General features: G+C 32.6%; 1 protein-coding gene across 2 annotated transcripts; it reads right to left on the bottom strand.

Moving 5' to 3' along the window:
• Positions 1 to 4831: 4831 nt before the first annotated feature.
• LOC143063065 (epidermal growth factor-like protein 7) lies at positions 4832 to 29645 on the bottom strand. Of its 2 annotated transcripts, XM_076234991.1 has the most exons (8): positions 29381 to 29645; positions 26217 to 26327; positions 14563 to 14684; positions 12502 to 12597; positions 11554 to 11673; positions 8719 to 8807; positions 8191 to 8422; positions 4832 to 5182 (listed from the first exon to the last, which is right to left on the bottom strand). In XM_076234991.1, the coding sequence occupies exons 1-8, from the start codon at positions 29458 to 29460 to the stop codon at positions 5145 to 5147; spliced, it is 888 nt and encodes a 295-aa protein (XP_076091106.1). In that variant the 5' UTR covers positions 29461 to 29645; the 3' UTR covers positions 4832 to 5144. The 2 variants fall into 2 exon arrangements, with proteins under 2 accessions (XP_076091106.1, XP_076091107.1); XM_076234992.1 differs by lacking the exons at positions 26217 to 26327; positions 29381 to 29645 and adding an exon at positions 26009 to 26051.
• Positions 29646 to 54712: the final 25067 nt, after the last annotated feature.

A 54712-nucleotide genomic window follows, 5' to 3' on the forward strand; every position in this document is an offset into this window, starting at 1 on the left:
CATATATATTTCTTTGACGGTATTTCCTATATTCAACAAAGTTTTTTATTTCTATTTTATCCATTTATATTTTTTTCACCACAGAGAAGCTCACCCTCATGGAGAATATATGTTTAATTGTCTCTTCAGTAGGGTTTGTATTGCTCAATTTCTCTGTATTGTTCAGTGGTCTAAAATAAGGTCTTTCCATCTTTCCCTGATTATTATTTTTTTTTCTTCCGCCTATTTTTTCTTCTTGCGTAGTATTGTTGTTTCATAAGATGTCGCTTAGATATTTGGAATTTCATATCGTATAGTTTATACGCTTTAAAAATTGACAACCGCTAAACCGTACACTTTACGTTGTAAGAGTTATCTCCCCAAACACTGTTAATCTTGTGACCACTACTCCTTCGCAACCGTAAAATATTACGACACATTTATTTTACCAAGTTGCTCGTTACATCTTCAGGATTAGGATATTTATTTGGACCGAAGCTTTCTGGAGACTCCATGTGAGAGTTATTTCCCCTTATGCATTTGATATAAGTAATATCCATTTCTAACTGGTAAACCATAAGTAATAGAGACTTAGGGTCTTTTGATTTAAGGTCCTTGGTAAAAAAAAATTAATTAGATCAAGGTCAAAGGTCGTGGTCATATAATAAATTTTTATTTTGGCTTATTTTCAAAAACCTTATAATATATCGACAAATTATTTTTACTAAATTGCGAGTTGCGACATGTCGTAACTTATAAATTTTGGTTGAATAGGTGCGTAGACAATACATGGGAGTTTTTCGCCCATCATATAATTAGAATTATGAGTAAAGTGATATAACTCATTAGCCATACATATTAAAGACCTGTGGTCTTTTGATTTGAGGTCTTTGGTTTGTGACCTTGAAATTGAGGTCAAGGTCATAGTTTAATTAGACGTTGTAGATTTTGACCTTTGCTTTAAATTCATATTTATACATCATAAAGCCATAGGAACTGACATTTTAGACTGATTTTTAATGTTTTAAAATCAAAATATATCTTTACTGCGCGAAAGACCTTCAATTGTTCTCTGGACAATTGGTTTTTAATTATTGTTTGTAGTTGTATCGTGTGATTGTTTCACACATGTAATCTGTTCTTCTATCGACTCGTGTATAAAATGCGGATCCAGGATTTTGGAAAGGAGGACAATGCCCATCTGCTAGACAACTTTCGGAGTAGGACATATATTAAGGCTCTGCATTAACTGTATAAAACATTCGTTATTTAGACCGAATAAGACTATTTACCGGATTTGTTATCACATAAGCAACACGACTCATGCCACATGTGGAGCAGGATCTGCTAACCCTTCTGGAGCACCTGAGATCACCCCTAGTTTTTGGTGGGGTTTGTGTTGTTTATTCTTTAGTTTTCTATGTTGTGTCATGTGTACTATTGTTTGTATGCTTGTCTTTTTTCATTTTTAGCCATGGCGTTGTCAGTTTATTTTAGATTTATGAGTTTGATTGTCCCTTTGGTATCTTTCGTCCCTCTTTTATAGTATTGAGGCTCATATAAGAAACTATTTCATAGAAATTTTTCCCGACAAGAATAATATAAATGCCGAAAATAATCATGCTGTGGCGTCTAGTTTTATCGGCCTCCTCAGTTGTTATTGATAATTGCATAGCAAAATATCACTCAATTTTACACTTTTCTATAATATTGAAAACGACAAAGTTCTGTTAAGGTTTTGTCGCTGTTAACTAGACACCAACGATATCAACACCGTTGTTTTTGTTAAGACAGCATCGTTAGCAGTGTGCACAAGTAACTGTGCGTTTCGAATTCCAGCTTGGATAATCTAACGTTTTTGGTATTTACTGCGTCTCCGCCGAGCATGTAGCATCTGCATTAAGAATAGAGACTAGTATGCTAGTCATCTGAATTTTTTGTCCATGGGTGAATAGTTTACTTTTGAGTAATTAGTATTTAGTAGATTAAGATAAAATTATCAGAAGGGCACAGCTTGATGCAACCACGGAGGTCGAACTCTGCACAGTTCGGGCAAGTATGGACACAACACTCAAGCTTGATTCAGCTCTGAATTTTGATTGTCATTAACTTAAAAATGTGACACAGCATAGGTTTCCAACACAGAGTGAATATGGTATAAGAACTTATAATTTGAAATTGGATATTTTCCTATTATAAAATTTTGGTCTTTTATACAAATTTTGAATACATGGCTGAATTCATTGTATTAAAGAACCCAATTTATCCATTTATTGTTGTGATCAAACACAGATTAATTTTGTACGCCGATTTGACCAATTCGAAAATGAAGTCAAAAATCGAATTACATGTTTAGATTCGGCATATCAACGAACCCAAGAATTCATTTTTCCTAAACGGTACAGGCCATAACCCCGAAATCAATCCGAAATCAATCCAAAACCAACCTTTATCGGTATGAAACCTTGTGGTACAATTTTAAAGGAGTACATACATTTATTCACAAGTTACAATTATTGTCCTGAAACAAAAGAATGTTGTTTTTTTTACCACTAATACCTAAACAGTTACACAAAAAAAAATCAATCACAACCTTCGTCTTGGGATAATGAGTCTTGTGATATAATTTTATCCGTGACTGGATAATCATAGGTCTTTTGAATTTCAACCAAAGATGAAGAACGGGATCATCCATCATGATACCAAAATCCACATAAGTGTCCTTACAACGGTATATTGCTGGATCTTCCAAGTGTTCCACGAAACCTCTTTCTAAATCATTGACCTCAATTTTATCAGCAATCAAAGCCTGGCTTCAAAGTCATAGTAAAAACTCCTATTTTGAAAAAATCACTCTGATTCAAACAAAAAATTCTCTGAAACTTACATGATCAAGATGCTTGATGTCTTGATTGACAACATATTCGTTACGTTTTGATTGCATTTTTTTTCAACAAACTATTGACATTCCTTTGCAAACCAACTGTGCCCCTCTTCTAGTTGACTTGTTCCTTTATTGATATGAGTCTGACATCATACATGAACTTCTTTTAAAAGAAAAAAGAAAAGAAGTTAGCAGCATCCCGGCCCTAAACTTTATTTTCCGCTATACAGATGATGTTTTCTCACTAACTAATTCAAAATTTGGCGACTATATTGAATGCATCTATCTCATCGAACTAGAGATAAATGATCAACAGATAAATTTAAGTCTGCCTCATATCTTGAATTACATCTAGAAATTGACAACAAGGGTCGGTTGAAAACAAAACTTCACGACAATAGAGATTATTTCAGCTTCCCAAATGTGAACGTTCCATTTATATGTAGCAACATTCCAGCAGTGCCTACATACAGAGTATATATCTCCCAATTGATGCAATATTCCAAAGCTTTTAAACTAAGAATTCAAAATGTCGAAGTTGAAACCGTCCCTTCGTAAATTGTATGGACGCCATCACAAGTTGATTGACCGTTATTGAATATCTGTTTCATAGATGATAGCGAATATGTTACTTATGTCGTAACTACAATCCTGTTCCCTTTTCACGAGTGTGACTTACCGAATTAAGATTTATTACCGGGTTTGTACTAACATGGGCAACACGACGGGTGCCACGTGTGGAGCAGGATCTGCTTACTTTTCTGAAGCACATGAGATCACATCACGTGTTTGATGGGGTTCGTGTTGCTTAGTCTTTATATTTCTATGTTCTGGGTTGTGTACTATAGTTTGTCTGTTTGTCTTTTTTTTTTGAACCAGGGCGTTGTCAGCTTATTTTCGATTTGTGAATTTGAATGTCCCTCTGGTTTATTTCGAAATGTCCACCTTTCATACAATTATTTAATATATATATTTAAATCTTTCTGAAACTGAAAACTAGTAGTCATGTTAATCCATCAAATAAAAACCAAGTAGAACAATCATTGAAGCTGAGGACTGGGGACTCTAAGCTATGTTTGCTTGCTTGTGTATCATATTATATATATATACATAGTTATCAAAGGTACCAGGATTATAATTCAGTACGCCAGACTCGCGTTTCGTCTACATAAAACTCATCAGTGACGCTCATATCAAAATATGTATACGCCATTTACATGCAAATATTCAAATCAGTTTGTTGTTGTTGTTATTAATACAGTTTTTATTATTATTTGCATGTATATAAGTATTTCCTAACTTATATGATATGACAATAAACAAACGCAGTATTATACGACCGCAAAAACAGCAGGGTTACAATTTAAATCTGATTATCATGTTCTCGCTATGTATATGGTTGACGGACTTTACCCTCTGGGAGTTAAAAATCCATCTATCATTTGTTTTAAATATCAAACGCAGAAAAATCAAAACTTTTCTTATGCCCGACCTCTCTTTTGTAAATAACAAAATCTTTTAACAGCCGTTTTAAAACTAAATGCAAATAAATAAAAAAGAAATAGATGCCCAACCTCTCTTTTGTCAAATTTGATTCACGGGAGGACATCTTAAATACGACCAAGTTGACCCAAAACTCAAAAAGGAAAGAAAAATGTGTTTATTTTAGTTTTTGTACATTATGATATATGTAACTTAACAATGCTTAACTAGTTTATTAGGCAGTTAAATCCTTTTATAAAATATAGAAATTTGTGAATCAAAATAACCATTGGAGATTTCATCGTATATATGCCATTATATATCCCAAGCTTTGTTCTTGGGGAATGGCCTTCCTCTGCAGGTGTGCAGATAATAGCAGTCTCTTGAATATTGCAGTAAAACTATTAAAGGGATAAAATTGAGAAGAAAAAAATAGGACATATAACAAGTCTAGATGATAACTAAAAACAGAAAGTTCGGATAAGCTTAACGTATAAAAATATTTACTGTTTCACGGTGCAAGAAAGCTAAATGATGTGCCCTAAATCAAAGCTATGTCACAATCCAAACATTCTAGGGAAAACACAAATAAATTAATTATTAAAGTATGAACACATTTGCAAATTTTCCTTAAAGCATATTGAATCAATCACAACACATGCATTTAACCAAGAAATGAAATAGGAAGTAAAACACAGAAACACAATCAGTGTAATTTTAAGACAATGTCAGTTTTGTCAATGTTATCTTTACGTGCTTTTGTAGACCTTCTTCCCATAGTGCATATACAGTAGGACACTTATCCACGTCCTCGTCTTCGTCCATGGTCATTATCATCTGGAAAATATTAGTTATCTTATTCATTTGTTCTTATTTATGCTTCTAGTTCTATCTTATTAGTAATTAATACAACATAAAGTACTAACTATTCTAAAGTTTTTCTCTCTTTTTATCTCAATCTTTCATTTTCCTGTGTAATGAAAATACTGTCGGTATTATATGCGAACATTTTTGACTTCAAACAAGAACTTTTAAAGAAGAATTAAAAGAAGAAATCAGTATCCTTTAACTTTACTTTCCGCTATATAGATGACGTTCTCTCATTAAATAATTCAATTTGGTGACTATGTTGAAAGCATTGATTCCATCGAACTTTGGATAAAGGATACAACAGATACAGTTAAGTCTTGCTCATATCTTGACTAACATCTGGAAATTCAGTGACAATGAGGGTCGGTTTAAAACAACACTTTACGACAAAATCTCCCGAGTTGTGAACTTTCTATCTCTATCAGTATAGCATATTCAAACAACACCTGCATACGGAGTACATATCTTCCAGTTGGTATGATATTCCAGGGTTTGTGTTTCAAAATTTCATTGATAGATAATTGCTGCTGACATGGAAGCTATTAAACCAAGAGTTCCAAGTGGTAAAGTTGAAATCATCCCTTCGTAAAAGTTACGGACGCCATCACAAATATGTTGCCCGTTATGCATTATCCGAATGGCGGAGTTCCAAATGTCGTAACTACCCTCTCGTTTTCCCCGAATGTGACCTACCAATTTAGACTTAGAATGAAATTCAAAACAGTGTGGCTGTAGCCATTGACTGACACATTAAAATCATCCATTGACTGGGACAATTTACATGAACGTTTGTCTGTTCACGACGTACCTACGATAGACATTTAAACTGTGGGGTCACCAAAGGTTTCTTTACGCCTTTAATTATAAAATAATTCAAAAAATTAATCAGGAATAACCTTTATGTTTTGATTTATATAATTGATATAAATCCAAACATCGTGTTATTTCTGATTAGTTTTTCGAATTACTTTATTAAGGTGTTGAGAACCTTTGATGAACCCATAGTTTAAGTGTCTTTAACTAGAGGCTCTAAAGAGCCTGTGTCGCTCACCTTGGTCTATGTGCATATTAAACAAAGGACCAAAAAAAAAAAAACTACATTTTACCCCTGTTCTATTTTTAGCCGTGGTGGCCATCTTGGTTGGATGGCCAGGTCATCGGACACATTTTTCAAACAAGGTACCTCAAAGATGATTGTGGCCAAGTTTGAATTAATTTGGCCCAGTAGTTTCAGAGGAGAAGATTTTTGTAAAAGATAACTAAGATTTACGAAAAATGGTTAAATATTGACTATAAAGGGCAATAACTCCTAAAGGGGTCAACTGACCATTTCGGTTATGTTGACTTATTTGTAAATCTTACTTTGATGAACATTATTGCTGTTTACAGTTTATCTCTATCTATAATAATATTCAAGATAATAACCAAAAACAGCAAAATTTCCTCAAAATTACCAATTCAGGGGCAGCAACCCAACAACAGGTTGACCGATTCATCTGAAAATTTCAGGGCAGATAGATCTTGACCTGATAAACATTTTTACCCACATCAGATTTCCTCTAAATGCTTTGGTTTTTGAGTTATAAGCCAAAAACTGCATTTTACCCCTATGTTCTATTTTTAGCCGTGGCGGCCATCTTGGTTGGTTGACCGGGTCACGCCACACATTTTTTAAACTAGATACCCCAAAGATGATTGTGGCCAAGTTTGGATTAGTTTGGCCCATCAGTTTCAGAAGAGAAGATTTTTGTAAAAGATTACTTAGATTTATGAAAAATGGTTAAAAATTGACTATAAAGGGCAATAACTCCTTAAGGGGTCAACTGACCATTTCGGTCATGTTGACTTATTTGTAAATCTAATTTTGCTGAACATTATTGCTGTTTACAGTTTATCTCTATCTATAATAATATTCAAGATAATAACCAAAAACGGCAAAATTTCCTCAAAATTACCAATTCAGGGGCAGCAACCCAACAACAGGTTGACCGATTCATCTGAAAATTTCAGGGCAGATAGATCTTGACCTGATAAACATATTAACACCATGTCAGATTTCCTCTAAATGCTTTGGTTTTTGAGTTATAAGCCAAAAACTGCATTTTACCCCTATGTTCTATTTTTAGCCGTGGCGGCCATCTTGGTTGGTTTACCGGGTCACGCCACACCTTTTTTAAACTAGATACCCCAATGATGATTGTGGCCAAGTTTGGTTCAATTTGGTCCAGTAGTTTCAGAGGAGAAGATTTTTGTAAAAGTTAACGACGACGGACGACGGACGACGGACGACAGACGACGGACGACGGACGCCGGACGCAAAGTGATGGGAAAAGCTCACTTGGCCCTTCAGGCCAGGTGAGCTAAAAAGTACATAGTGAGCAGTGGCTGTTACATACAAACGTTCATCTAAATTGTCCCAGTCAATGGATGATTTTAATGTGTCAATCAATTGCCACAGCCACACTGTTTTGAATTTCATTCTATTACCGTTATTTACTAACTTTAGCAATAAAATGACTGCCATGTATGGAGCAGAGATAACTTTTTGTCTTGTGTGCATGTTGCGTTACATCGAACAAAGTATTCGTAAGCCGTATTAAATCGCGAGGAAGTCTTGCTCTTTTTTTTTAAGACAAAACTTACGTATAAAATGCATACTCCAATAAGCACGGCGTATATCGTAATTAAATGTTAATTTATGCATATGTTGAGTTAAAGCAATTTCTCTAGTATAGCAAGTTATGAACTAAAGTTTACTATTATCTGGATTTTTTAAGTGACTGTTATAAATTATTTTCATAATTCGCCGTTAAACGTTGTTCTTGTTCATTATTCTTACAACAAAAGAGAAAAAAAATCTGTTTTAGTCGCATGTCAAATTTAAAAGCTTTTTTACGCAATCGTATTTTTTTGATGCACAGAATTACACACATTCTGAAACATTGTTATCAGACACTTAATAAAAAAATGATTACCAGAATCTATCTGACCCATCATAAAACCTATTTGTTCCTCTATCGCACCAAGCTGATCACTCAAAGATGTTATAAGTTCAAAATTATTTCTTGGGTTTATTCGGCTGTCATCTTTAGATAGTGCTGGAGTTGTAGACGGAACTTTTGTCTGAGCAGCTCGCAGTTCTCCGACCATATCCATTGCTTCGCGATAATTTCTTTCTAAGTCCTGAACATCGTCCTTAAATTCTTCCTATCGAATAAAGATTATTTATTATTTTGTAAGGTTTTGAAAATTATGTCATCGTCAGAATTGTGAAAGAAATAGATTATATTAGAAAGGATATAACGCTTTATTTCTATCAAAAATGCAACAATTTGTTTTATTATAAACCAAATTGTAATTTAAAGCAAATTGGTCAAAAGATTTAAAAGTTTATTTGATAAAATAAATGCTAAGGTTCAACAATTCTGATTTAATTTAATATATATTAAGGTAGTAATTATGTAAAGATAAGCTTTTCATAACATCAAAGTATTTACTATTACCTTTGAACTTTCCACAGTCTTCAGTCTTGTTTGTAGTTCATCAACTTTGTTTATTACGCTCTCAAACTCTCTTAAGCATAGCGGACAAACTAGAAAGATATAACTTCTTTTTAAAGATGTGTTTATTTATATTATAAATTCTGACTTTGTAAACATAAATAATTTTAGACACTGCTAGAAAAAGAAAATACAATTACAACGATCAGTGCTTTTTATGCTTGTTTTTTTTAGAGAGAGACACAGATTGCTATCATCTGTTTTGTTTCAAATCTGAAAGTTGAATTTAAGTTCAATAGTAAAATAAAGGCATTCAAAATCTATATATATTGTATCATAAAGTTTAAATAATTAAATTATCGCTTAGATTTTCGATATATATTTCCAAATATTTCGAAAGATATCAGTCAGTATGAATAAATTTTTATCGAATTTTCATGATATTATACAACATGTTTGCAAATGAAAAATCTATGATGTGTACTTTATAAAATTAAACGCTACATGTTCCTGGATTGCCTATTTTTTTCATTTTAAGACAAATACCCTAAAAATACGAATCATTCTGAAAAATTAAACGTTTTAGCAAATGATATATAATATCGTAATTTTGAGGGAACGTCTCTTCCAATTGATCTTTTGAATTCATAGTTCATATGATAATAATTTAATTTTGGATGTTCATAACGCGTCTTCTGATTAGCTGACGTTATTTTGTTATGAGCCCATAGACATAATTTAATCATGTGACCGCGACGTCATCAACGTTTTTTCATGGTTTTCTACGGTTTAAAATAGAATTTAGAATTAAATTATAAGAAATGACTGTAATATTTTTTCTGTCTATTCGAAATAACATAAAAAATGTGGTGCACACTGTTAAATAACCCGCTATACGCGCGTTATTCAGTGTGCACCAAATTTTTTATGTTATTTCTTCATAATATGGGTATATGATACCAATTTCAATTCTTGCAGATGGTGATTTTGAAATGATCTTTTTAAGGTAGTACCCAACTCGGACCAAATATTAAAAATCCACATACATCATAACAATTAACCAGAAAAATAAAATGGTGAACTATTTGATGTCATAACGTACGTTTTATCAACAAGACTATTTCTATTCAACTTTTATCGAAAAAATTGAATTAACGACACAGACATTTTCTAAATAAGCTTGAAACTGAATAAAGTGGCGATTTGAGGATTGATTGGAAAAATGTATTAGCATGCAAATTTCTTTAAAGGACACTTGCGAATGGAATTTCTCTATCATCGTTTATTATCAAGACAGTAAGTTTTGTTTTTTTGTTTTTGAGACTGGTTAATTTCTAATGAATTTCCTTTTCTCTTTACTTATCAAACAAGGATCATGTTATATCCCCGTTCACCCCAAATATTGCATAAGACAGAAAACTGCAGAATGAATATTATGATGTATAGGATTTTTTTCAGAGAAAAGTGCCTGTGTTATATTAAGATATATACGTGTAGGTATTTTTTCTAAGAAACTTTCTGTGTTATTTTAAGATATATAAGTAAATTTTTTTCCAAAGACAAGTGACTGTGATGTATTCCTGAATTTGAGTTAAATCAAAACCAATGTCTCATTGGCACTCATACCACATCTTCCTATATCTATGACCAGTACAGTCGTCAGCTGACAACATTTTCAGATTAATAGAATTTATGTAATATACATAAATTCGGTTATTCTAGTGGAAAGTTTTAATCTCGGCCGTTGCAGTGCTTTCCTTTATAAATTCATATGTAGTCAATAAGATGTATAGTGGTGTCGTCAGCGTTCTTTTTAACTTTGAGCTGCAAGTGAACAGACGTGTATAATTACAGAGAGAAGTATTTTGAAAATACCCACCCTCCCTCCACTATATATAGTTAAACCATGTAGTTTTGTTTGGGTACTGCTCTTTTGTTCTTTTTATTTTCAGGTACATATACGTATATACGAGTAGTTAGAGTTCCAGTATGAAAAATTCTTCTCCATTGATGCTTTGCCATGTGATGTCAAAAATTGCAGTAGTCAGTTAGATGTTGGTTGTATAGAAACATTTGATCGTTAAAAAGTGAAAAATGTGTTTGGCAACTTCGCTGCGTGTGATAAACTACAGTTACAGTTGTCTATATTTTAGTGATATTAAAAGTACATTTTGTGGATCGCTGTATCCCAGGATCATACATCTATCTATCTATATATATCTATCTAGTTATCTGTAGGTTGCCAGAGGTAACCAAAAAATGATCTATACAGCTATGAATCTAGTTATCTATGAATCTATCTAGTTGAACAATATATATCGTTGAATCTATATGTGTACATATTTAAATTTGTGTTTAATAATAAAAAGCTGTGGTCAATACTGCCACTAAATCTTAGTTTTACAAGCCATCTCGAATAACAGTGGTTTACCTAGAGTGGAAAGGGTAACTTACATTTACATTCTCTCTCGTGTGTCAAAACCTGCGACCTTAACTAGAGTGAAAAGTGTAACTTACATTTACATTCTCTCTCGTGTGTCAAAACCTGCGACCATAACTAGAGTGAAAAGTGTAACTTACATTTACATTCTCTCTCGTGTGTCAACACCTGCGACCATAACTAGAGTGAAAAGTGTAACTTACATTCACATTCTCTCTCGTGTGTCAACACCTGCGACCATAACTAGAGTGAAAAGTGTAACTTACATTCACATTCTCTCTCGTGTGTCAAAACCTGCGACCATAACTAGAGTGAAAAGGGTAACTTACATGTACATTTACATTCTCTCTCGTGTGTCAAAACCTGCGACCATAACTAGAGTGAAAAGGGTAACTTACATTCACATTCTCTATCGTTTGTTGGTCGAAATCCATCATAGCAACTGCAAGAATAACCACCAATGGTGTTGTTACATAGTTGTTGACATTTGTGGTTCCCAGTATCACATTCATTTACATCTGTAAGAAATAATAGTATCCTTATGGCATACAGAAAACATGGATATCTACACATAAACAATTCTTATTTTAGAATGCTGTTTCCCTGTTTTAGCACAAAATCGCGAATTACATGGACCGATACTTTTTAGGAGTAGATAACTGATGATTATTATATGGGAGATTGACCTGTGTGTTTTTGTCATAATTTATTCCAACAAATCAACTAGATACAACCATAGCTATAGTAGTTGTAGCTGTCGTGCTGTAAAGTCAGGTTTTTAATGCCTCGACCGTTGAAGGATCTGTCCGTGTTTTTTTGTATAATGATTTAATTGGTTATTTCAAAGACCTTCAAAGCATTTCATGAAATTTTGTCTGATGAATACTTACCAAAAGTCTTCCCCCAAAAACAAACAAACAGAGAAGTACAAATTGACTTAAGTAAAGATCAGTATACGGATAAGTTGAAAATGAAGCTGTTCCTTTCGTGCAATTTCATGAAATTGATGTCCCATGTCTCTATTAACTTAAGAACAACAAATGTGAAGTAAGAGACTCGTTACGAGACTCTTTGGCTTTGGTGATAGCTAAATTAGAAAAGGTTATCTAAAGAATTGAAAAAAGATGACTTTCGTACTTGGCAAGTAAAATTGAAACATGCATTTACAGTTTTAAGTTTGAATTTGAAACTAAGTAATTAAAAAATGTATTGATTTTAGAAGAAACAGTAGTAATGAATTCAAAGATGTTACAAGTGTAAACATTTTCTAGAGATGGATATAAACAACTTCGAAAAAGAAATTCTGATAAAATAAAATTGACTACCATCCTTGTGTTCTTGCTTACCTAGTTCACACAAAGGACCTGTAAAGTTTTGTGGACATGCGCAGTAGTCAGGTCCTCTACATGAGCCTCCATTTAAGCATTCACTTCTACACACAGCTGAAAAATATATAGTTTTTATATGATACTATTCCTTAATGAAATATTATCCGAAGTACAGTGACCGATATTAGAGTGTTTGATATTAATTTAGCAGGTTTAATGCTTTTACACTGCTTTCAGAAATTGAGATAATTCTTTATATGCGCATGTTTAATAAGTTTATTTCAAAGAATTTGTTAATTGTCAGATCCAGAGAAGCTATAAAATATATTTCACAACTTTTCCAGACTCGGGGCGATTAAGGTGGTACCTAAAAATACAGGGAGATAACTCTGTATAATCAGGGTTGAGTTCAATATCGTAGCAGCTACAATGTACGTAGTGCTAAGTAGATTTTGACTATTGAACGTGTAGTTAAAAACTAGTTGTTACATAGATATTGATAGCAGCTATGTAGCGGAGCAGCTACGTAGCCGCTACGTAGCTGATACGATCTTGAACTCAACCCAGCTAAACGATTTTAAAATCACGTTGTATTGTTAAGCATATCAATTAACAAAATTAGTATCTGCGTAACTGCTATTATATACCCATATTTCCGAGAACCTGTGTGGTTAAAGGTTTTTGAAATTTTCATATTTTTGTCAAAGGGTCAAAGTAAATATTTTGCCAACATTTTATGGAAATTAAACGAGCCAAATTAAATTTAGTCAAGGTGTTTGGTACCACCTTAAGAGCTTTATAAGTATACATGTATTGTATAAACAATTGTCTATTACCGAAGAATGTATGTTGACCTCTAGAAGTGTATTGATCTTTTTATGCTGAAGGGTTGCTGTCTGCTTGACTTTAATCTCGGATCGCCTTTCAATAATTTTTAAAGATTGTAGGTTATACTGGGTTTATATGTGACTTAATATATTATTAGTTTGTTAGGAAACAAATTGAAAAAAAAAACCAAAAACTATTAACAAGAGCACAAAATACAAAAAAATATTCATTTCTGCTATCAACACATCAAATGATGTAATGGTATAACTACACTGATATATGCGTCTACTTTAATTCAAGAAATTACTGTAAGAGGCATCGAAATACCGGTATTGAAATGTTCCTTTGAAGAACGGCGTGCTAATAAAAAAAAATAATTCACAGTTACAAGTAGGTAGCAAAACATGCCTCTACCTGAAATGTAGATTTAGCTAGTAAGATCATTAATGAATGGATTCCTCTGAATGTTAATTGTAAGAATTATCTAAATACAATGAACCAACCTACAAGATACCAATGTACTCGATGCACCATGTGCGTTTATATATCTCATCATTGGAATTTGAAACTGTACGCTGAACATCAAAATAAAAAAACGCGGCCCAAGTACATCGGAAGGATAACCTCATTATTTCTCAATTTTACAGAAAATTCTAAAGGTACAGCATCAGTATAATAGTAGGTTATTAAATACACTGATACCTTCAGTGTCCAATAGCAGTCAGTATCATTGACGCAGTGGTTGTATCATAAACGACAACAAAATACTAATGTAACTTGGTGTACAATATGCTCAGTTCGAAATATATTTCTAATCAGTAACGCTTTAAATCTAATATGTTTTAAACGATTTTTAATTAACTGCAAAAGGTATAAGATTATAAATACTAGTATAACAGAAACCAATATACTAGGTTGAGTTTTGTTGCATGCTTGTCTCTCAGAAATGTTTCCCAATTTGAGATCTCCCACTTTAGAAATTCAAAAGTTTACACGTACATTATGAAATAAATGTATCAATTCAATTTTCTATTTTCTTAGATTAATTTAAGGAATTTAAATCGAAAATAGTTCTACTCACAAATTTAGTTTTCACTCGTTTTCTAAGAAATCTATGTATATTTTTTTCAAAATCTTTGTCAGTGTCAAATTGTGTTTGCAAAAACACATCATAACGAAAGACATATAAAGATATCAAGATACTATAAATCCATCTAATATTTGTATCATTTAAAACACAACATAACTTACGCTTCATGCATAGTTCATCATTTGGTTCAAAGTTCGTCCACCCTGGACAGCACTTCCTCACGGCGTCATGAACAACCTGACGATAGAACACGGTTCGTACAGCTGTTTTATAAACTACTCGACTACAAAGTAAAACATTGAGTAAATGAAACACTCAAAGTAAGCTGCTTGTCTTGAAATAGTTTACGATGCAGTTTGGGTTGCTCAATTTTTTATTCTTTCGTGTGGTGTTTTGTGGACTTTTCGTTGTTTTTCATTTATCGTGGTATTCGTCCTTGTTCAGCTTGTTCAGCTTTGATAGTCTCCATTGTTATGTCTAACTTTAATGGTAAAGTTAGCGAGTAAAAACCTTTGGTTCGTATGCATTGTCTTCCACTGTGGAATTTTGATTGTTCCTTGGTATCTGTTGCCTCTGTTTGAATGTGTCAATGTCTATTTGAATTAACTGCGATGTAGGTAATACTGTTAGTATTATGATATTCCAGAAATAATGGGAGTAAGGTTTAAGCATTTTTCAGAATGAATTCAATCAAATTACAAATCTATAAGGGAATCCGGTGTTGGCAATTTCAAACATCTTTATTTAAGACAAAAATTATTTGACAGTTATATATTTTGTTAATTGCAGTAGATGTTCATATCGTGTTTGTACTGAAGTTGTATAAAAAAAAACCAATCGTACACATAACTACTCAGCCATTTTCTGTAGGTGTTGCAAACATGGCGGAGTTACAAATATGACGACAAAAAAAAAAGTCGTAAAAGGACAGACAACATAATGACCAACAGAAAAAGGATGAAAGGAAAACAGTAAACTCTAAAGTTCCAGCTACGTCATGTTAAGTTGACCTAATATTTGATTAAATTATTCTTTATAGTTCCTTTTTGTCAATTAGCTTCTCACATTCCGCTAAATTTAAGGTTAAGTATTCCCCATGTAATAAACATAGAAAAGCGCTTCGGACCAAATTTAAAAAGGGTTATTATCCTCGTTAACACACTGTATGGACAGAGTTATACTGAAAACTACCTCGAATTGTCTAAACGGTGTCTGCTTCATTTAGATTGTCTCTGTCTTATCCACGTTTACACAACCTTTCATATATTCGACTGACGAAATCCCATGAACGAGAAAAGTAAAAAAAACCTAGCAAATCCATGTTATGTAATACTTGTCCTAAAAGAAGACACATGATCGAAGTTTTCAAAAAAAAAATCTAATAATGGGGGAATACAAATGTTAAAACCCAAAGCGTATCTGCAAGGGTTTAAAAAAAAAGCTTGGGCGTCTATTTTAAAAGCCGTTTCAGATAGCCCAGAGATAAAATCACAAAATGCTTTAGATGAATCATGGAATGTCAGAGAATTTGTAGGTTTTGTCATTGTTTTTATTAACTTAATAGATTGTTTAAGATTTAAACTGTTTTACGATTAGCATGTCATGATAGAAAGATATACAAATCATATCACTATTCAACACGTCTATCGATATAAATTATATGACACTCTTACCATTCTGAATAATCTGTTAGATTACATTTTTGTAGAGATTTGTACATTACCCAAAACGTTTGCTTTTTATTATGTTCTCTATCTTAATTTGTCCGTACTCAAATTTGTTGCTTTTTACATTTGTTTGCTTATTTTGCTACAATCACCGTTTTTTAAAACTTATTTTAAAGCAGTGAATTAAAAACATCACTGCAGACATTTCATTCACGCCACAATGAATGGATTCACGGATCGTGATGAGTTTTACACACACTTTGAAATAGAAGGCAACAGTATTGAACGAATCTTCAAAACACGTAAATCCTTTTCGAAGCCATAGTGAAATAGTTTCTTATTTACGTACTACAGTTAATCTGTTTCACTGTCGGTGAATTTTACTGGACTTCACCGATGAATAATGCAATGAGTGTCGAATGCTAAGTGGGGTTTGCAAATACGAATGAACTCATCATAGATACCAGGATTAAATTCTGTATTTACGTCAGACGCGAGTTTCGTGTACAAAAGACTCATCAGTGACGCTCGAATCCCCAAAATGTTAAAAAGGCCAAATACAGTACGAAGTTGAAGAGCATTGATGACCAAAATTCCTAAAAGTTTTGCCAAATACAGCTACGATAATTTGTTCCTGAGGTAGAAAATTCTTAGTATTTCAAAACTTCCAAATATTTTGTAAACAGTCAATTTATAAATATGACCATATCAATGATATTTCATGTCAGTGCTGACTAGTGGGCTGGTGATACCCTCGGGGAATAATAACTCCACCAGCAGTGGCATCGACCCAGTGGTTGTAAATGAACTCATCATAGATACCGGGATTACATTTTGTATTTACGCCAGACGCGCGTTTCATCTTCAAAACACTAATCAGTGACGCTCGAATAAAAAAAACTTTAAAAGACCAAAAGCACATACATGAGAAATCCCCACGCAATACATTAACCATAAATTCTACATAAGAAGTGACATACGGAATATACGTGTATCATAAATTTGATTGCAGTCGTCTTTCTTCTGAAACACAATTTTGGAATATGCTTTGATTGGAATTATAATGTATATATTGATAGTTATCAGAGGTACCAGGATTATAATTTAATACGCCAGACGCGCGTTTCGTCTACATAAGACTCATCAGTGACGCTCAGATCAAAACAGTTAAAATGCCAAACAAATACAAAGTTGAAGAGCATTGAGGACCCAAAAATTCCTAAAAGTTGTGCCAAATACGGCTAAGGTAATCTACTCCTGGGCGTAAGAAAATCCTTAGTTTTTCGAAAAATTAAAAGTTTTGTAAACAGAAAATTTATAGAAATGACCAATTAATTGATATTCATGTCAACACCGAAGTGCTGACTACTGATCAGATACAACATGTTCGGGACGATTATGTGTTTTACATAACAGTCAAGAAAAGGCAAAATTTCTTGAGGCAATATTCAATGCAAATGTCATCGTCAATTAATTGTAAAGGGAGCAATGAAGATAAACAATTGAAATATAATTCCAGTTACCCATATATTCTCGTCTAAGGCCGTGTTCACATTGACCTAAACTCGGTGTTGTGTTAGTGTAACTCACACATAAACTAAACATAATTACGTTCCCATTGATAAAACTCAATGTTTACATGTAGTTTAAATCATGTTTTGTCTACATGCAGTCGATAGTCGATGTAGGCCTTGTGTAGGTTAGGTGTACACAAAACTAGACATTCAATTTTAATTCTTCCATGTATATTAAAAAAAGAAACATTTTTTATATAAAATTGATACTTATAACACTTATTAATAAAGTTCTTTACAGAAATATTTGTCTAAACTTGATATATTTATTTGCTATAAAAACACTTTACGTAGCCTTATTAACCCCTAATCAAGACTCATCAATCATCATTGCCGAACACATAATTCATTCGAAAAGGTCTTCCCGAATCGATTGGACGTACACACTGATAGAAATATTTGCCACTAGTCTTTATACTCAAACAACGATTCACTCATAAATGCATTACTGAGAAAAGGGTGAAGTTAATTGTTTGTTAGTGTAGTATCTGAGACCCGTTAAAATACAATTAGAAATAAAAAAAAAACATTACACCCCCCCCCCCCCCACTTACCTTAATAATCCTTGGAGAAAAATAACATTCGAAACAAACAGAAAAGAATGTAATGTAATGATCCTTAACATCGCAATTATTTTTCTTCGTCTGCAGGAACGCTGATTGCGAACCTACGTTTTTAATGCGTAATCAAGACATCTTTAAACTACTGCAAATCATTCAAAATGTCTTTCTTAAAGGAGTAACCCCTTTTCTTTAAAAAAAAAAGGGGGGGGGGGGTACTAAGTCAAAATTGTTTCTCGCGCCAAAGTTTATAATTAGTTTTTTTTTTTCGATGGTACCAATTCAATATTTAACACTATAACGTATGGGGAAACTTAGGATTCAGAATATTTGTTCATTCTATAATCATCTGAATGACCCGATTTTTTTTATAATCAAATTGTGAAAAATCCATACCCCCCCCCCTTTTTTTTAAAGTCAAATGGTCGTTTCTTACTGCTAGAAAAGTTGTTCGAAAATTTGAATTCGGTTCTACGTAATGAACATTTAAATGACATATAGTTTACTTGTGTGAACAAATATTATGTACAGGTAGCTAAACAAGGTGTATAGATGTGAACAAATTTAATGTGATACTAGTGTGCATTACAATAAACCAAATGTAAACATGTTTACTGTATACGGCGTTTGGTGTGAACACGGCATAATACATATCACAGATGACATCATGTTGGGTCAGCAGCGTATATAGTTAATGCATATATCACAAAAGAGATGATACTAAGAGATATCATCGTGAACATACCCTAGCAGAGGTGAAATATGAAAGAAATCCGTCTGATGAAAGGGAAAACAATGAACGTTGAATATATAAAAAACGCAATGGACTACTCTAGGCAAGTTTCATGCAGATGTGAAAGAGTGACGAAAGATACCAGAGGGACCATCAAACTCATAAATCGAAAATAAACTGACAACACCATGGCTAAAAATGAAAAAGACAAACAGACAAACAATTGCACACATTCATGAAAGGGAAGGGGGTTGTAGTAACGACGTACGGAACATATCCGATATCATTAGTGAAACGGTTATTCCACCCAACTCGTGATGCGTCCGTAAAATTTACTAAGGGATGAAAATAACTTCACCATTATGAATTCTTGGTTTAATAGCTTCTTTGTGAGCAACAACCCTCTATCAAGAAAATCATGATAGGAAATATAAGCACGGGAATATTGTTTAAATTGGGAGATATATTCCCCGTATGCAGGTGCTGCTAGAATGTTGCCACTTAGAAATGGAAAGTTCACAATTGGAAAGCTGACATCATCTCTTTTGTCGTAAAGTTTTGTTTTCAACCGACCCTCATTGTCAATTTCTAGACGTAGGTCAAGATATGAGGCCGACTTAACTGTATCTGTTGTATCCTTTATTTCTAGTTCGATTGGATGCGTTCAACATAGTCACCAAATTTAGAATTATTTAGTGAGAGAACATCATCTATATAGCGGAAAGTAAAGTTAAAGGATATTGATAACTTCTTATCTTTCTTCCTGTATAAAGTCAGCCTCAAAATAATAAAGAAAAAAGTTCGCAAGAAAAGGGGCACAATTGGTTCCCATTGGAATGCGGACAGTCTGTTGAAAAACACGTTCTTTGAACGTAACGATTATGTTGTCAATCAAGTAATCAAGCATCTTGATGATGTCAGATTCAGAGATTTTTTTGTTTGAATCAGAGTGATCCTTTACAAAGTAGGATTTATCCCTCCCCAAGACAAGATACTTGTATCTACATTGGCCATTTTTTATTATGAAACAAAGCAATACCAACTCTTCCAATTTGTCTTTTAGTTGTGTAAAGTGTAGAAAAGTCAAATGTTTTAATACTATTGTAAGATGAAAGAGAGTTAGATTGTATGTACTCTAAAAGATCTTTGAAATATTTTAGTATCCACATATGATTCACACCACCTCTAGAATAGGCTGTTTCACAATAACTTTGAAGCCCGGCTTTGATTGCTGATAAGATAGATGATAATAATTTAGAAAGATGTTTCGTGGAGCACTTGGAAGACCCAGCAATATACTGTTGTTTGTAAGGACACTTATGTAGTTTAGGTATCCAACACAGTGATGGGTGATCAAGTTCTGCATCTTTAATTGAAATTCAAAAGGAACATAGAACAGACCTATGATTATCTAGGATTTTCTCTTTGGTAAGTATCGTGAGGGTAAATGTTGAGTTTCCAAGTGAATTGTTAATACCTAATTCGTTTATCAAGCAGTTAATGTAATCAGTTTTCCAGACAAAAACGATGTTGTTTGGGGATTTATCTGCAGGGACAACATAAAATTGAGAATGGAAATGGGGAATGTGCCAAAGAGACACTAACCCGACCATAGAAAAAAACAACAGACGAAGGTCACTAACAGGTCTTCAATGTAGCGAGAAATTCCCGCACCCGGAAGCATCCTTCCGCTGGCCCTTAAACAAATATATACTAGTTCAGTGATAATGAACGCCATACTAATTTCCAAACTGTACACAAAAAACCAAAATTAAAATAATACAAGACTAACAAAGGCCAGAGGCTTGGGACTTGGGACAGGCGCATAATTGCGGCGGGGTTAAACATGTTTGTGAGATCCCAAGCCTCCCCCTATACCTCTAGCCAATGTAGAAAAGTAAACGCATAACAATACGCACATTAAAATTCAGTTCAAGAGAAGTCCGAGTCTGATGTCAGAAGATGTAACCAAAGAAAATAAACAAAATGACAATAATACATAAATAACAACAGACTACTAGCAGTTAACTGACATGCCAGCTCCAGACTTCAATTAAACTGACTGACACATATTTGTCATGGAGATAGGATAAATGTTTAGCAACATTTAAGTCTTTAAAGATTGACGTAGCATGGACATTGATAGACCCATTCATTTTCTTAATTCTGATTTGTATCAACGACCTCGCAGCATTAATCCATTCGGAAAAGTGTGCATGTCTTCCTTCTCGCACTTAGCAAATTGCCTGGCATAATCCTCGACTAAATCCTTCAAAGTTTTGAAGTTGTATTTCCAATTGATTGATTTAGGCTCACGATATTTCGGACCTTTCGATAACATATTTCGCAGGGCAGTGTTATTGACAATGTTGAGGTCACCGGTAATAACGTGGCCAGCCGGATTATATGTGAATTTGGAACTAGCACAAGTGCAATCAGGAGGTTTAGACTTGAAGTCGTCAATATTGTGATCCTACAAAACGTCTTTGTAATTGAAAATTTTAGTTGCAATAGGTATGGAATAGGTATAAGAAATGATTGGTACAGACTGATCTTTGAAATAAGGAGTTATTTTCGACTGAACTAATTTATGATGAAGGATATTGCCTAAGTTGACGCCATCGAGACCTTTGTTGGCAAAGGAAAGATTAAGAAAATATCTTTTCTCTTTTTCATCTTTTCCAATGCGAACTGTTTTGAAAAGTCTGTGACTTGCCAAATGATAGCTGTTAGTTTGTATTGGTTTGAATGAGGGTTTGTACCAGTCGAGGAGTAGAGTTGAAAATATTCATCACATTCACCGAGCTACATGAATGACTAGATAGAATACCTTTACCATCAATTTTGTCATTGCAACCATATGCTGTAGCAGTTCCTAATTGTCTAATCCAGTAGTTCTAACTGACATTTTGCAGTAACTCGTATTGAGTAAATCTATCGTGTTTTTATTGCTGTGGTAAAACGCTGTTACGAAAGTCCAGTATATCTAGATATCAAAATGTTCAAAAGAAATAAATCTGTTCATGAATAAATATTGTTTTCTAATTAGTTGTTATTTCGGTAATTTGCAATAATTGCTATTGCTTGTAACTGGTATAATCTTTAGATACAAAAGGATTGTATACCATAAAGGACTAAAAGTATAGGTTAACGCAGACAAGAAATCAAAGATATGTCTTATAATAGCCCAATCACATCAAAGAATGGATAATTAACTTGGGACAGGCATCTTCCTATGTTGAGAATTGGGGATTAAATATGGGTTTAAACCTAGTTACAAATATAAAAAATCTGTATAATACACAGACACTGGGTTAATTGGCTTGTTGATATCCTCCATGATTAACGATTTTTTGTTTTTGAATTTTTTTTTTACTTTTGCGAGGTACAAAAGAAAAAAATTACGAAATAATGTATGGATGAATTAAATATCTTAATCGTTATAAACGAAACTTGTACGGTAAAGGATCAAAAGTATATCCACACCTGGAAATATAATGCTTTGCAAGAGGTAATCTTGATTTCATTAAAATGATTTCTTAAAACAAATTTGAAAAAAAACATAAAATTTCAATGATTAAATATCATATTTCATGACTAAACTAATTGGCTGTTGAGACCATTGGTGACTAACGATTCTTTTTTAAAATTTCCACTTATTGCGAAGTACAAAATAACAACGACAAAATGTATGGATTTAGTTTAGTTTCTAAATCGTCAGTAACGGAACTCGTACACAATTTTGTAACTTATTATAGACACTTACCCTACTTAGTTAAATAGTAAATTGAGAGTTTATAAGTGTATTATTCCATTCTAATTGGAAATCGTGATGGTATGTTATATATACTTTATAGAAGGACAATTGAAAAGCACTCCTAAACCGTATCCATGAACTTAGAATTTTTGATATCTTGAAACAACACCTGTTTTTTCAAGTACATGTCATGAGTAAAAAAAAAAAAGAGAAATTTCAAAAATGAAAAAACCGGTTTTTTTTTGTGTTGAACTTTAAATTTGTTGTTTCTATATGAAACGGATTTCGGAATGATTTTATTTCAACATTCGTAAAAAGAAGTTTACTTATCTCAATCTAAACTTTATTTATTTTCAATTTCCTTGTTTTTCTCATAAATTAGAGAAGTATGTAGTTTGGTCTGGTTGTTGTCTACTCTCTTTGACATAGTTCCCATTTCCATTCTCAATTTTGTTAGTTATCTTCCAGGAGTGTATTTATCATCATTTGCATGAATATTCAACGATTTGCATGATTTGTAAGAACATTTAGAACTTAGACAATGAAAATATATCACCCAACATGTACATAACTTGCACAACACCATTTTGTCATAACTATTCTCATGTTGGTTAGTTTTTTTCACAGCCACGGGTTTCATTTTCACTTTCTATTTAAGATATGTTACATTACATTCAAATTCATATAATATATGATATATAAAAGATATTCTAGTATAGCAAACTAGTTACTTCTGTGCATGCAAAGCATAGAAGACAAATGAAATACAATATTGGTACGAATCTATGTAGATTCTTTTTGTGGTAATATTTCTTTTTGTAAAGACAATGTTGAATAAAATTGAGAATGGAAATGAAGAATGTGTCAAAGAGACAACAACCCGAGCATAGAACAGACAACAGCAGAAGGTCACCAACATGTCTTCAATGCAGCAAGAAATTCCCGCACCCGGAGGCGTCTTTTAGCTGGTCCCTAAACAAATATATATACTAGTTAAGTGAAAATGAACGCCATACTAAACTCCAAATTGTACACAAGAAACTAAAATTAAAAATAATACAAGACTAACAAAGGCCAGAGGCTCCTGACTTGGAACAGGCGCAAACATGCGGCGGAGTTAAACATGTTTATGAGATCTCAACCCTCCCACTATACCTCTACCCAATGTAGAAAAGTAAACGCATAACAATACGCACATTAAAATTCAGTTCAAGAAAATTCCAAGTCTGATGTCAGAAGATGTAACCAATGAAAATAAACAAAATGACAATAATACATAAATAACAACAGACTATACTAGCAGTTTACTGACATGCCAGCTCTAGACTTCAATTAAACTGATTGAAAGATTATGTCTTCATCATACGAATATCAGGCACAATCCTTCTGGTTAGGGGTTAAGTATCGAATGTAGGACAGAAAGTCACAGGACAAAAAGTCACAGACAAAAAGTCACGGACAAAAAGTCACAGGACAAAAAGTCACAATTCATTTTTTCTGATTATTTTCTTTGAATAAAAACTGCTTATTTCTAGAAAAATATTTTTGTATTTTTCTTGATCTATTGTATATAAAAAGTAAAAACACAAAAATACTGAACTCTGAGGAAAATTCAAAAAGGAAAATCAAAAATCAAAAGGCAAAATCAAAAGTCCAAACACATCAAACGAATGGATAACAACTGTCATATTCCTGACTTGGTACAGGCATTTTCTAATGTAGCAAATGGTGGATTGAACCTGGTTTTATAGCTAGCTAAACCTCTCACTTGTATGACAGTCGCATCAAATTCCATTACATTGTCAACGATGCATGAACAAAACAAACATACTCAAAGAGTAAAAATGTCAAAAATAGGGGTACAACAGTCAATATTGTGTTATCATCTTAATATCACTACATAAACAACAAATGTAACAAAGTAGCACAAAAAGGCATACATCAAATTTAACATTCTCATTTTGCTTTTCTTATACGGCTGAATTTATCTAGTATGTAAAGTCTACCCATAAATGAAAGAAGGTTTTCATTTCTGGTGTAAAATTGCGCGTTTGAAATTCGCACAGGTAGACATAACAATAATTTTGTCGTATGACGGCATACATAATTGCAGACTCACGTAAAGTAGATATAACAAAAAACAGACTTACAGTAAAAATAATAAATAAAATAATGGTGTGGTTCAAAGTATGACGGGACACATAAGTACAGTTTCACGTCAAATACGGCTGAATTTATCTATGTAAAGTCTACCCATAAATGATAGAAGGTTTTCATTACTGGTGTAAAATTGCGCGTTTGAAATTCGCACAGGTAGACATAAAAATAATTTTGTCGTATGACGGCATACATAAATGCAGACTCACGTAAAGTAGATATAACAAAAACCAGATTTAACAGTAAAAGTAATAATAATAAATAAAATAAACCAAGTTTGTTAACAAAATTTATCCAAAAAATATCAAAGATGATCAAATAATTGTTAAAAAAACAAAATGTCAAAATGGCTTGGCACTTAAATGGCTTCATGGTGCCAAGAAATATATCTTTTGCATGATTAAAATTAAATAAATCTTGATTTTTCAAGTATAATGACACATTTCCTAAACTTTAATATGAATATATGTATTGAAAAGTAAATATTTCAAGATATTTTTCTTTTATATTCAAACAATTGTCAACAAATTATTTGTGACTTTTTGTCCTGTGACTTTTTGTCCTGTGACTTTTTGTCTTACCAAATTTGTGACTTTATGTCCTGTGACTTTTTGTCCTGTGACTTTCTGTCCGTTTACCTAAGTATCATACCATCATAACATATGAGAAGAACATAACCCGTGTCATGCCAACAACTGGTTTTGAAATACATGGGTTTAGTTCCGATGCAAAAACCCTATAAGTGAATCAATATTAACGCGTATGAATGCTTACTACTTCCCTATCTAGAGTTAAACTCGTTATATGTGTAAATCCATGTCATGTGCTTGTCATGGCATAATCTTACACTGCCATGTGTATATAATCTTGAGTTACTAATTGCATGGTACAATACTATTAGTTACATAGTGTGCTAGTGACCTATTACGGTATATATGGGGTCAGTAAATTCCATATGGGGTGAGAGCAAATGAATGGCCTTATGTTTTGAGTTTGTGCTGACGGAACTCGTGGTATAATCTTATATTACTATTACTTTGTATATTACCTTGAATTACTACACTTCTTCCAATTGCATGGTACAATAAATGGCATATTGTAAGTTTGTGGTGATGGAACTCATGGCATAATCTAATATCACTATTTCTTTGTATATAACCTTGAGTTACCACACTTATCGTCATTGCAAGGTTTAATGAATGGCCTAATGTAACTTTGTGGTGACGAAACTCATGGCATAATATATTACTATTACTTTGTGTATTACCTGGAGTTACCACACTTCTCCAATGAATGGCCTCATGTTTTGAGTTTATGTTGACGGAACCCATGGCATAATTTAATATTACTATTTCTTTGTATATTACCTTGAGTTACCACATTTATCCCCATTGCATGGTATAATGAATGGTCTAATGTAAGTTTGTGGTGATGGAACTACTTGAGATGAAGCACGTGAAATTGGGCAAACTCTCCTCCTGAAAATCATAAAAACTAAATAATTAGTTCAATATAAATATGACCTGATGTAAAATTTAAAACAATTCTATACTGCTGCCAGTTGGCATGTAGTTTTGGATTAAAGTGTCTGTATATTCTAATTCATTAAACAACCGAACTTATGTATACCGTACTCGTTTTTGTGTGTTTTTGAAGATAAATCAGGGGGGAACGAGACAAACTTCTTTTGTTATATTTTGTTTTACTTTTGTGTTCCAATATAGAGTACCCTTTTTATTTTCCTATTCCTGGGTTTTGATGTTATCTACTACTTCACTAATATAGAGTACCCTTTTTTTTCCTATTCCGGGGTTTTGATGTTATCTACTACTTCACTAATATAAAGTACCCTTTTTATATTTGATCGAAATTCAAACGAGATGATGAGTTTTCATAAATTTAAGCTGTGCTCCGTATGAGTAACCTTGCCAGCGGTTGTCTTTTATGTTTTTGCATATTGGGTACTCAGTTTTTGATATGGCCCACCAACTACTTCGATTCGAGCGTCAATAATGAGCCTCATGAAGATAACACGTGTGTCTTGCGTTCAAAATTATTCATTAGCCTAGTATCTTTAATGAGTTTTGTTATATTTAATATTTTTTTTTAATTTTTTTTTTATCTATTTAGGGCTTGGCAGGAAGTTCAATACTTAGTTGATAGGAGCCCCCATCCCCTGAGATTTAGGAATATATGTATTGATATATGTTAGATAGTTTGTTGAACCTTTTTTTCAATTTTTCTAGTTTTGAAATGTTGAACATGTAATAGAGTTCATTGGAGACTTATTCTTCGGAATACTGTATCGATCAATTCTGATGGTGACGATAGAAGTAAATAATTTGATTGTTCTTCTAACTGAGTAGTGGCAGTGGCTATTCGTCCGGCTAGCCGGGCAAATAGTTAAAAATGTATATTCATCCGGCAAGCTCGAAAAATTGCATTTTTACGGTTTTTCGCTATTTGTCCGGCCAAGACTATAATGATGAAGATTTAATATCGTGTTTTGAAGGAGATAAATAAAGCATTAGTACTCTTAAAATATATTGTCTAACATCGTTTTATGAAAAAAAGAGCTCATTCTAATAAAACAAATAAACTATACATTTGATTCAGATTTTTTTTTGTTCTAAAGGAAGTTGGGAATGCGGGTGGGGTGGGGAGGGAGCAAAAATGATTCTCTCTTATGTTGTTCTGCCTATGAATTTCCTGTAAGGTAAACAGCCGGGCCAATGATTATTGGCTTCCTTAGACATCTATGATACCAAAAGATCCTGAATTTATTGTTTCTGTGAAGTTTGGTTAAAGTAAGGTCCTTAAATGATTATGCACGATTCTTCATTTAAATTGTTCGGCGATTTTTAATTCATATGAAATTAGAGAAAAGGGTAGGCACGTGTAACCTGTCCCCAAAAGTAGGATTGTGTTTTCGATAGATTTTTTTTTAGAAAAAAATGTATAGTAGACACAACAGGAAAAAAAGAGGGGTTATCCCATACCTGGTGTCATATTCCCAGTCCAGTCATATCAGTGCATGTGCATATATCTCTTTTGTAGTATAACTTAAAAATAATGCATACAAGCAAGTTTGATATAGTATTGTTTCCGAATGTGTTTTGCCTCCATAAGGTAAATGGTGGTAAATCATCAATTTCACTTTGATTGCAGGCTTATTCCTCACAGGCTTTAAAAATATTTTGATATTAGCGTCACTGATGAGTCTTATGTAGACGAAACGCGCGTCTGGCGTACTAAATTATAATCCTGGTACTTTTGATAACTATTAACATGTATACGCTACTGTTCTGGAATCACGCCTATAGAATTTTTTTTAAAGCAATCATATTCTCTCTTGTTTTCTTTATGACACATCTTCAAATATAAATCACGCTTTCCGATTCTCAAAACGTCCATTGCATACGCTCGTTTGTTTTGCGACACCTCATCCGGGACACTTTTCCCGTCACATGACACTTTTATTGATATTGAAGATTTGCGCATCCGCAGACGGATGGCCGGACGAATAGAGATTTTTAACTATTCGTCCGGCTAGCTGGACGAACGAATAGACACTCCGTTTTGTTAAGTGTATACATAGACCTCAATTATTGAAATAAACTAATGAGAAACATGTTTTAGCATATTATATCAACTGAAATACATAATATCTTAGTTCGGGCAGATTGAAAGTAACTACTCAAAATGAAAAAAAATACAATGGGAAAATCAAAAGTTGCGTTTGTAGTTGATTGTAGTTTTCTTGTTTTTACAATCATAAAATAAGAACCTGTCGTATTTCTAAACTTTGTTGGGTTTTTTCACAACAAAATAAAGTTGACGTTAAAAGAAGATTAGATATGATTTAGACCATTGTTGATTTTTTGTAAGAAGACTATTTTTTTACTCGTATGAAAAAAAAGGATTATTGTGTAAAAGAAGACAAATCAGTTTATTTCAAAAGTGAATTTAAGTCTAGGGAATTGTGCTAGTTTAAAACAAAGAAAATGCTTAATAAAATAACTTTTCATGGAACAATAATTTAGTGTTATCAGGATCACTGAAATAGAGAACGTGTATATTGTAAAAGAAAACGAATTGAAAATGTATATATCAGTCTGTATTTATGTTTTAATGATAGCTTCAAACACAAGTTAATTTACATCGTAGACTTCAAATGCGATAGTCTTACTTCCTTAGTCATCACATTATCTCGTGGAAAGATTTTCTCAGCTATAGCTAGCAGTATTAAAACTTTAATTTCAGGAATATACAAACTCATTAAAAAGATACCAAGTTATAGTTTGGTCCTCCAGACGCTCGTTCCACCTAATTTAAATTTATCGAATAATGTTTTTACAAAATAGTTGTAACGCAAAAACGTAAAAGTTTAAGAACATATTAAAATATTTAAAAATGTAGAGTCAAAATACGATCATTAAAAGTCTATGTGTATAAAAACCTAAGTGTTTTAAATATTTCAGAATTTCATCAACAGTAAATTTATATTTGAAATATCAAATATAATACATACCCTGGTTTTATTAATGAAGTAGTAACATCCAAACAAATCATAAACACAATTAAGACAGTTTCATTTTGAAATCTCTGCATTCTGACTTCGTAACGTGTGGCAAGAAATTCTTATTATATAAATCCTAGTGTAAAACAAAATATATCAGTCGTCTAGAATCCTTTTTCTTATCAAAACCACTTAATTTCTGACATTTCTTTACATTTGTCAGACACTAAGAATTTTTTCTTTATCACTTTAACCTTCTGTTCCTGTTGCTCTGTTATATAAAATATTATTCAGCAATACTATTGCAAAATGAAATTAAAGAATTTATGATAAAACACTGTAGTATATACGGATATATTACATCATTAATTTGATTAACACTCAGTACCTCATAGCTTCTGACAAACAGAAAGTGATCATGTTACCACTTCGTTTTCATTTCATTTTATCTTAAACGAAAACAGTGGGCAATATGCTTTAAGGAGATAAAATTTGCATAGTTTATAAGCAGTAGAATAGTACCTTTGTTTGCAATCATAATTTTTGAAATAAAAATAAAGGTAATAAATTTATAACAAAAAATAGCCATTTTGGATTAATACGTAAATGTAATTTTACGAGAAAACAAAAGTTTAAAAAACGATATAAAAATATTCACTGATAGAATGGTGTAACTGACGCCATATTTCTGTTATATGATTTACCGTTGGAATATGTGTCTAAACAAAGTTTGAGGATGCGTTTTAAAACTAATTTACGAGCTGAGCTATATAATTATTCTTTATACGTGTATTTTTTATAAATTGACATTTCAGTTTTAATGAAAATTTTAAATGACATATACTTAATCTATACTAGTAAATAAATTTTTAACTGAAACGACTATTTTGATATGAACCTATCAAAAACATTCCAAAAGAATATGTCGGGTCTTTTTAAGTCTTTGACGTTCCTTTCATGTCTTAAAATCATTATCGAACTGAACAAAGAAATAACACGACGGGTGCCGTATACGGTGCAGGAAATGCTTAACCCTTCGGAGCACCTGATTTCACTACGAGATTTTAGTGGAGTTCGTGTTGTTTCTTAATTATTATTATAACTGTTGATGTAAATGTCCTTTGGTTTTGTGAGTCTTTGTTTACTCCTTAGTTTTGATTGTTATTGTCTTAAACAGGGGGTAGATTCAGTTGATTTATAATACATTTTCTTCCTCATCATGAAGATCTGATAAATAAACTCATCAAAGATACCAGGACTAAATTTTATATATACGCCAGACGCGCGTTTCGTCTACAAAAGACTCATCAGTGACGCTCGAATCCAAAAAAGTTGAAAAAAGCTAAATAAAGTACGAAGTTGAAGAGCATTGAGATCCAAAATTCCAAAAAGAGTTGCCAAATACAGCTAAGGTAATCTATGCATGAGGTAAAAAAGCCTTAGTATTTCAAAAAATCAAAATTTTGTAAACAGTTAATTTATAAATATAACACTATCAATGATAATTCATGTCAGCACAAAAAGTTCTGACTAAGTTATTCGTATATGTTTCGTAGCTTTTATTTCCATAAGCTAAATAATTTATGCTCAATTATTTAAAATAAACCTAACGTATTATAACTTCATTCATAAGCGTTGATCGTCCAAAAATGGATTTCTTAACCCAAGGACCCTCTTCCCTCCCCCCAAAAATGGTACCGCCACTGGACAAAGTGAGAATAATATCCTAAACAGATTTGGACAAAAAAACATGCCGGTCGTGTTATTCTACTAGACATTTGGTGTTGGAATTTAAATGGTGGACGATACACTTTCAAGTGTACATTTACCACGGTTTGTGGAAGGCAGGAGCATAAAACCCCTTAAAAGTTTTAAGAATGCTATGCATCTTTAAGCTTTAATTACGACTTATCAGTGCACCTGCAACACGTATTTGAATTATCGTACTTTGATGAATGATGTGTCTAATCTCTTTTATCTGATATAGTTTTGTAAATAAATAGCCACCAATTTAGCAACAGAGTTGATTTTATTGTACTACTTAATTGTATGAAGCTATCCACAAAAAAGTAAAAAAAACAAAATACTAGACTCCAAGGAAAACTAAATGAAGAAACCGTTTAACTTCAAAAAAGGTAGGGGGTATGGTTTTTTTTCTTAGTCAGATTTATTTAGTTTTTCGACGCAATCAATCTGCTTATTTTTTATTTCAAAATTTAACACTATAAGGTCAGAATATTTTTTTGTCATCTGTTTGACAAGAATATTGTTTTCATCAAATTGGGGATCAGAATATTTTTTTTAGAAAAAAAATTAACCACCAGACATCCCTGGAGGTTCACTTGTCGTTCCCTTATCAAATGACATACGTAAAAGCTCAAACATATCAAACGAATAAAAAACAACTGTCGTACTCCTGGTTTGGTATATAATATTAAACTCATCATAGATACCAGGACTAAATTTTGTATAAACGCCAGACGCGCGTTTCGTCTACAAAAGACTCATCAGTGACGCTCGAATCGAAAAAGTTAAAAGGGCCAAAGTTGAAGAGCAGTACGGACCAAAATTCCTCAAAATTTTGCCACATACAGCTAAGGTAATCTATGCCTGAGGTAGAAAAGCCTTAGAATTTCAAAAATTCAAAAATATTTCCTGATGTAGAAAATTATGGTTTTATAGCTAGCTTAAACTGTCAGTCGCATAAAATTCCGTTATATTGAAACAATTTGTGAACAAAACATGTAGACAAAATGGGTAAAAAAATGTCAAAAAAAGGGGTTCATCAGTCTCCATTGTGTTATAATAGAATCTCTATAAAAACAAACAAGTGTATCTGCGTATACTCATTTTGGTTATTAACTGGCCATATAGGTATTTTTTTCAATAATATGCATTAGAAAACTTTATAAAAAAATACCAATGATGGCTATATGAAAATGTATTATTTACAATTCAAAGGCTGCATAAACATTAAATAGTAATGCCAAAGTTAGTTTTCATCACTATTTGTATTTTTGCATGTATGCATGCGTAGGCTGACATTTACTTCCACATGGTACTATAGCTTTTTTTTGGGTCCTGGGTTGTTTCGATGTGTCCATTGAGTTTAAAAAGGCTCTAGATCTCCAACATTACTAAAGTACATCATATCACCAGAAAATTAAAATAAACTAGGGTCCTTGCCGGTGACGTCATTCAGTTCTTTAAAAACAAAAACACGTATAAGTAACAAAATTCTGAACTGCTAATGCTAATTATACAAAGTTTCAAAAGTAAACATATTATAAGACTCTTTATCTTGCATGTCGACTTTTATGTCAGTTTACAGTAAAACGGTGTTTTTTTTTTTTGTAACAGGTATTTTTGAAAGTCTACATTTTGCCATTCATTAGTAATATAAACATGTCCATTATTTGGTAAACAACTATCAGGCCATACAACACAAATTAGGCCAACATAAATAAACATAATAATTACAATATCATAACACCTCCCCCCTTAAAAGAAGTTTTAGTGTAACAAAAACTTATCATAAATAATATGAAAAAAATACATAATATATACAAAGTGATTTAATAAGCTCTAGATAAAGCATCAGCTATTACATTATCTTTACCCTTAATATGTTTTACAATTACATCATATTCATGTAACAATAAACTCCACCTAGTCAACCTCTGATTCTTGTTCTCATTTTATGCATGAAGGTGAGAGGATTATGATCAGTATAAACAAGAATAGGATATACAGTGGGATTCAAATATACATCAAAATTGCAAAACACTCTTATTCAATAGTTGAATAATTTTTCTGATGTTTATCTAATTTCTTAGAAAAATATGATATAGGTTTTTCAACATTATCATCTGTCTCTTGATATAAAACAGCTCCTATTCCTACATCGCTTGCATCAACGGCAAGTTTAAATTGTTTTTCAAAGTCTGGAGTAATCAGAACTGGACTATTAATTAAAAGTGATTTGCTATTTTCAAAAGCTTTTTAACAATTTCCGCTCCACATAAATTTAGAATCTTTCCGTAAAAGATGAGTCAATGGTTGAACAACAGTAGCAAAATTTGAACAAAATTTTCTGTAAAACCCAATCATGCCTAAATATCTCATAAGTTGTTTTCTATAAGTAGGAGGAGGAAATTTGGAAATAACTTCCACTTTAGCCATAATAGGTTTCACTTGACCTTGGCCAACTGTATGCCCTAAATAATCAACAGTGGCCTGACAAAATTCACTTTTACCCAGATTAACAGTCAAATTTGATTTTGACAATCTATCAAAAGTATCATATAAATGTGTTAAATGCTGTTCCCAGCTATCACTACATACAATAAGATCATCAATATCAGCATAACAACAGTCTAAATCTTTTATAACATTATTGATCATTCTTTGAAATGTAGCTGGAGCACTTTTCATGCCAAATGGCATTACAGTATATTGAAATAAGCCATCTGGTGTAACAAAAGCTGATATTTCACGAGCTCTCTGTGTCAATGGAACTTGCCAATAACCTTTCAATAAATCAAATTTGCTCACAAATTTTGCTTGACCAATATTTTCAATACAATCGTCTATCCTTGGAATCGGATAGGAATCAGATTTTGAGACTGAATTTACTTTTCTGAAATCAGTCACGAAACGAAAAGTTTTATCTGGTTTTGGCACAAGGAGACAAGGAGAGCTCCATTCACTGTTACTCGGCTCAATAATATCATTGTCAAGCATATATTTAATTTCTTTTCTCATAACTTCAAGTTTGAGTGGATTGAGCCTGTAAGGATGTTGCTTAATTGGAGAAGCATCTCCTACATCAACATCATGACAAACAGCAGTGGTTTTGTTTGGCACATCTGGAAAAAGATTTTTAAAAGAAAATACCAAAGTTTTTATTTCTTCTCTACGATCAAAAGACAGATGTGCAAGTTTTGAATCTAAATTTGACAAAATTTCTGAATTTTTCAATCTAACTGTCTCTTCCATAGTTTTACAACTAAAAGTTGGTTCAATTACATCTGGTTTGTCATGATTGTTCTCAAATTTAACCATGCCTAAAGTGGCAACTGGTTTACTATCACATAGTACATTAGTACGCTCAAAATATGGTTTTAACATATTAATATGACACACTCTATTTTGTTTGCGCCGACCTGGAGTTTTTACAATATAATTCAAATCATTAATTTTACTCTCTATTGTATAAGGACCACAATATTTAGCCTGTAAAGGATGTCCAGAGACAGGCAGAAATACAAGTACCTTATCACCAGGCTCAAAAACTCTGTCCCTGGCATCTTTATCATACCATATTTTCATCTTGTTCTGTACATTTTTAAAGTTTTTCTGAGCAATTTGACAAGCAGTATACAATTTTTCTTTAAATCTAGATACATAGTCTAAAAGATTCAAGTCAGTATGTTCAGTAAGCCACTTTTCCTTAATCAATTTTAACGGTCCCCTTACAGTATGGCCAAATACCAACTCAAAGGGACTAAATCCAAGGGATTCTTGAACAGCCTCTCGGACTGCAAAAAGTAGAAAGTGAACTCCATCATCCCAGTCTCTGTCAAATTGAAGACAAAAAGTTCTAATCATGTTCTTCAATGTTTGATGAAAACGTTCTAAGGCACCTTGAGATTCTGGATGGTACGCACTTGATCTATACTGAGCAATCCCTAACTGGTACACGACTTGCTGGAATAAACCTGACATGAAATTTGATCCCTGGTCGGACTGAATAGACTTAGGAAGTCCTACTAATGTGAAAAATTTGATCAAAGCTTTGACGATAGTAGGTGTCTTGATATTTCTGAGCGGAATAGCTTCAGGAAAGCGGGTAGATGTACACATGATTGTCAATAAATATGCATTTCCAGTCAATTAGAACTCTGCTGAAAGGTTCGTCAAAGGCTGGAATAGGCAGAAGTGGTGCTGGTGGTACTTTCTGGTTAGGTTTACCAACAACCTGGCATATATGACATGATTTGCAGTATTCTGCAACATAATTTCTAAGTTTAGGCCAGTAAAAATGCTGCAAGATCTTAAGGCAAGTCTTCCTTATACCTAAGTGTCCAGCCAAGGGGGTGTCATGGGCAAGACCAATAATTTCTTGTCTATAAACTTTAGGCACCACCACTTGGTACACCACTCTCCATTCCTCCTCAGGGGTAGCATCAGGAGGCCTCCACTTCCTCATTAAAATGCCGTCCTGATGGAAAAGGCATTCGGCCACTTTGTCTGCTTCCTCCTGTGGTTGAGCTCTCTGGCTGAGCTGAAGAACCTCAGGGTCTTTATGTTGTTCTTCAGATAAATTCTTTCGGTCTAATGAATGGCTGTTTACATCTGGCCATGGCATAATAACATTTTTGTTAACACTAGGTGGTTTTATAATGGCCTTTTCTGAGTTACCAGGACCTTCAATGTCAGCTATGAAAGTGTCAGAAAGGTCCATGTAATCAAACTTGTCTGTTTGCAAATTCTCATCTTGTTGTTTTCTAGCCATCGCCCTAGTAACAACACAAGCTGGATATAATTCAGCATCATCTTCAGGTGATTTAACATCCACCACCGGTTCACTGGTAACAATTGGTTCAGCAACCACTTTGTTCCTAGCTAGATCATTTCCTAGCAATAAGGTAACACCCTCAACAGGGAGATTAGGACGAACACCTACAACAACTGGTCCAGTTATTAAATCTGACTTCAGATAAATACGATGGAGAGGAACATCTATACAACCCAACTCTACACCTTGTAACAAAACGGAGGCACCAACAGAAGTCTTCTCGGACAAAGGCAACACACCTTCTAACAATAAAGACTGAGAAGCTCCAGTGTCCCGTAAAATTTTAATAGGCTGAAGAGTGGTATCATCAACAATAGCAACAAACCCATCAGACATAAAGGGTTTATATTCCTCCATATAATCACAAAAACTGGACTTAAAAGCCTGACTCGCAGGACATTCCAATGTACTGGTAATATAAGGTGTCGTACAAGCACTGGTCTTCGGCTTATTATCTCGTTCATTCTTCTTCTGGAGTCTAAAACAATCAGCCTTCAGGTGACCAATCTTCTTACAATAAGCACAAGTCAGTGACTTCTTCTCAAAAGTATCAAATTTTGGACTAGACATATTATAACTGGACTGACTCTTATTCTGTGGAACAGGCTTACTATCAGTACGCTCAGTGCTTTGATTTTTGTAATTTCCACTGGAAGTATTAACATTTTGACTCTTGAAACTTCTTTTATGTGAAAGAGTATAATTATCTGAAATTACAGCCGCATCATGTATTGACTCAACAGTTTTGTCGTCTAAATGTGTTTTTAATTCTGAATGAACACATTGTTTAAACTCTTCTAATAACATCAATTGTCTTAGTTGATCAAAATTGTTTTTTGTTTTCTTTGAAGTAAGCCATTTATCAAATAGATCTTCTTTTTCCCGAGCAAATTCCACATAGGTTTGCGAATCAAACTTTTTATAAGATCTAAATTTCTGTCTATATGCTTCTGGTACTAGCTCATAGGCTTTCAAAATTTCCTGTTTCACAGTGTCATAATCAGAACTTTTTTCTGATGAAAGTGCGGAGTATATTTCAGCTGCCTTACCCTCAAAAACACTTTGCAGCATCGTAGTCCAATACGGCATTGGCCATTTCAAATTATAAGCAATTTTCTCAAACTGTGGAAAATATTTATCAACTGTTTTTTCACAAAATTTCGGAACCAAACGTATATTTTTTGCTGCATCAAAATAATCTGATTTCGACTGGACTTTAGTGTTGCTTTCTTCTTTGACCATTTCAATTTTCAGTTTTTCCATCTCTAGCCTTTCTCTCATTTCAAGTTCTTTTAATTTAAATTCATCTTCTTTTTCTTTTTTCTCCATTTCTAACCTTTCCTTCATTTCCAGTTCTGCCTGTTTTAATTTAAATTCATCTTCTTTTCTTTTCTCCATCTCCTTCAAATTCATTTCCAGTTCTTTTAGTTTGAGTTCATGTTCTAATTCAAGCTGTTTTAATTTAAAGGCGTCAATATTTTCGACCTTAAGTTCAAGAGCCTCTTCACCTAAAATTTCTGCGTCAACTAATTTGTCTATAACCAAATTTTTTATAATTTGTTTTCTCATAGATACTTTAAAAACTAATTTCAGTTCTTTAGCAAGCAACACTAATTCCTCTTTCTTTAAATTATCAAAACTCTCCAGGTCTGGCGTTTTCAAAAATTTACCAGCATCAAATGCCATTTTGTAGAATTTTGGTGGCTAGTTATAATACAAATACTAAACAAATTTTGAATAAAATATTTTTAAGATCCCAGGACGAGCCCCCAATTTCTGTTACGGCCAGAAATCGCCTTTAAATTGTAGCCAACAAAAGACACAAATCAATACTAAAATTTAACAATATTTATTATACAAAAGTTTACAAGAAGTATTTTACAAATATTACTGATAACTTAACTGTCAAAATATGAGTCCACTCTTTTTTCTTTATCTGTATCCGGAAATCTTTCGGAATCCAATCTGAATATTATGTTCACTACTAAGGTCACAATCCAGTATGATGTTGTTTGTAGAATAAAAGTGTCAATCCAAATGCCGTGAATACTAATGTCTATCAATGTCTAAGTCCAAGTTTAATTATGAGAGTTTAACTTTAGTGTCTGTATATATAGTGTTGTCATGGAAAATTCTAGAACACTCTATAATGGAACATTGTGGAAAATCCTGGAAAGTTACAACGGAAGTTTCTGGAATAACGTAGAAGTTTAAATTACGCATCTTTTATAAGGATCATTCTAGAAAGTTCCAATCATTCTGTGATTGTTCCAGTGATTCCTAAACTGCACAGTTATAAGATTATTTGGTAAACAACTATCAGGCCATACAACACAAATTAGGCCAACATAAATAAACATAATAATTACAATATCATAACAATACGTAAAATATGTCCGGCGAATTGCTTCCTGGAAGCAAGCAATTAAAAAAAAGTAAACTTCTTCTGAAAGTGGACAAATTAAAGAATTTGAGCTATACAATCAAATGAATTACAAAATAAAGCACAGAAAATGAGTCGAATGATTAAAGTACATTTGAACAAAAAACCACATGAATACACATTTACACTAATTAACCTGATATAAACCAAGTTAGTGACAAAACATAGTTGTTATGGGTGCCACTGTGACCTGGAGAAATTACATAAATCTTTATAGTTCTAGGTCTATGGGAGACAACTCCTGATCAATTTTATTTCCTATATATATATATATCTATATATATTTTTCTTCTATTTTTTTTTCAAACAACAACATTTTCTATAATTTTCTTTCGTTCTTCAAAAAGGGAGTGCAATAAATTAGATAAGTTTGAAGTAACAAACAAATCTTCAGATGAAAGAATCCAAACAAATTTCATTTCATCAGATAATCTTGAAAAATTTTTGAATTTTGAATTTAAATTAGATAGATGTTGAGATCGAGTGTCTTTTAGAACAGGACATTTTAAAAGGAAATGTAGTTCGTCTTCAACTGCGTTCTTACATAGCTTACACTTTCTGTCTTCAGCTTTAATTCCAATATACCTCCCTCTTTCGATTTCAAGATCATGACAGCTAGTTCTAAATCTTGTGATTATTTGCCTGTCTTTTTTTGAATTCATTTTTAAATATGGTTCAAACATAAAAATATTTTTAAATTTTCTGTAAGTTCTTAATTTATTGCCAGATTGTAAATTAGTACACTTCCCAGAATTGCTTTCTAAACTAGCTAACCAGCTTTCTTTAAATTTAATAGTTAAAGATGTTTTTACTTTTTTTAGAATGGAGTTTTGTTTAAAGTTTGACTGGTTAACAAATAGATATTCTAAGTCTAGAAATTTAAATATATGTTTAATGCTTCCTATCCAAGATTCCTGGTTATGTTTGTCCATAGAATGAGATAGATTTATGGCTTCCCTTAGAATAATATTTGAAGGTTCAATATCTTTCATAAGATGGATCCAATATTTTACCATATTCATTATTACATAATACAGTGTAAGGAGTGAACCTAGTTCTCCTCTACATGCCGTATTTGGTGTTTTTATATTAACTCCAAGTGAAAATTTACAAAGCTTAGTATGAATTTTCTCTAGTACAAGATAATCAGTTTCTTTTGATATAAAGTTATCCAAATGTATTTGTTTCTTATGTGGTATATAACCCCAAATTTCAGATCCATACAACAAGATTGGTCGGATTGTATGGTTATAGATGTGTAATAAAGTACTAGGTTTTGGGCTTTCCACTGAAAAGGTCTTCCTTAATTTGAAATATGCTTTCATTCCTTTGTTATAAAGTTCTTTCTTTGCTATTTGGAAACTCCCAGATGATGAAAAATTTATACCTAAGTATGTGTAGTTCTGTACACATTCTAAAGTCTGGTTTCCTAATGATATTTCAATATTTTTAAGTCTTCCTGATTTGTTAAATACAAGAACCTTGGTCTTTTTAGTGTTAACTGTCATTTTATAATCAACTGTAAATTTATTTAATTTGTTAGCACAATTTTGAAGTCCTTGCTCTGTTGATGATAAAAGTACTACATCATCAGCATACATTAAAATATTTAAGGGATGTGTATTTAATGGGATTGGGTCACATGTTTGGTCAAAATAGGTTGGCAAATCATTTAAATATATATTAAAGAGACAGGGACTGAGATTATCCCCTTGTCTTACTCCTATATTTGATTTAAAAAGGTTTGTCCTGTGTTGATCTATTTTTACACAAGTTTCTGTGTTTTCATACATACATTTTATAATGTCATAAAATTTTGTTCCAACACCTATACATTTAAGTTTATAAAAAAGGTGGAGATGTGAAACTGAATCAAATGCACGCTTAAAATCTACAAAGCATGCATACAGAGGCTTCGAATTATTTTTCACAAATTTTTGAATGATGGTATTTAACACATACATATGGTCTGTTGTGCGACATCCTTTAGTAAAACCAATTTGCTCACTTCTAATTATATTTCTAGTTTTTAAAAATTTTGTCAACCTGTTATTTAGAATTGAATTAAATAACTTGCCTATGTTATCTGCAATAGTAATGCCCCTGTAGTTTGATGGATCATGATTAGATCCAGACTTGTGAAGTGGGGTGATAAGGCCTTGGCCCCATAATTTTGGGTAAATACTACTTGAAAATACTAAATTAAAGAGTTTTTGTATTAGAGGGATACAAACGGTTTGGCTATATTTTATCATTTCATTCGAGATCATGCTGAATCCCCTCGATTTAGAATTCTTAAGACTTTTTATTGCTTTTTCTATTTCCTCAGGTGTTATTAAGTAGTCAAGTTCATTAAAAACATTTTCATTATGGAATGATTCAAGTTTCTTCTTAATTAAATCATCACTATATTGTTCATTCTTATTCAATTTTTGAAAGTATTCTTGCCATTCAGATGGGTCGATAGTATTCTCAGATTTGTTTTGACTATTATTTGTGATATTTTTAATTGTATCTAGTAGTTGCAAATAGGCTTTCGTATTTTGATCATATAAATTATCGAATTTATTCATGATGTCTTGTTTGAATTTTCTTATTTTTGCTCTTCTTTGTTTTCGATACGATTTCAGGCATTTAAAAAAGGACCCTCGTACATAAGGATCTGTATTGTGATTTTGCATTAATTTGTATTTTCGATATAAGTTTTGTTTTAAATTTATTATATCTTGATCTTGCCATTCTCTATTCTTTTTAATTTTCTTCTTCTTGCTTTTTTTTTTTTGGTTTTCTAATAATTTTCTTTAGTGATAAATCTGCGGCTTTTAGAAAAATCTTATTCAAATCTTTTGCGGCATTATTAATTGAATCTTGGTCATAAATTTTATCTTTATACTGTCTAATAAAATTTTTGATTTCATTTGAATTTATGGCATCTTGAAATGCTGAGACTGACTTATCATCCCATATATATTTATCTGGCATTAAAGCTAGATTTAAGTTTCTTTGATAAATTTTTGTGTTGCATTTTAACATGCATGAAATCTGACAATGATCTGAGAAATCAGGTAAAAAATTATGAGTGTGAAAATATGTGAAATTTGGTAAGAGTTCCTCAGATGCTAAAAAATAATCGACAACACTACTTCCTAAAGGTTGGAAGCAAGTGTGTGCACCCAATAAATCACCCATTGTTTTGCCATTAAGGATACGCAATGATGAAGATATACATAGAGATATGAGTTGTCTGCTCCTAGTGTTAATAGAACTATCTTTACTTTTCTTTGAATTAGACTAGAATCACATTTGTAATTGTCAAATAATGGAATATGTTTGTCTGAATCCATTTGGATATGATCAATTTCACAAGCAGTTCTTGCATTTAAATCTCCTGCTATCATGATTTTTCCTGATTGGGAATATTTTACTATATCATTTTCAATCATTTCAAGAATATTATAATTCAATTTTCTATAGTAGGAAGAATTTTCAGGTGGATTGTATACAAAACAAATGTATAAATCTTCCTGAAACCCGAAGAATGTTCTGTCTAACTTTAACCATATAAAATCATTTGTGGCATGTTCTAAAATTTTAACACCCGGTCTTGTTGTATTAAGTATATATACTGACAAGCCACCATGTCTTTTCCCACTAGGTTTGGTTCTAGGTCTTATAAGATGAACCGGTCTTTGAAAATTTGGAAGTTCTAAACAATTATCCAGATCACAGTGGGTTTCTTGCAAGCAAAAAATGTCTTGCTGTAAAAGATTGTCAACAAAAATATCGTCTTCAAATTTGTTAAATCCCTTACTAATATAACCATTGATATTCCATGTTGAAATTTTCAAGTTTTTTCCTGTATAAATCATGTGTGCTTACAATGATCAATAAAATAAGCATACACTAAAACCAGTAAATATAAGTCATAAAAATATGAGTTGCATGTAACTGTGTACTACAGAGATTTGTGATGTATAAAATAAAGTACATATACATTTGTTTATATTCATAAAATTGTACATTTTCTTAGGAAATGTATACATATAAATCAGTTGTTGCGTGTGTGTACATACATGTATTTCTATAATTTATAGATTCGCACAATATTTATGTCTGAAGATATTGTAGACAGACTCTCTCTGTAGAGGAGAAGAGTTAATAATAAAAAATCAATCAAAGAGCTGAATAGCTCTGAGGGGAAAGACGGCCCTTGTTTCTATTTCATTTTTTGGGGGTGGGGGTTGGGGGTTGGGGGGGGGTTATATTTGATAGTCTTTATATAGAGAAAAAAAGAACAGCTAGAACATGTGGAAGGTTGGCACTATTGGAAACAATTGTTGTTTTATGTAATTTCGTTTCTTTAGTTTAGGATTCAATTTAGACCAATGGAAGAGACCTGCATCTTCTAAATCTAAATAAAGGCAACAGTAGTATACCGCTGTTCAAAACTCATAAATCCATGGACAAAAAACAAAATCGGGGTAACAAACCAAAACCGAGCGAAACGCATTAAATATAAGAGGAGAACAACGACACAACATTTTCTAAACATTCAATTAAAGTTGATAGTTAATTATCTAAAATTCAACTAGTTGAATTCTGTCATTTAACAACAACTACAATTATTTTTGAAATCTTAATAGTGTACGACTGGGACTGTAGGCTAGGGCCATTTTCCATTTTTTGTGACAGTACTCTTAAAATTTTTAAAAAGTTAGGACTGAAAAATCTATTCAGTTTTAAATTTCCATTGATAAAGTTCCCAGTTATATCTCTCATCACAGGGATACAGGTACTAATAAAAATAACAATATGATTGATGTAAACTGTGTGAAGCTTGTTTCCGCAAATCCTACATTTTGAAATATTTGTAAAATTTCATTAATAAATAGGTTTAAACTACAAAATGCAACATTTGTAATTTTTTTGTAACTATTACAATGATTATGTTGGTACACAAAATTTAGTTTTAATGAAAGACTACTTATCATATACTAAATGTCACATTTCAAGTGTTTATTTTAGTGGATAATTAGCTCATAAATTGAGGTGCTCCTGAATTGGAGGAAGATTTTCAAAACAGAGTTTACAGAAAAAAATGGAAAAGATCGTTTCTCTCCCCGATCTCATGTAGCCCCTCGGACTTCCTGTTTACTTTGAAAGCTGTTGACCTACAAATTAAAGTATTGCATGTTGATGTTTAAATCATCTACAGCAAACATCATTATGTTTAAATTCAACAAATACTATTTTTTAATAAGTGCACAATCTTTGAGAATGATTTAAATAACCAGCTTATGCGTAGTGTGGCATTCCAACAATGACGTCACTATAAAAATGTAGGTTGGATATATTTAGAATATCTCGTCATACTGATTTTTCCGGATTGTAAAAGAAACGTAAATAGTGTGAAGGAGAGCTCGATATACGATAATTTCGAGAGAAACAGAAGGGAAATGTGTAAAAAAGTGTTTAAAGTCAATTTATTAATTTGTGTCTCCCCATCTCATCATTCTTAGTAAGATTTGTTGGGGGGTTTTCCACACTATAAAAACAAAATGAATGATGTGAGGGAATGTCACTCTGGTCAACCCCATTGGGGATTGACGGCTTGAAGCCGTCTTCCCCAAAAATGTTACTTATGATATACATTTATAATATAATTTTTTTTTCTATAAAATCTAGTTCTCATTCATGTATCTTTTAACATGTTTTACAAATAAAAAGTCAGTGTCATGATGGTCTTTTTAACTAACTTTATCTGTCCTGATTTTAATATTATTAACTTTTGTATTACCACATATCATTTGCACCAGTGTTTTGAGTCTTTAATCTCACATTAAAAAATTAAATAATAATCCATATACAGATCATAAAAACAGTGACCATGGTACTTAAATTCTTAACTAGAGAAGTACATGTATATGTAGGAAACTATAAGTATAACATCTATAATAATGCAAAAATAATAAACAATTTAAAGTCTTGTTACATTTTTACATATATGTGCCTATTCAATCATATTACCTAAAGTATGGATAATTCCAGTCATAATTGTTTTGATCTGATATTCAACTACCTTGAGTGTTTCTATTTCTCTTAATATTAAGTGCTTTATATAATGCATATTTGAGGTTTGTGACAAACACTTTGGTTCCTTCAAAGTTGAGGTGTACCTTGTCAAAATTTAGAAATCTATAGTTTGCATTGCCTCTGTACCCCAAGAAAGAATTATCACAAAGGTGTATGTACTTTTTATGCATGAATATGTGCTGCAAGATTATATTGCATTCTTGTATTTTTTGGTTCAAGATATAAGAGTCTCCTCGACATATTCCTAATGAGACTACTATAGAAGCAGATTGCCATTTTACATGTATGCTATCAACTAGTGAAGCGAATTCTCCACAGGCGTTCTCCATGTTTTCTTTGTTTCTTACATCATTTGTGAAGAGGTGCAAGGCTATACAATCAAATACCTCAGTATTTAATATATGATTTGGTTTTTTCAATTGTGTAACATAACTGTTTTCTTACTGAGTAGCCTCTAATAAACTCATTTGTTATAATTGGTCTTAGGTGAGAGTTTCCTAACAATAAAATCTTTTTTTTTTTTGTGTGTTTTGTTTGTTGATGCTACCTCTTTTATTGGTTTGTTTATCTATACTCTGCCTTGTGTGATCAGGGTTTTTTGTTGTTTGACTACTTTGGCCTGAAATTCTGTTTTGTGTGTTGCCCTTTGGTGAATTACCTACAGAATTTTTATTTTGTGTGTTGCCCTTTGGGGAATTTACTACTGGTGTAAATGCATCATTGTGCTAATTTCTTTCATTAAAATTGGTACAAAGATTTTCATCACTATCACATATTTTATCAGATACATTTTCAACATCAATATTTGTACATAATTTTTCGTTTTCTAACAATTCAAATTTGTTTTGAACTTTGCATGCATAGATTGGTTTAGTTGTATTTTCTGATAACGCGTGCATGGTATCATTTATATCTTCAAGCTTGCTCTTATGTTCTTCAGATGACGTTTTGATTTGATTGCCTAATTTTTGAACTTGTTGTACGACTCCGTCCATTTTCTTCCTATCTTTTGGTAAGTCTTGTGTTGCATTCTAAATTATAGGGATCATCATACAGCTTTTCTCTACTAGCTCGTAGAGTGATGGCTCTTGAATTGAATTAATTGGTAGATATAGGAAGATGTGGTGTGAGTGCCAATGAGACAACTCTCCATACAAATAACAATTTAAAAAGTAAACCATTATAGGTTAAAGTACGGCCTTCAACACGGAGCCTTGGCTCACACCGAACAACAAGCTATAAAGGGCCCCAAAATTACTAGTGTAAAACCATTCAAACGGGAAAACCAACGGTCTAATCTATATAAACAAAACGAGAAACGAGAAACACGTATATATTATATAAACAAACGACAACTACTGTACATCAGATTCCTGACTTAGGACAGGTGCAAACATTTGCAGCGGGATTAAACGTTTTAATGGATCTAAACCTTCTCCCTTTTTCTGAAACAATAGCATAACATCACAACAAAGAAAAACATACGATAAAATATCAATTGGCAGACTTAACTCAATCAATAAGTACTTTAATGTCTTTTTGAATTTGATCTAGCTTCACAGAAGTTTGTTTTACTTTTTTACCCATTTCTAATAATGAAGCATCACTTTGTGCTCTTTCTTCACTTGAGTGACTTAACTTTGTTATGATTGTTGCAAGTTTTTCTTTTAGAATTTGCTCTATGTTGTTTACTTTCTCTATGGTTGCTGTCAAGTCACTTTCACGATTAGGTAGTCTCTATTTAATGTATTGATTGATGTTACTAATGATTCTTGAAATCTGCTAGCTACACTGTCTAGATATGAACCATCCGGTTGATTGTCTATGGATGTCTGACATGAAGCGTTGGTGGTCGATGTATTTTTGTTGTTTTCCAACTTTTGAATAAAATCTTCAGGTATAACAACACATTTTCGGCACGTGTATTTTCTTTGTGTTGAGCTTAAAGTAAAAAGGATATAAGGTGGTAAGTTTGTACATGAGTAATGAGTCCATTTGTTACAAGAATTACAGGTTATCATGCTTGAGTCGTCTTGGGTATGGCGTATACAGCATGTCTTGGCAAGCTGAAATACTCTTTTAAGCTCTGTTTGCTGTGACTGAAGGTCATCATGCTGTTTTAGTGGAGCTGTGTTATTGTTATTGTCAGTGTTAATTGAGATAACGGTGTTCTCGAGGTCATCCTGGCATTCCAGTTCTGATATGTTGGAATCTGTGTCAGAATCTATAAGCTCAGATGTTGAATTACTCGTTATAACAGAGTTAATATTATGATTTCTTGAATTTTCTGATTGATCATTTACGATTTCTGTTGACAATGATGTATCACAATTACTGCATGTATGTTGGTATTCTTTGACATTTTTCCTTTTCCCAAGGTCGTCATACACTGGTGTTGTAGTGCATTTGAAGGAGTAAGGTGACAGGAAGTCAAGGGCACTATTGATGTCAGGGAAGCCTTTATATATTTGTCCCTGGAATTTATCTACACTTCTACTACACAGGCTCCAGGAGGTGAAAATGCCCGTAGTATGGCCTTTTGCAACAGCGTAAAAGTTTTTTCTCACTCGACTAGATTTTTTTATTTCTGAATGCGCCATTTTATATTACAGTGGACAGGACCACGAATCACGATACAAAGTTTATGGTGTCGATAATGGTGATGTGCTTTTCTGATGCGCTTCGTACGTGTTATTTTTTTACAAACCCTTTACATATATGTAGCTGAATGTTTGTATGTTGATTTGGTTCATGTTTCAACATAATTTGGCTGGTTCTTTGTGTATTTTTGGCTTATTAAATGCTCATTTTTAAAAATATTTTGTTGGAGCTAAAAAGATGCTGGGGGCCGCCATTAGCCTCGGTTTCATGACTTTAAACAAATAAATACAGTCGAGAAAGCAAAATGATTAATTAAACCAAAACACCCACATTAAATTATCAAAACTGTCAATTTGATGTTGCAACAGTAGTACAAAACTATAGTAACACATTAATGAAAAAAAAATGAAATAACGCTAAATAAATGATATTAAAGAGCCACCTTCATTAAGAACTCTAAAACAGAAATCAAATGACGTATAAGTATCGAAACACGGTTATCTTGTTTTTTTTCAATTTTTGTCTTCAAATAAACATTTTTTTCTTTTTATTTTCTATTATGGCAAATTCTTTTCTAACTTTTTTTAATTTTTCGACAAAATTTTATTTATCCCGGGGTGAACAAGGGTGGGGTGTTTTTTTTACACCGTTTTGTTTCGCATCGCGGTGCGAAGCTTCTAATTTTATATGTATTTACATATACATCATCTTGAAATAACAACGTAAGAATGGTTAGTTCTGATTTGTTTTTAGGTGATTTTTTTCGATTTAAGGTAGCACAATACAAAGATTTTATAACTCCAACTCCCAAGTTTTAAAATGCTGTAACTTTCTTAATAATGCTTGAAAATTTATAAAAGTGGTAGTTTTGGATAGCCAACAGATCACTCTTTCAACTAAATGCAATGCTAGTATTGTTACAATTATGTAACCAATTATAATGTTAAAAAAAGAGGGACGAAAGATACCAAAGGGACAGTCAAACTCATAAATCTAAAACAAACTGACAACGCCATGGCTAAAAATGAAAAAGACAAACAGAAAAACAATAGTACACACGACACAACATAGAAAACTAAAGAATAAACAACACAAACCCCACCAAAAACTAGGGGTGATCTCATGTGCTCCGGAAGGGTAAGCAGATCCTGCTCCACATGTGGCACCCGTCGTGTTGCTTATGTGATTACAAATCCGGTAAATAGTCTAATTCGGTAGGTCATATTCATGAAAGGGAAGGGGATTGTAGTTACGACGTAAGGAACATATCCGATATCATTTGTGAAACCGTTATTCCATAACGCTGTGACTAAAATATTTTTCACCAAATTTCCACTTTCAAATGAAATTAGCTTCTGCATAGGTATCCCTAGAGGGTTGATTTTATTATATGTTGTTCCTATGGCCATTATCTGCAAAAGGTGTCTCAGATTTTAGATAGAATGTATAGAACAAATTTTACACCTAATTAAACATTATCTTCTTTTATGTGCTTAGGATGTTTACAATAATTAGAGATTTATGAGAGACTGGAATACAATAGAGACAATCTGAGACACCCTTTTGAAGCCCATGATGTGTTGATTAAGATTTCATTAAAATTTTCTGTATAGTTAAAGAGATGATAGAGCTAAATTCATTCAAGTGAACTTACTCAGATTTTGCCACTAATTACATAATTACAGGGCCGTAACTACATTGAGGCAAATGAGGCAAATGCCTCATGCTGGAAATTTTAAAAAAAAATGAAAAAAAAAGATTGTCTTTATATCAAATTGTTTTTACGGAAAGTGTCTTGCAAGAAGCAAGTTCTCTTCACTCCCTGATGTCGCCCCTGCATTTTTGTCGTGATCTATGTTTCTATTTTACTTTTGGTTTTCGGAGTTGATGGTCTATTGTTTGTACTTCTGTGTCTCGGGTTTGTCTTTTGTTCTTTTATTGTCCTACTTAATGACTATAGTCTGAGTGTTGTTTTTCATTTGTAAACGTGTGCAATGTTGCATATCCCCGATTTCCAGTTATTGAGCCGGAAAATATTTTAAGATTATGCTCTCGTTTTTTATATCGATTAGACCGTTGGATTTCCCGTTTGAATGGTTTAACACTAGTAATTTTGGGCCCTTTATAGCGTTTTGTTCGGCGTGAGCCAAGGCTCCGTGTTGAAGGCCGTACATTGACTTATAATGGTTTACTTTTATAAATTGTTATTTGGATGAAGAGTTGTCTCATTGGCACTCACACCACATCTTCCTATATCTATCTACGATGCTATACTGGACACAGAAAAAATTATCGTTTCTGCATGGATAATTGAACTTGATATCAAAGAATGCAAATATTTTTTTGTCTTTTTTTCCCGTTGATTAAGATATTCAATTTTCTATATTATTAATACATATCTATCACTTTAGTGCATGTCTCACCTAGTTTCGAGTGATTTAAACGACTCAGAGAAAATACCGGCAATTTTTCTTAGTATGGATTGTAAAATTGGGTAATTTCTCTGAGTCGTTTAAATCACTCGAAACTAGCTATATATAGGTGAGACATGCACAGAAATGATAGATATGTATTACAAATATAGAAAATTTACTATTTTAATCAACAACAAAAAAATTAAGAAAATATCTGTATCATATACCCAAGCTCCTGTGGATAAAACTACATAGCTGGCATGGTTTAAATTAAAGAAAGACCACCAATTTCCCGGTATCAAACCATTTGAAAAAAAAAATGTACTGCCATATGACCTTTAACATTGAAGGGTTAAACTTGCATTAGGTCGTGTTAAGACAGAAAATAAAGGAATATGGAGTAAACGTGCACGGGACCTAATCGCACACAAAGTCAATGCATAGAAAAAATATAAATGATAAATGGTCATTTATTATTCCTGTTCTTCATCTTGATAGTTGCTGGAGAGTCTTGGACTTCAATAATCATTAATACCGTAAAAGAAGGTCAAGATGGTCCCTAGTGTCGACTTAAGCAGTACTAGTACTTAAAGTATATTACTGCACTATCACTATATTTAAATCTAGTCATAAAAAAAATCACCAAAGTCAGCACAAAACAAGATAAGAGTAGACAGACAGAACCGGTATTAATGATTATGAGAAATACGATTTTTACTTTAACCTACATATCGGTCTTTTAATGTTGCCCCTAAAACCGAAAAGTCTTAAATTACAATAAATCTATGTTTTTGCTTTGAGACCAGAATATTTTCGAAAAAATAGCTGAAGATTATTTGCGTTTCAATGTAAGAAAGAGTCCGTGAAACGCTCAGAATGCATGATTTTACGTTATTTTTCTCAGAGCTTCCCCAGACCTCTCGCCAAATTTTTTTCGCCACGCTACGCTCGGCGATTTTGTTTTGCCTCACTATTAAAAAGAGGCTAGTTACGGCCCTGAATTATTGATTACACTCATAATGATTGCATAATAAAAATATTGCATTCATTTAAAAGATTAATCTTTTATCTATCTATATATACCTCTTTTGTTATTTTCTATGCATTCATAAGAAAGTTACAGCATTTCAAAGGTTAGTGATTGGAAGTAAAAACATCTTTGTATTGTGCTACCTTAATTGGCATAGATGTATCAAAGAATTGGGAATGCTAACAGAAAGGAAAAGACATTAATCACTGAGGTGTAACATCATTGGTATTCGAGACCTGATCGATGAATTATATTTCTATAGTGGATCGTGGTTCATACAAATTGTTGGATCTTAAATAACCTTCTTTTAAAGGAAAAAAAAATCAGATATCGATTTTTTATTGTTCTCTTGTAATTGTTTCATAATTTCAACAAGGCAAGTTCAAATTCAGTAGTTCAAACAAATGCAATCTTAAACTAACAAACAGACTCCATGCGTTCCAATTTGGTCGAAACCCAATTTAACTATAAGTTGAGTTAGAGGCGTAATTCAATTTGAAAAATGCATCAAGATAAAAGAAAAAAATCTGAGGTGATCGATTGAACTCAAAACGGCTAAGAACCAACAGAAGTCTGCTATACCTGCATCGCCATGTGAATCATCACTTTATCAAAATAGCACAATAGGGATGAGGACACAATCGGCAAATTTAAAGGTCAAACAATTGTATTATAATTAGTAACAAAAACGGCGAAAACAAGTCGCCTGTGAGTTGAGACATCGTAACATTCAATCAATTCATGACGGTTACCGTAAAAATTTCGTTATGTCGATTTCAGTCGTTTTTTCTCATTACCCTGGTGGAACAGCTTTTTTCATCAGAAGAATGCCTCCTCAAATTAATTGTATACACTGATTATGTGAACATGCACACGTGTAACGTATGAAAATTGGAGTGGGACAACACCATGCATACGCTGTGACAGAGGGGATATTGCACATTTTCAATGACATACTAATGTTAACTGGATTATCCTCTAACTATCAAGATATTCGTTAATTAAGGAATCTGTAAAAAAAAATCGCGTGGGTAAAACCATACTGCCCCCCCTTTTTTTTTGAAGTTGCAGAATGGTTGCTCCCTTAGTCATGAGTTTGGTAAAAGAGAAAAAGACATTTGCTGAGTCGAGCATCGTGACACCAAATCGCCTGCACTGTAACCGGCGCGCTTGACCACACGAACAAACGACCACCATAAAAATGAACCTTTCGGTGGCCGGGTGTTACCTTTCCCCATCAGTTTTAATCTAGCGTTGTACTATAGTACATGAGACAATATATCTAAAAAAAGTCTAATTTTCGGCAATTTAAAAAATGGAACAAAAAAATCCAGTTCTTTCCTGTTACCCAAGTGAATCAATTTTAAAACGTTTCTAATTGAAATAAGGAATAAGTTTTTAAGACACTATTTGTGGTTTGCTAGTATATCCTGTGCAATAGTTTATCAAATGCCAATTATTGATTTTAACATTTGCAATACAAAAGGTTAAGATATGGTAAAAGAGAGTCAGATATGTCGGTAACATGAAAGAATCTTGAGAAACAGAACAACGGTAACAGGACAGAGTTGGTAACAGAAAGGATTTTTTTCTCCAAAAAAATGCTTTATTTTATAGTTTAAGAAAAATACATCATTTCAGATTGGTCACAATTGGAAGGTAACAGCAAACAATGTCATTTATCCTTTGAAACTGTATTTGCAAGATGAAAAATCTGACTAGGTAATGAAAAATTCATAAATAAATTCCTTTCTGTTACTATCTGCACAATGTTCTCTACTGTTATCAAAACCGAAAACCTATTTTTGTCATTCAATATACTGTATATTGTTTTGAAATTTATTTAATATGGTGATGATAACTTATATTAAATGAAATGTTTGGCATATATTAGATTTACTTTCTGATTCATCAGTGAAATTGTCTTGAACATCCTTCCTGTTATTGATTATGGTTATGCTGTTACTTTTTATCAGGTAACATGACAGAACGTAACAGAAAGGAATTACGCAGTACGTTTTGTTCATTTACTCAAATTGTGTAGAAGTTTACTTCCATCTACATATCAATTTGATAAGATACTATAAAAACACATGTACTGTTATAGTGTTGAGAATGAAATATTCTCAGAAGGTACACAAAAAGGCTGTAACAGGAGAGAACACCAACATTATTTTTCTCCAAATTCTTATCTTTGGGGAGTTCAGATTTTTCAAAATGGCTGCTATTTACCTAAACATATGAAGTCATACACTCAGGAAATGATGCTCTTCACATTGCATTTAAGAAATAAATTTTTGGTCTTTCAAACGTGTCCACAGGTGAAAAAACCCAGCGGTAACAGGAGGGAAATTACCCCTGGGGACAACATTTAAAAGACCCTAAAAAATGCAAAATATTCTTACATACTTTGGTTATGACAAAATCAGACCAGTAATGGAGAAGATTTTTTATATAATCTATCAGATTTGTGAAAATCGTAAGGCTGTTTACTTAATTTCATAAAATAACAGGGGACAACATGATTTTTGGGGGTTGACCATTTAAATTATAATATTATTTTAGAAGAAATATTAAAAAGAATGTTTAATTGGGTGCAGTTGGTGAATTATATTCTCTAGTTAATACTGAAACTTTAAAGTTTAAAAAAAAATGCCTGAATAAAAAAATAATTGCTGGTGAAAGATGGAACATGGAAATTAGACTTTTTCAGATATTGTCTTATATATAAGGCATGAAGATGTTATTTTTACAGATCAGCTAAATTATCTATAGTAAAGGATCCTACAAATTAATGTAAGATACAGTCACAGAAATAATTATATTTATAAGTTCGTCTGAATCAGTGACATCTCTACAATATGTATGTAAGTACGTCTGACCCAATGACAACTCTACAACAGATGTATCCATCGGATCACCAGCAGTGATGGTGATACATGGCTGTGTATATTTTGTATATACAACTCGTCTAAACATCAACCCAACAAAGTTAGATCTCTAAACTTGCTTTCGCAATTTTTTTTGTTCTTCCCTCGCCGGGCTACTGAGATACCGTGACACCAAATCGCCTGCACTGTAGCCGTCCCGCTAGACCACACGACCACCTGGGCTTCATAAAAATGAAGCTTTCGGTGGCCGGGTGTTACCTTTCCACGTCAGTTTTAATCTAGCGTCGTACTACAGTACATGATATATAAGGCATGGAGATGTTATATATCATGTACTGTAATATATATATATACAAGTCTAAATTGAAAACTACGTTCTAACCTATGATTGTGTTAGATACAAACCGCAATTTTTATTCGTGTGCATGTAAAACAAATTTCGATGTAGAAGGGTCTAAATACAGCACAAATAACATTTTCCAAAAGACCAAAAAAGTGAAAAAATAAATTTAAACAAAACGCATTTGACTAACAGTTAGAACAACTGATGTTCTTTAACCCTGCTGACTGCCATTGGCGATTGCCAAATAAAATTGATCCGTGACAAGATGTAACAAAATGGATACAAATTTAATACTAAACAGAAAACAATAAACTTGTGGCCAAGATGTTATGCCACAAACATAAGGTGTCAATTTTTTTTATACACCAGATCCAGATTTCGACAATAAATGTCTCTTTAGTGATGTTAGGGATCGAAACGGTATTTGGAAGATCATAATAATTGACCCTCGACATATATTTATATATATGTGTGTCTCTGATTCTAACGATGAAAAAAGAAGTCATAATTAAGTGTGATAACAGTGAAAATGACACTAGCTGAGTCGATCAAAGTTTAGATTTTAAATATGACTTTGTATGTATTTATACCTTGTTTTTGCATGTAAATTATATAGTGGTGTCGGTGAATATTAGTGTATTAAGAAGAATTTCTATACTTAAATGGAAGTGCCAAAAATTCAAATTTCAAACTGCATATGAGGGATTCTACACTTCAAGAAGATAGTCTGAATGGAGTGGTTCGTCTGATAAAGGCGAAATGTACACTGAGAAAAGGTAACGCGAGATAATAGGTTAAATATTGCAGCTGTAAATTAATTATTTTAACATATTCGTAGACAACTTTTAAAACATGGATGACTGGGAGAATAATTTTTTTTTTTGTATTTTTGAATAAAGGCAACAGTTGTATACCGCTGTTCAAAACTCATAAATCCATGGCCAAAAAA

Source organism: Mytilus galloprovincialis, chromosome 2 (assembly GCF_965363235.1).
Source record: "Mytilus galloprovincialis chromosome 2, xbMytGall1.hap1.1, whole genome shotgun sequence".
Lineage (NCBI taxonomy): Eukaryota > Metazoa > Mollusca > Bivalvia > Mytilida > Mytilidae > Mytilus > Mytilus galloprovincialis.

What these genes read in the sequence shown, in the direction of transcription:
- LOC143063065 (XM_076234991.1), bottom strand. Translation starts at nt 29,460, where the DNA reads ATGCAGAGATTTCAAAATGAAACTGTCTTAATTGTGTTTATGATTTGT. An exon ending in AAACGATAGAGAATGTGAAT is followed by an intron (nt 8,808 to 11,553) that starts GTAAGTTACCCT and finishes ATATCTTTCTAG; the next exon opens with TTTGTCCGCTATGCTTAAGA. An exon ending in AGACTGTGGAAAGTTCAAAG is followed by an intron (nt 8,423 to 8,718) that starts GTAATAGTAAAT and finishes TTTATTCGATAG; the next exon opens with GAAGAATTTAAGGACGATGT.